This window comes from Thalassophryne amazonica, chromosome 7 (assembly GCF_902500255.1).
Source record: "Thalassophryne amazonica chromosome 7, fThaAma1.1, whole genome shotgun sequence".
NCBI classification, from domain to species: domain Eukaryota; kingdom Metazoa; phylum Chordata; class Actinopteri; order Batrachoidiformes; family Batrachoididae; genus Thalassophryne; species Thalassophryne amazonica.
In genome coordinates, this window is record NC_047109.1 from 93,273,392 (window position 1) to 93,345,480 (window position 72,089).

Below are 72,089 nucleotides of genomic sequence, written 5' to 3' on the forward strand. Positions count from 1 at the left end.
CAAAGCGCACCATGGCTGATATCGATACAGACACCGACACTGGCACTGCAGATACGCCTATGGACAGCAATGTCTGTAACGTCGTTACTCCTCCTCCTAAAAAAAAAAAACAAACAAACAAAAAAGAATGCAAAAATACAGGGGAGAATGAGAAAAGGAAAATGGCTGGGTGGAAAAGGTGCGCTATAACAGTATTGTTTACTTTTCAGACTTTATTTTTTGCACTTTTTATTACACTAAATGTGTAAATGTGCACTGTTACATTGTTTTGCACTGTTACATTGTTTTGGATGATGCAAATTTTCTATTGTTTTTTTTTTGTTTGTTTATACAATTTTAAGTTAAGCAATAGCACTACAGAGATTTATTTTTAAAGAAGACAGAATGCTCATATTGAAATTGTGAGTGAAAATTTATTTTGCTCCTTTCACAGCATGTCTTTTTCCTGGTTCTCTCCCTCAGCCCCAACCAGTCCCAGCAGAAGACTGCCCCTCCCTGAGCCTGGTTCTGCTGGAGGTTTCTTCCTGTTAAAAGGGAGTTTTTCCTTCCCACTGTAGCCAAGTGCTTGCTCACAGGGGGTCGTTTTGACCGTTGGGGTTTTACATAATTATTGTATGGCCTTGCCTTACAATATAAAGCGCCTTGGGGCAACTGTTTGTTGTGATTTGGCGCTATATAAAAAAATTGATTGATTGATTGATTGATTTTGCACTAAAAATAAATTGCTAAATAATAATTTGTTTTCCATGTGTTCATATCAGAACAAATGCATGTATGTATCTACCTAAATTCAGGGTCAAGTCAACAGTCAAATGGTTAAAAATGTTAAAAATCGTTTCACACAGACGCTAGGAAGGGTGAAGGCAATGGTCAGTCGGCCGGTCGGCCCTGGCGGTGAGGTGTCCCTTATTTATTTTTCAGAGAGTTGGCAACCCTACTCTGCAGGCACCCCCAGCGCAGCATTATTATTTTCCTTCTTGTAAATAAATATCTTTTTGTTCATAACCCACTCTGTTCCTTGCTCCCAGCATTTGGGTCCATAGCCTGAAACGGTCCGGCTCCATCCAGACCCCTAACCATAACAGTGTATATGATAACAAGAACCTAAACAATTTATTAGTATATTAAGACAGTAAACTGACATTAAAAAATTCATAATTAACAGGAAACAAAAGGGTTGAGTTCATCTAAAAACTGTTGAGGTCTAAGGTTCTAAAAACAATCTGGACTCACACACCATTCCAACTCATAGAAAGTTTCCACAATTTATTAACCACACTTGAAAAATGCCAGCTACCTATTTTATAAACACTACCCAATCTAGCACCATGCTGCTACTATATATATATATATATATATATATATATATATATACATATATATATATGGCTTCATAAACAGTTAAATGTGAGTAATAGAAACAACAATTAAGCTTGACACTTAAAACTAAAAACCATGTCAATATTTAGCTACAATTTAAAGGCACAGTTTGAAATTAATTATGAACAAAGTTATCTCATTTGCATCTCATCATATATTCACATGCAGGGCTGCTCATTACGCTGTGCACACATGTACTGTCACATTGAGGCGCTGTGTTCAGCTGCTGTTCTGTTTTTCTCAAAAACTATTTCACAATGTGGTTTTGCCCACATTAATATCAACTGCTGGACATTTAGCTCTATAAGTCATCGCCTCGTGTCTCTTTATCGTCACTTCCCTCCGCTGTGAAGCCTGTGGATTCTGAGGACGTCTTTCTGTCCTTTCTTTCCACAGGTGCAACTGAGTCTGACCGCTGGGTCCCCCGTGAGAAGTAGCGAGATGAGCCAAACGATACAAGGTCCTCTGCGAAGGCGTGTTCGAGCACAAGGTATAAGGACTGCTTGATCTTCTTCTGGAATTCGTCACACATAAAGACGTAGAGCAATGGGTTCAGGCTGCTGTTGAAGAAGGCCAGGCTTACCGCTAGTCGGCCTCCAATTTTAATGGTCATGTTCGAACCGCGTGTTATTTCCAGTAACTGAAAAACATGAAAGGGCAGCCAGCAAACGAAGAAGGCGAGAATGATAAAGATGATCCGGAAAGGTCTCCGCTTCTTCATTCGCTGGATGCGCTGTGCACGCACACCTATAGCTATATAGGCGGCAAATATGATCAGGAATGGAATGAGGAAGCCTAGAATGAAGCGAACAATGATCAGAATTTTTGGTTTGTCTCTTCCCCATTGTGGGGAATAAGCACATACCGTCTTCCCCTTATATGGCAACACCTCGCGGAAAATGGTGTTGGGTACGCTACAGCCCACTGAAATTAACCAGATGGCAGCACAAATTAGCTGAGTTTTACATATGGTGCGGTGGTTTTGTGCCCACACAACCACCCAGATGGAAAGGCAGCGATCAAAGCTTATGCCCACCAGCAGAAAGATGCTGGCAAACATGTTGATCGCCGTCACGAAGCTGGAAAGTTTGCACATCAATTGTCCGAAAGGCCAGAATCCCTGAAAGACTGAAATAATCTGGAAGATGAGGAAGGCAGTAAAGAGGAAGTCTGCCAGGGCCAAGTTGAGAAACCAAACTGAGTTAACAGTTTTCTTCATCCTGAAGCCTGTTACGTAGATGACGAGTCCGTTGCCAATTATTCCAAGCCCAAATATCAAGCAGTATATAACTGCAGTGGTTAAGTCTATGCTGGTGAGACCTTCACCTGCAAGACAGAAACTGATGTTAGTAGCAGTAATCTGAACACAGAAAAATGCATGTCATATAATTTTTGTTTAACTAATAAGAACAAAGCACACAGTCAACTTTCACACTGTGTCCATTAAATACATATTTCTCCAAATGTAAGATTTTGAAAACAAATGTAATTTCTGCAGCTATAAACCAGAATTTGCATTTACTTTGTTAATAAATACAACCAGTTACAAAATTTATTCTCGCATTAAAATTGAACAGGATAAAAATAACTTACAAAATTATTGTAAACCTGTTTATTTGGATATGGCAAATTTCACATACATGAATTTGAAATAAAGGTTATCTAAATCTCAATGGATTGTATCTGAATTAAAAACAAACAAACAAAAACTAAAGCTCTCAAGCTGCAGTGAACTTTAAGTTTTTATTATTCCTGTACAATTATACTGAGCACAAGTCTGACCTGTACGTGTGAATGTTTTCTTGTTAAATATTTGGGGGAAATTTTCAGAATATCTATAAATCAGATAATAATTAAATTGATTAATTAATTACGACTAATAATTAACTCAGAAAAAGTGAAAGCATTACTGTTCTGCAAAGAATTGTACATATATTACAAACAGTGTTCATGCTGTGATCTGAATCTTTGAGGGAAACATGTTTCACACATTTTGGGTCACCTTCTGCACCTTAATAATTACAGAAAACTATCAAGTAAATTCAATTCTTTGTTCATTTCTGCTCAACTGCACACACAGTAAGGGGAAAGATAATGATCAGCACTAACACGTTTCTATTCATTCAAAGAACTTGGAGCTTAAATAAAAATGTGTTTACAAGACATCATCACTTTTCTGTTACTGTAATCAGTCTTATCTTGCATTCTATCTATGCATTTATACCCTTGTAAGTTAATAAAAAAATCTTACCTGTCCGCATTATTCTGCTGTGAGGAGTTTATCGCTGAAGTGGTTTGCTTTCTGATGTTACACCAGATTCACTCTCTGATTACTCCTCCTTCTGCAAAAACTACCAATGACACATAAGACACATTATTTCTACTGCTGCATGATTTTGCACCATGAATCTGTCTGATGAATCTGGAGCTGATAGTATGTGAACAAACATGGAAAATTTACAGGGCAACCCAAACTTTGAAGGCGCTTCAACATGCTTTTTCTTCAGCAATGGAGTCTTGCGTGGTGCACGTGCATACAGGCCATGCAATTGTGTGCATTCCTTATTGCCTTCTTTGAAACAAAAACTGATGCATTGGATGAACTCAATTCAGTTATGAGCAGGATTTCCATCTAATAGATATATGGAGCCCCAACTCAAATAAAGTGCATCCATGCAAGAGCATTTAATTTAATTTAGTTGGGATTACATATATTTATCCATCCATCCATCCATTTTCTTCCGCTTTATCCGGAGTCGGGTTGTGGGGGCAGCAGCTCAAGCAAAGCCGCCCAGACCTCCCGATCCACACACACCTCCTCCAGCTCCTCCGGGGGAACCCCAAGGCATTCCCAAGCCAGCTGAGAGATATAGTCCCTCCAGCGTGTCCTGGGTCTTCCCCGGGGCCTCCTCCCAGTGAGACGTGCCCGGAACACCTCTCCAGCGAGGCGTCCAGGGGGCATCCGGAAAAGATGCCCGAGCCACCTCAACTGACTCCTTTCGATGTGGAGGAGCAGCGGCTCGACTCCAAGCTCCTCCCGAGTGACCGAGCTCCTCACCCTATTTCTAAGGGAGCGCCCAGCCACCCTGTGGAGGAAACTCATCTTGGCCGCTTGTACTCGCGATCTCGTTCTTTCGGTCATGAGCCAAATCTCATGACCATAGGTGAGGATCGGAACGTAGATCGATCGGTAAATCGAGAGCTTTGCCCCCCTACTCAGCTCTCTCTTCACCACGATGGTCCGTTACAGCGACCGCATCACTGCAGATGCTGCACCGATCTGTCTATCGATCTCACGCTCCATCCGTCCCTCACTCGTGAACAAGACCCCGAGATACTTAAACTCCTCCACTTGAGGCAAGGACACTCCACCGACCTGAAGAGGGCAAAGCACCTTTTTCCGGTCGAGAACCATGGCCTCGGATTTAGAGGTGCTGATTTTCATCCCGGATGCTTCACACTCAGCTGCAAACCGCCCCAGTGCACGCTGAAGGTCCTGATTTGACGAAGGCAACAGAACCACATCGTCCGCAAACAGCAGAGACGAGATTCTGTGGTTCCCAAACCAGACCCCCTCTACGCCCTGGCTGCGCCTAAAAATTCTGTCCATAAAAATAATGAACAGAACCGGTGACAAAGGGCAGCCCTGGCGGAGGCCAACGTGCACTGGAAACAGGTTTGACTTACTACCGGCAATGCGAACCAAGCTCCTGCTGTGGTCGTACAGGGACCGGATAGCCCTTAGCAAAGGACCCCGGACCCCGTACTCCCGGAGCACTCCCCACAGGGTGCGCAGAGGGACATGGTTGAATGCCTTCTCCAGATCCACAAAACACATGTGGACTGGTTGGGCAAACTCCCATGAACCCTCGAGCACCCGATGGAGCGTGTAGAGCTGGTCCAGTGTGCCGCGACCAGGACGAAAACCACACTGCTCCTCCTGAATCCGAGGTTCAGCCATCAGTCGAATTCTCCTCTCCAGTACTCTGGAATAGACCTTACCGGGGAGGCTGAGGAGTGTGATCCGCTATAGTTGGAACACACCCTCCGGTCCCCCTTCTTAAACAGAGGGACCACCACCCCGGTCTGCCAATCCAGAGGCACTGTCCTCGATCGCCACGTGATGTTGCAGAGGCGTGTCAGCCAAGACAGCCCCACAACATCCAGAGACTTAAGGTACTCAGGACGGATTTCATCCACCCCAGGAGCCTTGCCACCGAGGAGCTTTCTAACCACCTTCGTGACTTCGGCCTGGGTAATGGATGAGTCCGCCTCCGAGTCCCCAGTCTCTGCTTCCTCTTCAGAAGACGTGACGATGGGATTGAGGAGATCCTCGAAGTATTCCTTCCACCGCCCGACAACATCCCCAGTCAGGGTCAACAGCTCCCCACCCGCACCGTAAACAGTGCTGGTGGAGAGCTGCTTCCGCCTCCTGAGGAGTCGGACGGTTTGCCAGAATCTCTTCGAGGCCGACCAATAGTCCTCCTCCATAGCATCCCCGAACTCCTCCCAGACCCGAGTTTTTGCCTCTGCGACCGCACGGGCTGCGGCACGCTTGGCCTGCCGGTACCTGTCAGCTGCCTCTGGGGTCCCACCTACCAACAAAGATAAGTAGGACTCCTTCTTCAGCTTGATGGCATCCCTTACTTCCAGTGTCCACCACCGGGTTGGGGGATTGCCGCCGCGACAGGCACCAGAGACCTTGCGACCACAGCTACGAGCAGCCGCATCGACAATGGAGGTGGAGAACATGGTCCACTCAGACTCCATGTCTCCAACCTCCCCCGGGATCTGGGAGAAGCTCTCCCGGAGGTGGGAGTTGAAGACCTCGCTGACAGAGGGTTCCGCCAGTCATTCCCAGCAGACCCTCACGATACGTTTGGGCCTGCCAGGTCTTACTGGCTTCCTACCCTCCCAGCGGATCCAATTCACCACCAGGTGGTGATCAGTCGACAGCTCTGCCCCTCTCTTCACTCGAGTGTCCGAGACACGTGGCCGAAGGTCAGATGATACGACTACAAAGTCGATCATCGACCTCCGGCTCAGGGTGTCCTGGTGCCACGTGCACTTATGGACACCCTTGTGCTCGAACATGGTGTTCGTGATGGACAAACTGTGACTAGCACAGAAGTCCAATAACTGAACACCACTCGGGTTCAGATAGGGAGGCCATGCTTCCCGATCACCCCCCTCCAGGTCTCACTGTCGCCGCCCACGTGGGCGTTAAAATCCCCCAGGAGAACAATGGAGTCCCCAGTCGGAGCGCTATCTAGTACCCCTCCCAGGGACTCCAGGAAGGTCGGGTATTCTGCACTGCTGCTCGGCCCGTAGGCCGAGACAACGGTGAGAGACCTGTCCCCAACTGGAAGGCGTAGGGACGCGACCCTCTCGTTCACCGGAGTGAATTCCAACACTTGATGACTGAGCTGGGGAGCAATAAGCAATGCGACCCCAGCTCTCCGCCTCTCCCCGTGGGCGACGCCAGAAAAATGAAGCGTCCAGCCCCTCTCCAGGAGTTGGGTACCAGAGCCCAAGCTGTGCGTGGAGGTGAGCCCGACTATCTCTAGTCGGTATCTCTCAACCGCCCGCACAAGCTCAGGCTCCTTCCCCCCTAGCGAGGTGACATTCCACGTCCCAACAGCCAGGGGCTGTGAGCATGGACCGGGCCGCTGGGCCACCCGCCCTCAACCGCCACCCAATCCTCTCTGCACCCGACCCCCATGGCCCCCTCTGCAGGTGGTGAACCCACAGGAGGTACATATATTTATTAGATGGAAATCCTGCCCATAACTGATTTGAGTTCATCCAATGAGTCATTTGTTTGAGTGATACAAAACTGACTCATTGGATTGGATTCCACCTAATATAGTTGTATGTAAAAGTTGTGCACCCCTGATGATTTCCAAGATCTTCCTTTATAAATCAATAGTTGTTTGGATCAGCAATTTCAGTTAAATATATCATATAGCAGACAAACACAGTGATATTTGAGACGTGAAATGAAGTTTATAGGATTTACAGAAAGTGTGCAATAATTCGTTAAACAAAATTAGGCAGGTGCATAAATTTGGGCACCCCAACAGAAAAAAAAAAAATCAATATTTAATAGATCGTCCTTTTACAGAAATAACAGCCTCTAAACACTTCCTATAGCTTCCAAGAAGAGTCTGGATTCTGGCTGAAGGTATTTTGGACCAGGTATTTTGGACCAAACATCTCAGGTTTGTTGGTTTCCGAGCATGGACAGCCTGCTTAAAATCACACCACATATTTTCAATAATATTCAGGTCTGGGGACTGAGATGGCCATTGCAGAATGTTGTACTTGTTCCTCTGCATGAATGCCTTAGTAGATTTTGAGCAGTGATTAGGACCCTCAACTTTAACAAGATTCCCAGTACCTGCACTGGCCACACAGCCATATAGCATGATGGAACCACCTCCAAATTTTACTGTAGGTAACAAGCATTTTTCTTGGAATGCCGTGTTCTTTTTCAGCCATGCATACCGCCCTTATGTTTCATCAGTCCACAGCACCTTATTCAAAACTGAAGCTAGCTTGTCCAAATGTGCTTTAGCATACCTCAAGCAACTCTGTTTGTGGTGTCTATGCAGAAAAGGCTTCCTCTGCATTACAGCATCATACAGCATCTCTTTGTGCAAAGTGTGCTGTATAGTTGAACGATGCACAGAGACACAATCTGCAGCAAGATCATGTTGTAGGTCTTTGGAGCAGGTCTGTGGGTTGACTATGACTGTTCTGACCATCTTTTGCTTCAGCTTATTTGAGATTTTTCTTGGCCTGCCACTTCGGGCCTTAACTAGTACTGTGCCTGCGGTTTCCACTGTGTCCACAGTGGAAACTGACAGCTGAAATCTCTGAGATAGCTTTTTGTATCCCCTAAACCATGAATTTGAACAATCTTTATTTTCAGGTCATTTGAGAGGTGTTTAGAGGCTCCCATGTTGCCACTCATTAGAAGATATGCAACAAAGGGAAAAAATTGTAAATGACCACCTTAGATACCCTTTCTCATGATTGGATTCACCTGTGTAAGGAGGTCAAGGGTCAATAGCTTACCAAACCAATTTTTGTTCCAATAATTAGTGCTAAATGTATTCAAATCAATAAAATGACAAGGGTGCCCAAATTTATGCACCTGCTTAATTTTGTTTCAATAATTATTGCACACTTTCTGTAAATACTACAAACTTCATTTCACTTCTCAAATATCAGTGTGTTTGTCTGCTATATATGTTTAACTGAAATTTCTGATCTAGACAACCAATGATTTATAAAGGAAAATCAGGGGTGCCCAAATGTTTGAATGCAACTGTAAATATATGTAGTCCCAACTAAAACACATCCATGCAAGATAATGTAATTTAATTTAGTTGGGACTACATATACAACCCCTGGCAAAAATTATGGAATCACCGGCCTCTGAGGATGTTCATTCAGTTGTTTAATTTTGTAGAAAAAAAAGCAGATCATAGACATGACAAAACTAAAGTCATTTCAAATGGCAACTTTCTGGCTTTAAGAAACACTATAAGAAATCAGAAAAAAAAAATTGTGGCAGTCAGTAATGGTTACTTTTTTAGACCAAGCAGAGGGAAAAAATATGGAATCACTCAATTCTGAAGAAAAAATTATGGAATCATGAAAAACAAAAGAACGTTCCAACACATCACTAGTATTTTGTTGCACCACCTCTGGCTTTTATAACAGCTTGCAGTCTCTGAGGCATGGACTTAATGAGTGACAAACAGTACTCTTCATCAATCTGGCTCCAACTTTCTCTGATTGCTGTTGCCAGATCAGCTTTGCAGGTTGGAGCCTTATCATGGACCATTTTCTTCAACTTCCACCAAAGATTTTCAATTGGATTAAGATCCAGACTATTTGCAGGCCATGACATTGTCCCCATGTGTCTTTTTGCAAGGAATGTTTTCACAGTTTTTGCTCTATGGCAAGATGCATTATCATCTTGAAAAATGATTTCATCATCCCCAAACATCCCTTCAATTGATGGGATAAGAAAAGTGTCCAAAATATCAACGTAAACTTGTGCATTTATTGATGGTGTAATGACAGCCATCTCCCCAGTGCCTTTAGCTGACACGCAGCCCCATATCATCAATGACTGTGGAAATTTACATGTTCTCTTCAGGCAGTCATCTTTATAAATCTCATTGGAACGGCACCAAACAAAAGTTCCACCATCATCACCTTGCCCAATGCAGATTCGAGATTCATCACTGAATATGACTTTCATCCAGTCATCCACAGTCCACGATTGCTTTTCCTTAGCCCATTGTAACCTTGTTTTTTTCTTTTTTCTGTTTAGGTGTTAATGATGGCTTTCATTTAGCTTTTCTGTATGTAAATCCCATTTCCTTTAGGCGGTTTCTTACAGTTCGGTCACAGACGTTGACTCCAGTTTCCTCCCATTCGTTCCTCATTTGTTTTGTTGTGCATTTTCGATTTTTGAGACATATTGCTTTAAGTTTTCTGTCTTGACGCTTTGATGTCTTCCTTGGTCTACCAGTATGTTTGCCTTTAACAACCTTCCCATGTTGTTTGTATTTGGGCCAGAGTTTAGACACAGCTGACTGTGAACAACCAACATCTCAGTGCTCATTGGAAAATTCAGATGTTTAGAAATCCTTCTGTAACCAATGCCATCATTATGTTTTGCAACAATAAGGTTGCAATGACCTTGACAGAGCTCTTTGCTTTTACCCAACATGAAATGTTTCTTGTGTGACACCTTATAATAATACGGTAATGAGACACCTTTTCGTAGGCCATCAGTTGGGACTGAACCAGCTGATATTAATTTGCACTGTCAAGGGGCAGGATTACTTTCTAATTACTGATAGATTTCACCTGGTGTCTTGGTTTTCCATGCTTTTTTTGCACCACCCTTTCTTCAAAGTCAAACTCAAAGTCAAAGTGTCTTTATTTGTCTCCCTAAGGAGAAATTTGCCAGTACATAGCACCCATACATTAAAAACAACACAGTAAGTCAAAGGATAAAATATAAATACACAACATTATTAACATCTTTGTGCAAATTCCGCAATACATACCCTTAAGCTATCTTCCCTGAACTATCTGCTGATTTATGAGCTTCACTGATAATGGAATAAATGAATATTTATATTGATTATATTTACAAAGAGGAACCCTGTACCTCCTTCCTGAGTTAAGTATATTCAGAGTGCAGAACATGAGACTCATCTGTTAAAATATTGTCAGCACATCTGAGAACTGCCTGTTCAAACAACTCTTGGGGAGTTACAGGTACCACCATACCCATGATTTTGCCAGCTATCTTAATCAGATTTAATATTTGAGTTTTTGATTTAACCGTTAAATTACAAAACCAGCTAGTAATACCATACCGTAACACGGACTCAATCGTTGCTCTGTAGAAAATCAGCATAATATTCCTACATACACCAAACAGTCGGAGTCGACGAAGAAAGTGCAAACGCTGGTGGATTCGGGCACAAACACTTGACACTTGCATGTGCCAGCTTAAGTTATTATCGATATAAACCCCCAGATATTTATATGAATCCACCTGTTCAATGTTACGTCCATGTATGGTGACCACACTACGGTCTCCAACAGCCCGAGGGTCCACCAACATCTCCACTGTTTTATTAACATTAATCTGCAATTGATGGACATCACACCAGTTCACAAACCTGTACATTCCAGATTTGTGACAACTTGAATTAGTACTAGTGTTCAGCAGACTGAGTATTACAGTGTCATCTGAAAATTTAACAACATACTGGTTTGGCTGATAGCTGATAGCTGGTGTTCAGGTGTTCAATACTTTCCCTGTGTGGATTACTTGTGTTGTTACTGACATCTGGTAAAAATTTTGTGTGAATAGTAAAATGGAATGCTAAATGGACTGCATTTATATAGCGCTTTTCCATCTGCATCAGATGCTCAAAGCGCTTTACAATTGTGCCTCACATTCACCCTGATGTCAGGCTGCTGCCATACAAGGCGCTCACTACACACTGGGAGCAATAGGGGATTGAAGGCCTTGCCCAAGGGCCCTTAGTGATTTTCCAGTCAGTGATTCCAGTGACTTACCTTTAGAAATATATTTACTAAGACAAATTTGTATTTATGTGTGTATGTTTATACATTGAACAATACTCCCCATCACTTTGTCTAAGAAATCTAAACATACATCACCGCATATGTCTTCATGTCTTCACTGTCCAGTCTGACATGAATAAGAAAAAAGAAAACCAACACCAGTTGTCTTAAGGATTCAACTTTATGCAGGATTTTCGTCCAAATGCACCAAACACATCAGTGCAGAGAATTGTTGTGACCATTAATAATCAACAGAAATGGCAGCTGATGCTGAGTGGAACTTCATTAACCAGACACTCACTGATGTCAGTGAAACGCAGGATTGGACATTTTGCTCATTAGTTGGAAGAAACAATCTGGTCGATCCAACTCCGCAGGTAGGACACACGGGCATACACAGCCGGTGCACGCACATTACAGTTCGAAGTGCCCCAGGACACGATACCCACAAGGGACCATACTCCACTGCTCTCACAGACCAGAGGGCCACCTGAGTCACCCTGCAGATGAAACCAACATGTTATTTCCTGTCTTGTACAACATGAGTTCAAAGTCACACCCTTATCAAGACATTTGATCATCATGTCAGGATGTAAGTTTGGCTTGTATTTCTAAATAACTCATTTACAGGAAATGAGTCATCATCAAAAGTGCAGTGAGGTATGAAAACATTAGGGCCCCTTTACATATAGTGCAAAGTTTGGATGAAGTGCACACTTAGTGCGCATGATGCAGGAATTGTGTGAAAACCGTGTAATGTTGTCCCTGTTGCCAACACCTCGTACACCTGTTGCTACAACTATTTGCACACGCAAGTGCCTGAAAGACAAATTGTGTGCTGTGTGAACCCATCGCACCCTCTCGCGGCAGGTGCCGGCCAAATTCCAGGTGACACGCATTGACACCTAATACCGGTCGTATGGCACTTAGAAAATGTGTGGCCAGTCGCACTCTTGGCACGACAACAGACTGCAGACAATCACTGTTGTACTGCTGAGAAATTTGTCTGTTTCCCATGAGTGTGACTTTGCAAGCACACACACTGACATGTGGGTGTGTGCACTCCACTCACAGGAGGCGTGGCTTCCGACAGAAGCAGCTGTGGTGATCTGTCATTCTGGACATTCCAGCTACACAACACCTACTATGTTTGGACAGTCATGGACAAAAAACTGCCCACTGTGAGGCGCGTGTGTCTGATTGCTGTATTTACGTGGACATAAATAAAAACATATCACCTTGGTGGTGACAAGCTGCAGCAAGCGAGTGCACGCACGGAGCAGACACTGACAGCCCCCCAGGTTGAAACGGACCGTCAGATCAGAACACGCAGTTGGCGATCTGACCATCACGTCACCCACGTGAGCTCTGTTCCACATGACACAGTGTCTGTGCTGTGGCGCGCTGTCCACAAGACACGCGTGTCTGGCAGAATACGCGTGCAGCCGACTGGACGCACATGATGTGGGCATGATCAGAGTACACTGCTTCATGTCATTTCATGATTGTATGTCTGTGACCATGGGTCATCACCAGAGGAACAGACGGATCATTTGTATTGCTCGCTTGATAAATGAGGTGTTTTTATATGGCGTGGGATTTCTTTTTTTTTTTGTAATACTTCCATGTCCTTCCTGATATGAAGCAGCTTCCCGCAGCTTTCAAAGAACAGCTCCATAGCTTAGTGGTAAAGTCTCTAACTGGGAATCAGAGGTTTTGAAAGGTGTGACTTCGTGTCCTGGGTGGTGTTTTTTTTTTTTAATTATTCCACATAAGCGGCGCGATGTGGTCCCACAGGTACCGGCTGGTTTTTATCTTTTATTTCTTCCACATAAGTGGCGCCATGTGATGCACCCGGCACTTTTCCTGCTCGACGGACACCGGCGCGTGCACAAACTGCACGCCTGCCCGTCGGCATGATGTTTCGTGCACTAATTTCGAACTGTTCCGTGCTGTTTCACCGTTTTCGTCCAAACTTCGCACTATGTGTGAAGGGGCCATTAAGGATTTCATTTGCATAGCTGGTTGTGTCTTGCAAAATGTGTATATTGTGAAGAAAGCAGCATATGTTTGATTGTTAAAATATGTTAATATTATTTAACTGCTCAATCAACATGTTTCATACAATGCATTAGACGTCACTTGGAAATATTTTCTCAATAATGATACATTTCCAAATGTGTTACTCGTTATTTGTATTTATTTTTTATGTTGTCAACCACTTAAATGATTAACTATTAAAGTATTTGTACTAAACATAATTTCAGCAAGATAATACAGGTACCAGACGTCTTAAAAACAGACACAAAACATTTTCGCTGAAAAGTTTGTAGACACTGCGGTGAAGCATCTTGAATGCACCCAATTATCAGGTTTGTTTATGCGTCTGTTGATTTTTATGTAAATGAGCTTTGCCAACCACACCCCCTTTCCTCGATGAGGGGTCAGACAACAGTCTGTAATTCTCCTTTTGATGGTGTGGGTGTGTCACAGGGAGTGTGGGCCGCCTCAGTGGGCATGGCTCACAGGCAAGCAGGAGTCCAGATACTGCATAAGTTTCTGTGACATATGTCACAAAGGTCTAAAACGAGCTGTTTAGGACCTGAAGTTTGCTATGATGCAGGGTTGTTTGTCCATGCACAAACATGGAATTCTGGGTCTTTCAGGGTACTTAACACAAAGCCCTGGACATATTTAGGCATAAACAAGCAGATTTTAAAAAAACACATTTGGTACTATATGATAGCAATAAATAGCTGCTTAAAATACTTGTAACGCTTCATATTTGCCTTAAATTCTTAAAAAAAAACAAATGGTGTTACCTGACAGGAGGACACTCCAGAAGCACCAGCACAGATCATCGCATCAGTGATTCTGTTGTAACCCCAGTACTGCTTGCACTGGGTCGGGCTGAGCAGAGGCAGGGCAGTCTGCTGCAGGTATCGTGGGCTTGCTGCAAAAGGTAAATATACGAGGTCTATTAGAAAAGTATCCGACCTTATTTTTTTCAAAAACCATATGGATTTGAATCACGTGTGATTACATCAGACATGCTTGAACCCTCGTGGGCATGTGAGAGTTTTTTCACACCTGTCGGTTACGTCGTTCGCCTGTGGGCAGTCTTTGAGTGAGGAGTCGCCCACCCTCTCGTCGATTTTTTCATTGTTTAGGAATGGCTCAGAGACTGCTGCTTTGATCAAAATTTTTTCAAAACTGTAAGGCACAACTGAGTGGACACCATTCGATAAATTCAGCTGGTTTTCGGTAAAAATTTTAACGGCTGATGAGAGATTTTGGTCTGGTAGTGTCGCCGTAAGGACGGCCCATGGCGCCTGACGGCGATCTGCGCTTCGAGGCGACAGCGTCTCGCCGTTTCAAGTTGAAAACTTCCACATTTCAGGCTCTGTTGACCCAGTAAGTCGTCAGAGAACAGAGAACTTTCAGAAGAAGTCGGCATGAGGAGTTTATTCGGACATTCCATTGTTAACGGACATTTTGTAATGAAAGAACGTGCGGGCAGAGTTGCATGTTGGGCCGGACCCGTCCGCGGGGGGTCGCGACAGGAAAAACACCTCCGTTGGAAACCTTAACGGGCAAGTTGGAACATGCCCAAGCTGTTAAACAATTTCTCAGTTACTCACTTGTTGAAAGCCATCAAAAGCTGCCTGAATTTTACAAATGGTTTTCAACACGGAGGTGTTTTTCCTGTCGCAGCGCACACAGATTTGCTGAGTCGGCACAGAAACGACTCGGCGAATTTGCGCGTACGTCTTTCATTACAAAATGTCCTTAAACAGTGGAATGTCCGCATAAAGTCCTCATGCGCAGCAAAAAAACACCTCCATCTTGGAAGTCTCACAGGACATGTTGGGGCATGTCCAGCTGTTACACAATTTCTCGGATACTCACTCGACTGAAAGCCATCAAAAGCCGTCTGAATCTTCTGAATGGTTTCCAACACGGAGGTGTTTTGTTTTTGCTGCGCGTCCTGAGCTGCTTCGTGCCGACGCACAAAATCCTCCGCACGTCTTTCATTACAAAATGTCCTTAAACAGTGGAATGTCCGCATAAAGTCCTCATGTGCAGCAAAAAAACACCTCCGTCTTGGAAGTCTCACAGGACATGTTGGGGCATGTCCAGCTGTTACACAATTTCTCGGATACTCACTCGACTGAAAGCCATCGAAAGCCGTCTGAATCTTCTGAATGGTTTCCAACACGGAGGTGTTTTGTTTTTGCTGCGCGTCCTGAGCTGCTTCGTGCCGACGCACAAAATCCTCCGCACGTCTTTCATTACAAAATCTCCTGTAACAGTGGAATGTGCCGCAAAAGTGCTATGTCCAGCTCTGTTGCCATTTCTGTGGTAGTCACATGATGTCCCGGATCAACACAGCGTTCAGTTTAGAAATGATCTGGTCGATCCAGTCTGTCAATGGCCGCTCGGTGCACCATGCGCCCTCCGCCGCTGTGGGCCGTCTTTAAAAAGGTTTTAACAGTCCATAATCCGCGTGACGCCGACAGAATTTTCACCGATATCCAACTGAATCTATCGAATGGTTTCCAACTGCCTGTCTCTAACAGCTTCTGAAAAAAATTTCATGGAGCAAAGCGGCAGTCTCTCAGCAAGTTCTCAGACAAAAGAAATCCGGCGGGAGGGATGAACCAGTGCTCACTCAAAGCCTGCCCACAGGCGAATGACGCAACCGACAGGCGTGGAAAAACTCACACATGCGCACGAAGGTTCAAGTTTGGCTGATGTAATCACACGTGATTCAAATCCATAGAGTTTTTTTTAAAAAAGGTACGATACTTTTTGGACAGACCTCGTATATATATATATATATATATACGAGGTCTATTAGAAAAGTATCCGACCTTATTATTTTTTCAAAAACCATATGGATTTGAATCACGTGTGATTACATCAGACATGCTTGAACCCCCGTGGGCATGCGAGAGTTTTTTCACGCCTGTCGGTTACGTCATTCGCCTGTGGGCAGGCTTTGAGTGAGGAGTCGTCCACCCGCTCGTCGATTTTTTTCATTGTTTAGGAATGGCTCAGAGACTGTTGCTTTGTTTGATAAAAAATTTTTCAAAACTGTAAGGCACAACTGAGTGGACACCATTCAATAAATTCAGCTGGTTTTCGGTAAAAATTTTAACGGCTGATGAGAGATTTTGGTCTGGTAGTGTCGCTTTAAGGACGGTCCACGGTGCCTGACGGCGATCTGCGCTTCGAGGCGGCAGCGTCTCGCCGTTTCAAGTTGAAAACTTCCACATTTCAGGCTCTGTTGACGCAGTAAGTCGTCAGAGAACAGAGAACTTTCAGAAGAAGTCGGCATGAGGAGTTTATTCGGACATTCCATTGTTAACGGTCATTTTGTAATGAAAGAACATGCGGGCAGAGTCGCATGTCGGGCTGGACCCGACTGCGGGGGGTCGCAGCAGGAAAAACACCTCCGTTGGAAATCTTAACGGGCAAGTTGGAACATGCCCAAGCTGTTAAACAATTTCTCAGTTACTCACTTGTTGAAAGCCATTAAAAGCCGCCTGAATTCTACAAATGGTTTTCAACACGGAGGTGTTTTTCCTGTCGCGGCGCACACAGATTTGCCGAGTCGTCACGGAAACGACTCGGCGAATTTGCGCGTACGTCTTTCATTAAAAAAATGCCGGCCTCTTCTGAATCTTCTCTGTTCTCTCACGATGTCCTGGGGTGAATTAAGCCTTAAATTAGGATGTTTTAAGCTCGAAACAGGCCGACGACAGCGCCTGGAAGCGCTGCAGGACGTCCCGCTCCGTGGGAAGTCCTTACACCGACAGAAACACCCCATAATCTCTCATCAGCCGTTAAACTTTTCACAGAAAACCATCTTAATTTCTCGAATAGTGTCCACTCGGATATTCCTCACAGGTCCAGAAAAATTTTTGATAAAGCAACGCGCGCCGTCTCGAGCAGCGTGTGAAACAAAGGAATTCAGAGGGCGGGACCACATCTCACTCAAGGCCTGCCCACAGTGAAATGACGTCACCGACGCGTGAAAAAAACTCACGCATGCGCACGAGGGTTCAAGCATGATTGGTGTAATCGCATGTCATTCAAATCCATATAGTTAAAAAAAAAAATAAAAGGGTCGGTTTATTATCTAAGAGACCTCGTATATATATATATATATATATATATATATATATATATATATATATATATATATATATATATATATATATATATATATTTCTTGCTTTTATGACACGGTGTGGTGAGGTTTGTATTTTATTACTGTAATAGTTTGTGTGTGATCTTATTTTTGTGTGAATTTATCCTATGTGCAGATGTCAGTTGTTCACTCACAAGTTTGGCCGGTCCTGCCCCATCCCGTTGTCACACATTTGGTTCCTGATGGGACGTTGGTGCTGGATGTCGCCAAGCACACAGGTGATACACGGGACGTGATCTGTGCTGGAGAGGACAGCTTCAGGAGGGTGATGTCATTGTTGAAGTTTTGGGAGTTGTAATACGGGTGACTGATGGCCTGCAGAGTGGAAACATATGACACATTTGATTCATAAAACATCAAAATAAAGAAAGTGAGCAAAATATAGGATAAATCATAAGCAGAGATCACTTCTGTGGAGTGCAGACATGTCAAACGTGTATGATTTTGTCTGATTATGATTTGGAAAACTAAAGCCACCAAGCTGTGTTCAACATATTATAAACTAATCACTAATGATGTCTTCTTTACTCTGCTCATCTTATTTGTGCTGCATCCTTAGCTGGCTTGCTATTTAACCTTAATTAGCTATATTAATTAAATTACAATTGATTCCTCTTATTAAATGACATTCTATATAAAATGTATTATATATTTTAGTCGCATTGCATTAGCTCCAGATTCAGTTTAATTAGCTTAATTAATATTGATTGTCATTATTAATTAACACTATTAAATAATTGTAATATTGATGTGATCATTTTGAATTTTATTTGTAGAATTAAGTAAAATTTGATTAATAATATTAATTATTTCATTAATATTACTAATTAGGTTTTATTTGATCATTTAATTAATATTAAACATTTTACTAATATGAATGTGATTTTATAGAAAACGTATGGAATATTTTGTATCTATATTATAATAATCAAGTGGTCACTGCATGTGTGCATGTCTTCAATCACAGAGAAACTGGGGAGAGCTGACATTTGCTGTTTGGAATAATTATCTATTTTGGGTCAAGGATGAAAACGGAAAATTGATAGGACAGATATTTTTGGGAGAAATTAGTGATTTTAGCTACCCAGTAAGTTTTAACAACATTTAAAACCCCAAACTCCCATGGTGCAGTTTGGGGTTTTGGGGTTTTAAATGTTGTTACTGTGGTTCTTGTTAGTTTAACAGTGTTGTTAGTGTTATTGATTTATTGTGTTTTTGTACTTCAATTGGTTTAGTCAGTTTAGTTAAATGTCATGTTGGTGTTACCATGAGTGAGTAAGTGTTATGTTGCCAGTACAATGAGTAATTTAAGTGTCAGACTGACATTAACATGAGTGAGTTAATTAAGTGTCTTGTTGCCGGTACCATGAGTGAAAAGTGTGGTGCTTTTGATTTTTTCTGCCACCGTCTCTGTTTGTGCATGGCTAAAAATAGAAGCATCTGCTTGCGGCAGAATGCAGAAAAGACCAAAGTTCTCAGTGCATGCGCCCATGCGTGCATGTGCATGTGTCTGTATAACTTCAATCACAGACAAACTGTGGAGAGCTGATATTTGCCATTTGGTATGCTTTTGTATTTTGGGTGAAAGATGAATGCTGCGAAAACAGAATGTTGATAGGCCTAATATTTTTGGAGAAACTACAGATATTAGCTAACATTGCTAATTACATTCTGGACTAACACGCCATTCCAGCAGGGAGTGGTGAATGATCTTTATATTAAAAGCGTGAGTGCGTGCATGCGTGATTTTATTCAGTAAGGTCAATGTGAGTACATAATATAACAGTGAATATGTTTAAAATACATGGATGACAAAAGAACGTGAAAACATTTATTTACATTGTGGTCCATTTAAAAATTAAATGACAAAATAGTAGTAAACTTAAAATAATAATAATAATAATAATAATAATGATGATGATAATGATAATAACAATGATAATAATAATAGTGTTAGATGATAACAAGAACCTAAACAATTTATAAATACATTAAGACAGAAAATTAACATTGCAAACGTGTATTAACAGGAAAAAAGGGTTGAGTTTTCTTCTAGAAAATGTTGGTCTACAGTTCTAAAAACATTCTGGACTCAGACACCATTCCAACTCATTATAGAAACTTTGCTTAATTTATTATCAACCTTGAAAAATGTCAGCTACCTATTTTATAAACACTACCCAATCTAGAGTCCATGGATCCCCACGGGCAACACACTAGTTTTAATATATCTACATAGCAGTAGCTCCACATGAAGTTTAAATACTGTGTTAACATCTACTTATTCATGTATTGATGTTTCATGTTAACATTTATTTGCCACTGCGGGTTTTAAAGTCTCATTGTTACTTACCCTGGCAATACTCTTGACCTGAATTGGCTCACTGTTGTACTGACGATCATGTTCGCCAAGGATTACACGGTGATGGCTGGGACTGTGAGGTCAAATATTTAAAAAAGTTGATTAATGGAGGTATCACATTTACATGGTTGGACAGCAAAGAGAATAGTCACTCACGTCACTCTGCAGTGAGCGGCAGTCACAACCCAGTACTGGTTGATCAGAGATCCTCCACAAAAGTGGAATCCACTGCCATCCTAGGGGTGAAAAGACACTTGCATCACACATTAAAAAAATATAACGCAATGCTAAAATATCCTCGGCTGTATGAACATTGTTTTATTTATAATTTGCAGTTGTTTAATTGGTATCCCAGTGCAAAGTATATATATATATTCATAATTAAATAGCCTATACATTTATTGTTATTGATCCTATTGTCTTACATACAATTTGTACATGTTCAATCTATCAAGCAAGTCATAAACAATATTTTATTTCCGCTTTAACTGCGTCTGAAAGAGGCCATGTGTGCATATACATGAGCTTTTGACAAGAGTGGAAGTTAGCTTTGAGTTAGTGGAAGTCAGCATGCACGCTGATATCCACGAAATGTCTTGTAAATCACTCCAAAGGTGTTATCAGGTTACAAAAACAGCATTTTCAGTTTTAGAAGTGCTTATTTCTCTCTAGCTTTTACATATTTGACAAAGATATTATATTTACACACAAATGAAACAGAGTTTGCAGCTAGCTAGACCAGCCTGTGATGTCACCACACTAACGCCCACAAAATGTCTTGTAAATCACTTCAGAGGTGTTATCAGGTTCCAAAAACAGTGTTTTCAGCTTTAGAAGTGTTTGTTTCTTGCTAGCTTTTACAAAATATATGACAAAGAGGTTATATTTACACACAAACAAAACAGAGTTTGTAGCTAGCTAGACCAGCCACTGACATCACGGTGCCACTCCATTCTGATTGGCTGTCGCTGCAGCCCCTCAAAAAAAAAAGAAAAAAAAAAGTAACAAAGCAAAACAGAATGTGACTTGTTAACCTCTTAAAATACCTCTTGGAATACCTCGTGGAATGTTCCTTGTGAATTTGAAGACTCTAGCAGTAATAGGACTGGACTTATGCTGAACAGACAGACAGACAGACGGACAAACAGGCCGATGCAAAGTCTTTGCAATATCCAATGGCCATATTTGATGACCTCAGGTAACAAATACAATGCAGTGCTAAAATACCCTCTGCCATATGAGCATGTAATCAAGAGTGTGTAGAAAGAATGTAACCTTTTGACCCCTTGGAATAGGTCAGGGTTAGCCATCTTTGAACTTATCAAAGGACTTTGCTAAGTCCCACACTTTATGTCCCACAAATGTTCCCTCTGAATTTGAAGACCCTGGCAGTAATAGGACTGGACTTATGCTAAGCAAAGACAGACGGACAGACAGACAGATGGATGGACGCAAGGACTTTGCAATACTCGATGGCCATATTTTGACCTTGGATAAAAAATTTGAATGAAATTTTGCAGTGACACCAAAGCAGAGGAAGACAGCACATTGCTACCTGAAGGGAAACCTGCCACGGCCACGACCCAGATACAGCAGTTTCTCCGTTAACAATTTTGTTGTAGCCACTGATTTGAGGTTTGATAGCAGGCACTCCGCACCCTGAGGTCAAAGCACACAATAAAATCATCTGCTTTCCACTTAATATGTACTATGAATATGGGCCAATCACTACATTTGCAGATAATACCATGCTGTCACAGAATGATCTTCAGAAGTCCACTGCTCACTTACCTAATGCTGAGGCCACAAGAGCAAAACAGCTGATGATCATGAACATGGCCATTGTGTAGACTATGACTGATGACTTTGACTGTCAGCTTTTATACCTGCTCCACAGGCTGGACTCTGAGGTCCATGTGTAGTTCTCCACATTGTGGGCCTCCACTACCAGTGTGATAGGTGTGAGAAGAGAACATCTGGTGATAAGCCCTCAGATGGCTTATAGCGTTTCCACTGGGACAGTTACTCTCATGTCTGTTTGTCCTGTTCTGTGCTTAACACCAGTCATGGCCTCCAGCAAACACATTTGTTGCGTAAGTATTCCAATTGGTAGAAAAAGCACCACCTCTAGCTTTTTTTCCTAAGAAAATTTGAAAGTTTACCTGTATTATTTGTTTTTCCACAAATATACATATTTATATGATACTTGCAAATTCAAAAAAGTTTAAATTAGGTTAAATGTTTGCAAGTGTAGAATTTTACTCTCACATACATTTCATGCAAGTATGCTCTCACACATATACACTCACCGGCCACTTTATTAGGTACACCTGTTTAATTGCTTGTTCACACAAATAGCTAATCAGTCAATCACATGACAGCACCTCAATGCATTTAGGCATCTAGATGTGGAAAGATGACTTGTACAACCATCTCTAGGGTTTGTAGAGAATGATATGAAAAAGGGAGGATAGTGGCACTTGTGTGGACAAAAATACCTTGTTGATGTCAGAGGAGAATGGGCCGACTGGTTGAGTGGGCGACTGTCTAACACTATCATGTCAGTATGGATTAACATCTCTGAGAAATGTTTTCCAACACCTTGTTGAATCTATGCCATAAAGAATTAAGGCAGTTCTGAAGGTAAAAGGGGCCCAACCCAGTACTAGCACAAGTTGTCAGTGAGTGTATATTTTCCCTCTTGCATGCATATTATACTCTCCTGTAGATATTGTGTGTGTGTGTGTGTGTGTGTGTGTGTGTGTGTGTGTGTGTGTGTGTGTGTGTGTGTGTGTGTGTGTGTGTGTGTGTGTGTGTGTGTGTGTGGATACACTCAACAAAAATATAAATGCAACACTTTTGGTTTTACTCCCATTTTGTATGAGATGAACTCAAAGATCTAAAACTTTTTCCACATACACAATATCACCATTTCCCTCAAATATTGTTCACAAACCAGTCTAAATCTGTGATAGTGAGCACTTCTCCTTTGCTGAGATAATCCATCCCACCTCACAGGTGTGCCATATCAAGATGCTGATTCGACACCATGATTAGTGCACAGGTGTGCCTTAGACTGTCCACAATAAAAGGCCACTCTGAAAGGTGCAGTTTTATCACACAGCACAATGTCACAGATGTCGCAAGATTTGAGGGAGCGTGCAGTTGGCATGCTGACAGCAGGAATGTCAACCAGCGCTGTTGCTCGTGTATTGAATGTTCATTTCTCTACCATAAGCCGTCTCCAAAGGCGTTTCAGAGAATTTGGCAGTACATCCAACCAGCCTCACAACCGCAGACCACGTGTAACCACATCAGCCCAGGACCTCCACATCCAGCATGTTCACCTCCAAGATCGTCTGAGACCAGCCACTCGGACAGCTGCTGAAACAGTCTGTTTGCATAACCAAAGAATTTCTGCACAAACTGTCAGAAACCGTCTCAGGGAAGCTCATCTGCATGCTCGTCGTCCTCATCTGGGTCTCGACCTGACTCCAGTTCGTCGTCGTAACCGACTTGAGTGGGCAAATGCTCACATTCGCTGGCGTTTGGCACGTTGGAGAGGTGTTCTCTTCATGGATGAATCCCGGTTCACACTGTTCAGGGCAGATGGCAGACAGCGTGTGTGGCGTCGTGTGGGTGAGCGGTTTCTGATGTCAGTGTTGTGGATCGAGTGGCCCATGGTGGCGGTGGGGTTATGGTATGGGCAGGCGTCTGTTATGGACGAAGAACACAGGTGCATTTTATTGATGGCATTTTGAATGCACAGAGATACTGTGACGAGATCCTGAGGCCCATTGTTGTGCCATACATCCAAGAACATCACCTCATGTTGCAGCAGGATAATGCATGGCCCCATGTTACAAGGATCTGTACACAATTCTTGGAAGCTGAAAATGTCCCAGTTCTTGCATGGCCGGCATACTCACCGGACATGTCACCCATTGAGCATGTTTGGGATGCTCTGGACCGGCGTATACGACAGCGTGTACCAGTTCCTGCCAATATCCAGCAACTTCGCACAGCCATTGAAGAGGAGTGGACCAATATTCCACAGGCCACAATTGACAACCTGATCAACTCTATGCGAAGGAGATGTGTTGCACTGCATGAGGCAAATGGTGGTCACACCAGATACTGACTGGTATCCCCCCCCAATAAAACAAAACTGCACCTTTCAGAGTGGCCTGTTATTGTGATTGACTGCTTTCTTGTGGTCTACTGGCCTCTACTGGTGGTTGGCTCTCACTGCGGTATTGTATCACTTCCTGTTCCGGAGCACAGCGGTGTTTTTCTGTATCTGTTAGCTGTTTAATCTGCGCAGTTAGATTGATCTAGTTATCTAGATTACGATTTGTTTCCCAGTGTAAGCTTTACGTGCCTTAACTAAAGCGCTCCCTCTGCTGAATCACCTCTAAATTATTTACACATTATTCACTTTGCGTGTTTTTAGGAATCTGCTAGCTTAGCGCAGCTACTAGCTCTTAGCCGATTTAGCATGGCGGCTTCTCCTGTCTCTCCTCCACTTTTCTGCTCTGGGTGTGAAATGTTTAGTTATTCCTCGGCCTCCTTTAGCAGTAATGGTACTTGTAATAAGTGTAGCTTATTCGTAGCTTTGGAGGCCAGGCTGGGCGAATTGGAGACTCGGCTCCGCACCGTGGAAAATTCTACAGCTAGCCAGGCCCCTGTAGTCGGTGCGGACCAAGGTAGCTTAGCCGCCGTTAGTTACCCCCTGGCAAATCCCGAGCAGCCGGGAAAGCAGGCCGACTGGGTGACTGTGAGGAGGAAGCGTAGTTCTAAACAGAAGCCCCGTGTACACCGCCAACCCGTTCACATTTCTAACCGTTTTTCCCCACTCGGCGACACACCCGCCGAGGATCAAACTCTGGTTATTGGCGACTCTGTTTTGCGAAATGTGAAGTTAGCGACACCAGCAACCATAGTCAATTGTCTTCCGGGGGCCAGAGCAGGCGACATTGAAGGAAATTTGAAACTGCTGGCTAAGGCTAAGCGTAAATTTGGTAAGATTGTAATTCACGTTGGCAGTAATGACACCCGGTTACGCCAATCGGAGGTCACTAAAATTAACATTAAATCGGTGTGTAACTTTGCAAAAACAATGTCGGACCCTCCCCAACCGGACCGGGAGTGACATGTTTAGCCGCATGTTCTCCCTGAATTGCTGGCTGTCTAAGTGGTGTCCAAAAAATGAGGTGGGCTTCATAGATAATTGGCAAAGCTTCTGGGGAAAACCTGGTCTTGTTAGGAGAGACGGCACCCATCCCACTTTGGATGGAACAGCTCTCATTTCTAGAAATCTGGCCAATTTTCTTAAATCCTCCAAACCGTGACTATCCAGGGTTGGGACCAGGAAGCAGAGTTGTAGTCTTACACTCCTCTCTGCAGCTTCTCTCCCCCTGCCATCCCCTCATTACCCCATCCCCGTAGAGACGGTGCCTGCTCCCAGACCACCAATAACCAGCAAAAGTCTATTTAAGCATAAAAATTCAAAAAGAAAAAAATAATATAGCACCTTCAACTGCACCACAGACTAAAACAGTTAAATGTGGTCTATTAAACATTAGGTCTCTCTCTTCTAAGTCCCTGTTGGTAAATGATATAATAATTGATCAACATATTGATTTATTCTGCCTTACAGAAACCTGGTTACAGCAGGATGAATATGTTAGTTTAAATGAGTCAACACCCCCGAGTCACACTAACTGTCAGAACGCTCGTAGCACGGGCCGGGGCGGAGGATTAGCAGCAATCTTCCATTCCAGCTTATTAATTAATCAAAAACCCAGACAGAGCTTTAATTCATTTGAAAGCTTGACTCTTAGTCTTGTCCATCCAAATTGGAAGTCCCAAAAACCAGTTTTATTTGTTATTATCTATCGTCCACCTGGTCGTTACTGTGAGTTTCTCTGTGAATTTTCAGACCTTTTGTCTGACTTAGTGCTTAGCTCAGATAAGATAATTATAGTGGGCGATTTTAACATCCACACAGATGCTGAGAATGACAGCCTCAACACTGCATTTAATCTATTATTAGACTCTATTGGCTTTGCTCAAAAAGTAAATGAGTCCACCCACCACTTTAATCATATCTTAGATCTTGTTCTGACTTATGGTATGGAAATAGAAGACTTAACAGTATTCCCTGAAAACTCCCTGCTGTCTGATCATTTCTTAATAACATTTACATTTACTCTGATGGACTACCCAGCAGTGGGGAATAAGTTTCATTACACTAGAAGTCTTTCAGAAAGCGCTGTAACTAGGTTTAAGGATATGATTCCTTCTTTATGTTCTCTAATGCCATATACCAACACAGTGCAGAGTAGCTACCTAAACTCTGTAAGTGAGATAGAGTATCTCGTCAATAGTTTTACATCCTCATTGAAGACAACTTTGGATGCTGTAGCTCCTCTGAAAAAGAGAGCTTTAAATCAGAAGTGCCTGACTCCGTGGTATAACTCACAAACTCGTAGCTTAAAGCAGATAACCCGTAAGTTGGAGAGGAAATGGCGTCTCACTAATTTAGAAGATCTTCACTTAGCCTGGAAAAAGAGTCTGTTGCTCTATAAAAAAGCCCTCCGTAAAGCTAGGACATCTTTCTACTCATCACTAATTGAAGAAAATAAGAACAACCCCAGGTTACTTTTCAGCACTGTAGCCAGGCTGACAAGAGTCAGAGCTCTATTGAGCTGAGTATTCCATTAACTTTAACTAGTAATGACTTCATGACTTTCTTTGCTAACAAAATTTTAACTATTAGAGAAAAAATTACTCATAACCATCCCAAAGACGTATCGTTATCTTTGGCTGCTTTCAGTGATGCCGGTATTTGGTTAGACTCATTCTCTCCGATTGTTCTGTCTGAGTTATTTTCATTAGTTACTTCATCCAAACCATCAACATGTTTATTAGACCCCATTCCTACCAGGCTGCTCAAGGAAGCCCTACCATTATTTAATGCTTCGATCTTAAATATGATCAATCTATCTTTGTTAGTTGGCTATGTACCACAGGCTTTTAAGGTGGCAGTAATTAAACCATTACTTAAAAAGCCATCACTTGACCCAGCTATCTTAGCTAATTATAGGCCAATCTCCAACCTTCCTTTTCTCTCAAAAATTCTTGAAAGGGTAGTTGTAAAACAGCTAACTGATCATCTGCAGAGGAATGGTCTATTTGAAGAGTTTCAGTCAGGTTTTAGAATTCATCATAGTACAGAAACAGCATTAGTGAAGGTTACAAATGATCTTCTTATGGCCTCGGACAGTGGACTCATCTCTGTGCTTGTTCTGTTAGACCTCAGTGCTGCTTTTGATACTGTTGACCATAAAATTTTATTACAGAGATTAGAGCATGCCATAGGTATTAAAGGCACTGCGCTGCGGTGGTTTGAATCATATTTGTCTAATAGATTACAATTTGTTCATGTACATGGGGAATCTTCTTCACAGACTAGGGTTAATTATGGAGTTCCACAAGGTTCTGTGCTAGGACCAATTTTATTCACTTTATACATGCTTCCCTTAGGTAGTATTATTAGACGGTATTGCTTAAATTTTCATTGTTACGCAGATGATACCCAGCTTTATCTATCCATGAAGCCAGAGGACACACACCAATTAGCTAAACTGCGGGATTGTCTTACAGACATAAAGACATGGATGACCTCTAATTTCCTGCTTTTAAACTCATAAAACTGAAGTTATTGTACTTGGCCCCACAAATCTTAGAAACATGGTGTCTAACCAGATCCTTACTCTGGATGGCATTGCCCTGGCCTCTAGTAATACTGTGAGAAATCTTGGAGTCATTTTTGATCAGGATATGTCATTCAAAGCGCATATTAAACAAATATGTAGGACTGCTTTTTTGCATTTACGCAATATCTCTAAAATCAGAAAGGTCTTATCTCAGAGTGATGCTGAAAAACTAATTCATGCATTTATTTCCTCTAGGCTGGACTATTGTAATTCATTATTATCAGGTTGTCCTAAAACTTCCCTAAAAAGCCTTCAGTTAATTCAAAATGCTGCAGCTAGAGTACTGACGGGGACTAGAAAGAGAGAGCATATCTCACCCATATTGGCCTCTCTTCATTGGCTTCCTGTTAATTCTAGAATAGAATTTAAAATTCTTCTTCTTACTTATAAGGTTTTGAATAATCAGGTCCCATCTTATCTTAGGGACCTCGTAGTACCATATCACCCCAATAGAGCGCTTCGCTCTCAGACTGCAGGCTTACTTGTAGTTCCTAGGGTTTGTAAGAGTAGATTGGGAGGCAGAGCCTTCAGCTTTCAGGCTCCTCTCCTGTGGAACCAGCTCCCAATTCAGATCAGGGAGACAGACACCCTCTCTACTTTTAAGATTAGGCTTAAAACTAAAGCTTATAGTTAGGGCTGGATCGGGTGACCCTGAACCATCCCTTAGTTATGCTGCTATAGACGTAGACTGCTGGGGGGTTCCCATGATGCACTGTTTCTTTCTCTTTTTGCTCTGTATGCACCACTCTGCATTTAATCATTAGTGATCGATCTCTGCTCCCCTCCACAGCATGTCTTTTTCCTGGTTCTCTCCCTCAGCCCCAACCAGTCCCAGCAGAAGACTGCCCCTCCCTGAGCCTGGTTCTGCTGGAGGTTTCTTCCTGTTAAAAGGGAGTTTTTCCTTCCCACTGTAGCCAAGTGCTTGCTCACAGGGGGTCGTTTTGACCGTTGGGGTTTTACATAATTATTGTATGGCCTTGCCTTACAATATAAAGCGCCTTGGGGCAACTGTTTGTTGTGATTTGGCGCTATATAAAAAAAAATTGATTGATTGATTGATTGATTGATTGATTGTGGACAGTCTAAGGCACACCTCTGCACTAATCATGGTGTCTAATCAGCATCTTGGTATGGCACACCTGTGAGGTGGGATGGATTATCTCAGCAAAGAAGAAGTGCTCACTATCACAGATTTAGACTGGTTTGTGAACAATATTTGAGGGAAATGGTGATATTGTGTATGTGGAAAAAGTTTTAGATCTTTGAGTTCATCTCATCCAAAATGGGAGCAAAACCAAAAGTGTTGCATTTATATTTTTGTTGAGTCTATGAAAACAAATATAGTCTAGGAGGAGGCAGGGGTGGTGGCCAAGTGGTTAGTGCACTTGGTTTCAGTGTGAAAGGGACGCACTAATAGTGCAGCAGATAACCGAAACAATCATGCAAATGGTGATAAAAGTATCAAATTTGGCAGAAATACTCCTTAGACCCTCCTCTTTTGAAAAAACCGATTGGCCACTTGACTTTTCAGTCGGTGGTTAGGTAGGGGTCAATTGAAGAATTACACAGAGGTCAAAATTAAAAGATGCTCCAGTCATATTGAAAAATATTCCACATTATTTGCCTGATCATAAAGATTCCAAAAAGGTATAGTTTGGACTATCTGTGACTGAATTCTATGGAGTTACGAGATAAAAACAGCAAAAATGGTGACAAAGGTCAGTTTCATTTTGTACAGAGGTCAAAAGTTAAAGTTGCTCCAGTTTTGGTAAAAAGCGATGCAAACTATTGGTTGAGCTAATAGGATTAATAAATGGTATAGTTTTGACAGTGTTGAATGCTTGGTCTCCAAAGTAAAGGTCAAACAAGGTCTATGTCTGTTGGATTCTATGACATGTGATACACTCAACAAAAATATAAATGCAACACTTTTGGTTTTGCTCCCATTTTGTATGAGATGAACTCAAAGATCTAAATCTTTTTCCACATACACAATATCACCATTTCTCTCAAATATTGTTCACAAACCAGTCTAAATCTGTGATAGTGAGCACTTCTCCTTTGCTGAGATAATCCATCCCACCTCACAGGTGTGCCATACCAAGATGCTGATTAGACACCATGATTAGTGCACAGGTGTGCCTTAGACTGCCCACAATAAAAGGCCACTCTGAAAGGTGCAGTTTTTGTTATGTGTCGGACGCAGCTCGGAGAACCGACCAGCGTTTGAAGGACCCAGTATGAAATAAGCAGAGCACGGTACAAAGGCTAACTGAATTTAATACATAACAGTGAAAATATAATAACAGAAAGGTGCGGTCTAGCGTGGTGCACTTCCAGCAGCGCTAACGGTCCGGAGCCAGAAGCTGTTTCGGACCCAAGGACCCCGCCGACACCCCCCAGGTGGCCGCAACAACCGAGTCTGTGAAAGAAAGAACCATTATGTGAGTCCACACTCTACACACAGAACACTTAAAGGTGTACAAACAGCAAACACTTCCTGGCTTGATTGCTGATCAGCTTCCCAACCTGCAGGCATGGAACATCCAGTTCACAAAACTCCACCGCAGTGGAAGCTGATACATGACTAACAAACAGCTCAATACAATAAGGTGTGAGGGACACCACATTTACTGACTGTATAACTGTTAGTCACAAAATCTAACGTACCTCAGGAAGTGTGCTGACGAGCGTGAGACCTCACCCCCTCCTCTTTCACAGACTGTGCATCAAACCTGGACGTTCTCAGCATCCGCTGTTGATGAGATGGCTCCCAAGACGACGATCTCACCCGTCTGGTCACAAGGTCGAGTCTCTGGCAAATACACACTGTGCACTCCAGTCTTAAATGCCAACATGTTCCACTCCATCCAGATGCACCACAGCTGTGAGTCCTGACGAGTCGCAGGTGATCAGGGTGAGGTCCTGACAGCCTCAGCAACACAGCCACTCAGTCCCAAATGCACGCCACCTGGGAGGAAAACCAAAAAACAGAAACAAACCGGCAGCCAGGCCCCCCCAGCCATATAACAGTTTTATCACACAGCACAATGCCACAGATGTCGCAAGATTTGAGGGAGCGTGCAGTTGGCATGCTGACAGCAGGAATGTCAACCAGAGCTCTTGCTCGTGTATTGAATGTTCATGTCTCTACCATAAGCCGTCTCCAAAGTCGTTTCAGAGAATTTGGCAGTACATCCAACCAGCCTCACAACCGCAGACCAAGTGTAACCACACCAGCCCAGGACCTCCACATCCAGCATGTTCACCTCCAAGATCGTCTGAGACCAGCCACTCGGACAGCTGCTGAAACAATCGGTTTGCATAACCAAAGAATTTCTGCACAAACTGTCAGAAACCATCTCAGGGAAGCTCATCTGCATGCTCGTCGTCCTCATCGGGGTCTCGACCTGACTCCAGTTTGTCATCATAACCGACTTGAGTGGGCAAATGCTCACATTCGCTGGCGTTTGGCACGTTGGAGAGGTGTTCTCTTCACGGATGATGTGAAGGAGATGTGTTGCACTGCATGAGGCATATGGTGGTCACACCAGATACTGACTGGTATCCCCCCCAATAAAACAAAACTGCACCTTTCAGAGTGGCCTTTTATTGTGGACAGTCTAAGGCACACCTGTGCACTAATCATGGTGTCTAATCAGCATCTTGGTATGGCACACCTGTGAGGTGGGATGGATTATCTCAGCAAAGGAGAAGTGCTCACTATCACAGATTTAGACTGGTTTGTGAACAATATTTGACGGAAATGGTCATATTGTGTATGTGGAAAAAGTTTTAGATCTTTGAGTTCATCTCATACAAAATGGGAGCAAAACCAAAAGTGTTGCGTTTATATTTTTGTTGAGTATATGTTACCCTGTAACGTGATAAGTAAGGATGATACATGGTCCAAACTATTCCTTTTTAAAACCGTGTAAACTCAACTAGTAATTTGCATCACTTTTTACCAAAATTGGAGCAACTTGAACTTTTGACCCCTGTATGTAATTATGTAAGTGCAAGTAAGACTGTATAAATGCAACAGTGACAAAGGTGTGTGAGAGAGTAAAAATACATTATATGTCAGTGAGAATACATGTGTCTAATATATTTTAGATTGAGAATGCATGTACTGTATGCGACAATGAGAATGAATGTATTGTAGGCGAGAGTGAGGATGTATGCACTGCATGTAAATGGACTCCATTTACAGTAGTGTTCAGAATAAAAGTGCTATGTGACTAAAAATATTAATCCAGGTTTTGAGTATATTTCGTATTGTTACATGGGAAACAAGGTACCAGTAGATTCAGTAGATTCTCACAAATCCAACAAGACCAAGCATTCATTATATGCACACTCTTAAGGCTATGAAATTGGGCTATTAGTAAAAAGGGGGTGTTCACAATAATAGCAGTGTGGCATTCAGTCAGTGAGTTCTTCAATTTTGTGGAACAAACAGGTGTGAATCAGGTGTCCCCTATTTAAGGATGAAGCCAGCACCTGTTGAACATGCTTTTCTCTTTGAAAGCCTGAGGAAAATGGGACGTTCAAGACATTGTTCAGAAGATCAGCGTAGTTTGATTAAAAAGGTGATTGGAGAGGGGAAAACTTATACACAGGTGCAAAAAATTATAGGCTGTTCATCTATAATGATCTCCAATGCTTTAAAATGGACAAAAAACAAAAAAACAAAAAAACAGAGACACATGGAAGAAAACAGAAAACAACCATCAAAATGGATAGAAGAATAACCAGAATGGCAAAGGCTCACCCATTGATCAGCTCCAAGATGATCAAAGACAGTCTGGAGTTACCTGTAAGTGCTGTGACAGTTAGAAGTTGCCTGTGTGAAGCTAATTTATTTGCAAGAATACCCCGCAAAGTCCCTCTGTTAAATAAAAGACGTGCAGAAGAGGTTACAGTTTGCCAAAGAACACATCAACTGGCCTAAAGAGAAATGGAGGAATATTTTGTAGACTGATGAGAGTAAAATTGTTCTTTTTGGGTCCAAGGGCCACAGACAGTTTGTGAGACGACCCCCAAACTCTGAATTCAGGCCACAGTTCACAGTGAAGACAGTGAAGCATGGTGGTGCAAGCATCATGATATGGGCATGTTTCTCCTACTATGGTGTTGGACCTATATATCACATACCAGGTATCATGGATCAGTTTGGATATGTCAAAATACTTGAAGAGGTCATGTTGCCTTATGCTGAAGAGGACATGTCCTTGAAATGGGTGTTTCAACAAGACAATGACCCCAAGCACACTAGTAAACGAGCAAAATCTTTGTTCCAAACCAACAAAATTAATGCCTCGCAGATGTGAAGAAATCATGAAAAACTGTGGTTATACAACTAAATACTAGTTTAGTGATTCACAGGATTGCTAAAAAAGCAGTTTGAACATGTTTTGAGTTTGTAGCGTCAACAGCAGATGCTACTATTATTGTGAACACCCCCTTTTCTACTTTTTTTTTTACTAATAGCCCAATTTCATAGCCTTAAGAGTGTGCATATCATGAATGCTTGGTCTTGTTGGATTTGTGAGAATCTACTGAATCTACTGGTACCTTGTTTCCCATGTAACAATAAGAAATATACTCAAAACCTGGATTAATCTTTTTAGTCACATAACACTACTATTATTCTGAACACTACTGTATATAGCGCTTTTCCATCTGCATCAGACGCTCAATGCGCTTTACAATTATGCTTCAAATTCACATTCAGGGTGCTGCCATACAAGGCACTCACTACATACCAGGAGCAATAGGGGATTAAAGGCCTTGCCCAAGGGCCCTTAGTGATTTTCCAGTCAGGCGGGGATTTGAACCCATGATCTTCTGGACTCAAGCCCAACACCTTAACCACTAGACCATCACTGAATGCAACAGTGAAAATGTATGTATTGTATGTGAGAGTGAGGATGTATGCACTGTATGAAAGACAGCTATGTATGGTATGTGTACTATATGTGAAAATAGATGTACTGTAGAGGATAGTGTGAATGTTTTTGTATTTTTGGTTTGTATTTTGTCGGCAAAGTCAGCAAATATAAGCAGCAGTTACTACAGCAGTATTAACCGATGTTCGAAAAAAGCAACATTAGCACATTTTGTTAACATTTGCATTTTTTTAACCACCTGTTCAGCTGCTGTGAAAAATACAGGAACAATAGTCTGATGTAAACTTTTGTGGTCAATTGCAAAAACCTCTCTTCTGTTGAGCAAGCACACAAATGCACTAGCTCCCCCCCCCCCCCCCCCCCCACACACACACACACACACACTGTGACTGTGTTATTCTCTGTGAAATTCAGAAATGTAATGGAATAAAAAAAATAAACACCATAAACAATACAACACATCTGAAATGACAACTTCGTTTGTCGCCTTTATTGAGATAAAATTTAGAAATCACAGAAGAAAAGAGAAATAAGATGGAGTGATGAACACGTGACAAAGGATGTTCTGAGAAATAAGCTTGCGGTGTAATTTGTTGATTAGATGTGTGCACTAGATAAGAATGTTTAAATAACTCAGCCTTGTTTAAGTGAGATCATCTGAGATAAAGATACTGTCAACACAGCATTCAGTCGACTTCCTCGATGGTTGGGCCAGAAGAAGAACCTCCACCGGCTCCACCTGGGAAGCCACCTGGCATTCCGCCTGGCATTCCACCAGGCATTCCGCCAGGCATACCGCCTTGGTATAGCTTGCTGATGATGGGGTTGCAAACCTTCTCTAGTTCCTTCTGCTGGTGATCGTACTCGTCCTTCTCTGCCATCTGGATAACAAAGGGAATAACTAATTAACAACTAAAGCAGTCAGAGATCGCACCCGTAAGATGAGCATCCTTCAGATTGTTTTTTATTTTTGTAATGTAACTCCTGTTTTTCAAGGTCATGGGACTGATTCCCGCCTGTGGCCTTTGTGTGTGGAGTTTGCATATTGTCCCCGTGTTTGTGTGGGTTCCCTCCGGGTGCTCCGGTTTCCCCCCTACACCCAAAGATATGCAGGCTAAGTGGACTGTAAACTTTATATTGTCCGTAGGTGTGCATGCAGGTGTGTATGTCTCTGTTTGTCTATATGTGTCCCTGCGACAGACTGGCGTCCTGTCCAGGGTGTCCTCCACCTCACACCCTATGACTACTGGGGTAGGGTCCAGCCCCCTCCCCCACCCCACCCTCCATGTCTCTTAGTTGGAGTAAGCAGTTGAAGATGGGTGGGTGAGTGAGTGAACATCCAGTTTCCCGCAATCCACCCCATAGGATCATGATAGTTCCTTTAGTGGGGTTGGACCTATGAATCCTTGTGTGGAACTACACTTTGGTTCTGGACAGGCACTGCTTGCTATATGCCTGTTGGAGTGTCAGAGCTGTGGCTCTATTTTGGCACTTCCTCTGCCCTTCATCTGTTTTCATGAGCTGATGGGGCAATGCCAGCTCCCTTGAAGCTCATTTATAGGATATTGTTGCACTGCAGGTGCTGTTAACCTTGTTTGGGGGCACCATGGAAGAGTTGGTCGTACATTAAGTCCTCGAGCAGTCTTTCTTCAGTCAGTGACATGTTCAGCCTAGAGCAGTTGGGCTAACATCACTTGGATTGAGACTGCTGGCAATCTGGCTCACAAGGGGACTTCAGGATTGGGGACTTGTGCTGCCAAGTGATCGTCATCAGAGAATGTAGGCTGTATTTGGTCAAGCTGGGCACCACATCTCACATCTGTATGCAATGCTGATAAAACGTCTTGCATTTGGTGTCTAACTAACTGTACCTTTAACTTACAACCAAATGTACTGCTAACCAATCCCCCTCCACATCTGCACAAAGCATCCCTTGTGATCTGTCACAGAATATCATTTATAATTTTGCGAATTTAAAATTTAAAAATGACTTGTGCTTTTCAACACCAAAGGTGAGTGGCTTCTTTCTCTTGATAAGTTTGAGATTTTCACTGGCCAAAATATTTTTGAGTAATGTAGCTCCCAGACAGACATAATGCCCTTGTTTGGTTATTTTCTGGGTTGTGTTTACAAGAGCAAGCAGCTCCGTGAGATAAGCAACTGGGCCCACAATTATGTAGACCTGGGTTCAATGATTAACATCACTTTGAGCAGATGGGATGAGTTCACCAGTGAAATCACCTGGTGGAGTTGGTGGTTACAAAGAAACCCTGCACTCTCTTGGCTCTTTCTGGAATAAGTTTGACGCCTATGCGACTACAGAATCTGGAGATAAGCAATGGCACCAACAGACCTCATGGCCAACATCAGACATACTTCTTTTTATTTGAGGAAGTTATGAGATAATGCAGAATGTGGCATGTATTGACCTAGGAAATTTTGTGTTGTGCTGTTCACACAATATGACCACATTTTCTCTTCTCAGAAACTTCTTCCTCATCAGTATTACAGTGTTTTTACCTGGTTCCTGTCCAGCCAGGCAATGACTTCATTACACTTGTCCACAATGGTCTTTTTGTCTTCGGGACTAATCTTGTCTTGCAACTTCTCATCCTCCACCGTGCTCTTCATGTTGAAGGCCAGAGACTCCAGAGAGTTCTTGGCTGTCACTTTGTCCCTCTGGGCCTCATCCTCAGCTCTGAATTGTTCTGCTTCCTGCACCATGCGCTCAATGTCCTCCTTGCTCAGACGTCCTGTGGAATTGAAGAAACATCTTAATTTCTGTGGAATATTTTTTCATATATTTTCTGCTCAATGAAAACTATAATCTTTATGTACCACTCACCCTTTGAGCAATGAATAAAATGTTGACCTTTATAGGGGAAAATATATAAACATATCTATAAGACTTGTTTACAGGAGAGAGGTCCTCTGTCTTTCCTGAATTCTATAAGGAGTTATTTGGTTTTCATGATGTTCAAAACTAGATTGTTCTCTGTGCACCACTCTGCCACTTTAGAGACTTCTTTCCCCTTTGGGGATCATACCCAACACCGATGTGTCATCTGTAAATTTGACTACTGTGTTTGATGGGTGTTGACTTTGTCATTACTTGAGACCATTTGTGGTTATCTGTAGTACAGGTAGCTAAGTGGATATGGAGCTGGGTTACCAAGATGTTGACTTGGGTTTAATTCCTGCACCTAGACAAGACACCTCATCTACATTGTCCCAGTCTACTCAGCTGTAAATGGGTATTGACCCTGGCTGGGGAAGTAACTTGCGGCAGATCAGCATCTAATCCTTCAATCAATCAATCAATCAATCAATTTTTTTTATATAGCGCCAAATCACAACAAACAGTTGCCCCAAGGCGCTTTATATTGTAAGGCAAGGCCATACAATCCTTCTCATGGACTGTAGGTGCACCTGACTGTAGGTGTCTCTCCCAAAACAGTTTATACTTTGGTATTTTTCTCATGAAATACTACATGAACCTACACTAAAATCATGTAGATGTAGAATTTTAATATCTACATACTGTCTGTAGTTTTGTGCTGATCGTTATAGCAAAGTGAGCACAATCAAAATGAGACCAAAGTAGGTGAGCTAAAGGGCTTAAAGGGCCTGTTATACCTTGCTGAAGGCATGCCTTCCACTGAGTACGCATCTAGTCTGAGAAGCATCTGGCCTTGTACCTTTGTCATTGGTGATAGTGATCTTGTTCTCTTTTCCGGTGCTTTTGTCCACTGCAGACACGTTGAGAATACCATTAGCATCAATATCAAAAGTCACCTCAATCTGAGGGACTCCTCTGGGAGCAGGTGGAATCCCTGTCAACTCAAACTTGCCCAAGATATTATTATCCTTGGTCATGGCTCTTTCACCTTCATAAACCTGAAAATAGTAAGTGATTTAAATCAAATTCTGATGCTTCAGTGAATACATTCAGAAGCGAGGGTAATTTATTGAAGTCCAGGTTCTCTGTACCTGAATGAGCACACCAGGCTGGTTGTCTGAGTAGGTAGTAAAGGTCTGCGTTTGCTTGGTGGGGATGGTGGTGTTCCTTTTGATAAGCACAGTCATTACTCCTCCAGCGGTCTCGATTCCCAGGGACAGGGGTGTGACATCCAGCAGGAGCAGGTCCTGCACGTTCTCAGACTTATCACCAGCCAAGATGGCTGCTTGCACAGCTGTGAAGAGTTTACACATAGATAATATATAACCCTTATTTAAAACAGTTCAACTTTGTACGGCACATTTAAAATATTAAAGACTTGTAACTTTGGGTAATCCTTTATAAGAACTTTGAACCAAGTTACAGTGGAGCATTAAAGATAGTAGAGGTGTCCAACCTGCACCATAAGCCACGGCCTCATCTGGATTGATGCTCTTATTGAGGTCACGGCCATTGAAGAAGTCCTGCAGGAGCTTTTGAATCTTGGGGATACGTGTGGAGCCGCCCACCAATACAATGTCATGGATCTGTGACTTGTCCATCTTGGCGTCCCTCAGGGCCTTCTCCACAGGCTCAAGGGTTCCCCGGAACAGATCCGCGTTGAGCTCTTCAAAACGGGCTCTAGTGATAGACGTGTAGAAGTCTGTTCCTTCAAAGAGTGAATCGATCTCGATGCTGGCCTGTGTGCTGCTGGAAAGGGTGCGCTTGGCGCGCTCACAGGCTGTGCGCAGGCGACGAACAGCTCGCTTATTGTTGTTGATGTCCTTCTTGAACTTGCGCTTGAACTCTGCAGTGAAGTGGTTGACCATGCGGTTATCAAAATCCTCACCGCCCAAGTGGGTGTCACCAGCTGTGGACTTGACCTCAAAGATGCCATCCTCAATGGTCAAGATTGACACATCAAATGTACCGCCTCCAAGATCAAAGATCAGGACATGGCGTTCACAACCAACCTAAACCCAACGGAAAAAATGACTGAAAACTGCATAAAACAGACAAACACTTAATATCTGGGTTTTTTGTTTTTGTTTCTTTTTACCTTTTTGTCCAATCCATAAGCGATAGCTGCAGCAGTTGGCTCATTGATAATGCGCAGTACATTAAGCCCAGCAATAGTTCCAGCATCTTTGGTGGCTTGACGCTGGGAGTCATTGAAGTAAGCTGGAACTGTAATAACTGCATTGGTCACAGACTGTAAACAGACAATGAGGGAACAACTAGCATTAGTGCTAGTATTAGCAACACAGTGCAGAGTAGCTACCGAAACTCTGTGAGTGAGATAGAGTAACTCGTCAGTAGTTTTACATCCTCATTGAAGACAACTTTGGATGCTGTAGCTCCTCTGAAAAAGAGAGCCTTAAATCAGAAGTGCCTGACTCCATGGTATAACTCACAAACTCGCAGCTTAAAGCAGATAACCCGTACGTTGGAGAGGAAATGGCATCTCACTAATTTAGAAGATCTTCACTTAGCCTGGAAAAAGAGGCTGTTGCTCTATAAAAAAGCCCTCCGTAAAGCTAGGACATCTTACTACTCATCACTAATTGAAGAAAATAAGAACAACCCCAGGTTTCTTTTCAGCACTGTAGCCAGCCTGACAAAGAGTCAGAGCTCGATTGAGCCGAGTTTTCCTTTAAGTTTAACTAGTAATGACTTCATGACTTTCTTTGCTAATAAAATTTGAACTATTAGAGAAAAAATTACTCATAACCATCCCAAAGACATATCGTTCTCTTTGGCTGCTTTCAGTGATGCCGGTATTTGGTTAGATTCTTTCTCTCCGATTGTTCTGTCTGAGTTATTTTCATTAGTTACTTCCTCCAAACCATCAACATGTCTATTAGACCCCATTCCTACCAGGCTGCTCAAGGAAGCCCTACCATTAATTAATGCTTCGATCTTAAATATGATCAATCTATCTTAATTAGTTGGCTATGTACCACAGGCTTTTAAGGTGGCAGTAATTAAACCATTACTTAAAAAGCCATCACTTGACCCAGCTATCTTAGCTAATTATAGGCCAATCTCCAACTTTCCTTTTCTCTCAAAAATTCTTGAAAGGGTAGTTGTAAAACAGCTAACTGATCATCTGCAGAGGAATGGTCTATTTGAAGAGTTTCAGTCAGGTTTTAGAATCCATCATAGTACAGAAACAGCATTAATGAAGGTTACAAATGATCTTCTTATGGCCTCAGGCAGTGGACTCATCTCTGTGCTTGTTCTGTTAGACCTCAGTGCTGCTTTTGATACTGTTGACCATAAAATTTTATTACAGAGATTAGAGCATGCCATAGGTATTAAAGGCACTGTGCTGTGGTGGATTGAATCATATTTATCTAATAGATTACAATTTGTTCATGTAAATGGGGAATCTTCTTCACAGACTAAGGTTAATTATGGAGTTCCACAAGGTTCTGTGCTAGGACCAATTTTATTCACTTTATACATGTTTCCCTTAGGTAGTATTATTAGACAGCATTGCTTAAATTTTCATTGTTACGCAGATGATATCCAGCTTTATCTATCCATGAAGCCAGAGGACACACACCAATTAGCTAAACTGCAGGATTGTCTTACAGACATAAAGACATGGATGACCTCTAATTTCCTGCTTTTAAACTCAGATAAAACTGAAGTTATTGTACTTGGCCCCACAAATCTTAGAAACATGGTGTCTAACCAGATCCTTACTCTGGATGGCATTACCCTGACCTCTAGTAATACTGTGAGAAATCTTGGAGTCACTTTTGATCAGGATATGTCATTCAATGCGCATATTAAACAAATATGTAGGACTGCTTTTTTGCATTTGCGTAATATCTCTAAAATTAGAAAGGTCTTGTCTCAGAGTGGTGCTGAAAAACTAATTCATGCATTTATTTCCTCTAGGCTGGACTATTGTAATTCATTATTATCAGGTTGTCCTAAAAGTTCCCTGAAAAGCCTTCAGTTAATTCAAAATGCTGCAGCTAGAGTACTGACAGGGACTAGAAGGAGAGAGCATATCTCACCCATATTGGCCTCTCTTCATTGGCTTCCTGTTAATTCTAGAATAGAATTTAAAATTCTTCTTCTTACTTATAAGGTTTTGAATAATCAGGTCCCATCTTATCTTAGGGACCTCATAGTACCATATCACCCCAATAGAGCACTTCGCTCTCAGACTGCAGGCTTACTTGTAGTTCCTAGGGTTTGTAAGAGTAGAATGGGAGGCAGAGCCTTCAGCTTTCAGGCTCCTCTCCTGTGGAACCAGCTCCCAATTCAGATCAGGGAGACAGACACCCTCTCTACTTTTAAGATTAGGCTTAAAACTTTCCTTTTTGCTAAAGCTTATAGTTAGGGCTGGATCAGGTGACCCTGAACCATCCCTTAGTTATGCTGCTATAGACTTAGACTGCTGGGGGGTTCCCATGATGCACTGAGTGTTTCTTTCTCTTTTTGCTCTGTATGCACCACTCTGCATTTAATCATTAGTGATTGATCTCTGCTCCCCTCCACAGCATGTCTTTTTCCTGGTTCTCTCCCTCAGCCCCAACCAGTCCCAGCAGAAGACTGCCCCTCCCTGAGCCTGGTTCTGCTGGAAATTTCTTCCTGTTAAAAGGGAGTTTTTTCTTCCCACTGTCGCCAAGTGCTTGCTCACAGGGGGTCGTTTTGACCGTTGGGGTTTTTCCGTAATTATTGTATGGCCTTGCCTTACAATATAAAGCGCCTTGGGGCAACTGTTTGTTGTGATTTGGCGCTATATAAATAAAATTGATTTGATTTAATTTAGTGAACCCAAGCGTGTTCACACAGTTATACTCATTAAAGGTCCAATTAGAGCATTTTCCTTGATTTAAATATTTTGTCTAGTTTGTTTTTCTAAATCACATTAATATTATTATGTGCTTCGTTTAGATCCCGTTTTGTGCATGGACAACAGGTACAAATGAGGCCACTGCAACTTCAGACACACAATAGGTACCTTGCCAAGATAAGCTTCAGAAATCTCCTTCATCTTGATGAGGACCATCGAGGAGATCTCCTCTGCGTAGAAAGCCTTCATCTCACCCTTGTATTCAACCTCCACCTTTGGTTTGGATGACTCATTCACAACCTTGAAGGGCCAGTGCTTCATGTCTGACTGCACCACAGGATCATCATACTTCCGACCAATCAGACGCTTAGCATCTGTAATAAAGTAATAAAAAGAACACAACTTTCATATATAATCTCAATAACACATATGTAGCGATGTTGTGTTTAATTGCCAATGAAGTAGCCTGCTCAATTTGTGATTTTGTATAGGAAATTGTATGTCAGAGCTGTATTTTTGAGCCTTCTGTTTAGGAATGTTGAAGTCATTACCAAAGACGGTGTTGGACGGATTCATGGCCACCTGGTTCTTGGCAGCATCGCCAATCAGCCTCTCAGTATCTGTGAACGCCACATAGCTGGGCGTGGTCCTGTTCCCTTGGTCATTGGCAATGATCTCCACTTTCCCATGCTGGAATATGCCCACACAGGAATATGTGGTGCCCAGGTCAATGCCCACAGCTGGTCCTTTTGACATCTTCTAGAAAAAAATGATTCAATCACTTATCAGTGATGTCATTATCACAGAAAAAAATAGTAATTACAGTCATTTATAATTGGGCAGTGTAGTCTCGTTTGAGGGTCAGCGATAAAAGGGTGAAGTGAAAGAGAATACGGCATCAAAAATGTACTTCTGGGGACAGCCCCATTATCATTATTCATATTAATTCCTGCTAAAACTTCCAAACACAACCATGCTACACTTTTTCGACTGCTTCGGTGGTTGCAGCCAAAAACCAAACAGTACACCATCTTTACGTGTGAAATGATGCTGTGTTTGTGTTGCGCAGTGACAGGCCATCCCCTGAAGTGGTCAAATCCCGTGATATCACACAGGGGTTCAAATGAGCCTGCGCTGCCCCATTACTACTTTGAAATATATTTTGATCATTAAATATTTTAAAATAAAAGGTCTCAGACTAATCTTGTAATTCTCTTTTAAAATGGAATGTAATCAGACTAATAGAAATATTGTGTTAACCATTTAGGAATTACAGCATTTGTATACATTAACATCTCTATTTTCCAAGGCCATAAATAATTGGGCAAACTAAATGTGAGATGATTGTTTATACAAATCATTACATTTACAGCCAGTTTCCTATAAACAAGTCGGGATGGACACATGATAAATAGACTGCATTTATATAGCACTTTTCCATCTGCATCAGATGCTCAAAGCGCTTTACAATTATGCCTCACATTCACCCATTCACACAAACACACTCACACTGATGTCAGCAAGGATGCTTATTCGCCGTCTTTGGACATTTTTTTTTTTTTGTCTTTTTGTAAATTCTTGCCGTCTAAAAGTACGCTCTTGTGAAGGTAGTAAATGCGCAACGTCTCGATGTTCCAGACAATTTCCTGCCTGCTTCCCGCGCCAAATCTCAGCATCGTTCAACAAATTTTCTACCTATTCAGTTTCTTATTGTTTATTTCCAATATTACACAAGATAAATACAGGTATGGCAATAATTTAATGCTGATATCATTTAAACAAGTAAATTCTGTGATATTTTGGGGCAACTGTTTGTTGTGATTTGGCGCTATATAAAAAAATTGATTGATTGATTGATATTTTGGTATTGTTGTGTGATAAATGTAACGCTTAGTAAGGTTGGGTATCGAAACCCGATTACCATCGGGTATCGTTAAGAAATGATTCCATCCATCAACATCAATAGCCTTTTTGCTTAACGGTTCCCTTATCCATCCTTCAGAGTGGCCGTTGTTTTTGGGGGTGTTTGTCGTGAAAATGATCATGTCGCTAGTTGATCTGACCCGCTGCTTCTTTGGTTTTATTTCGCTTGATCTTAATTTTTCCACGCTAAAACCCCAAAGAGCATATGTCTGTGAGTAATATTTATCTTTTTTATGTTAAACCGACCTGTTATGGTCTTCTGAAACAGTTGATGTATTTTATCACTTAAAAACGGGACCGATACTAACATGTTAGCATGTCTATGGCGTTTTCAAGTTAGCATTAAGCTGTTCGGATCTCAGCACTTTTGTGTGCATTTGTTTTCTGTATAATAATTAATGGCACAGCGTTTGTTGTCGTAGCAGAGTCAATTGTATTACAAATTGTAATATTTTTAAATTTATTTTTGTTTAGATATTAATCCCCCGGGCGCCTAATGGCGACTTCTGCTCCTAATTGGCAATTAGAATGGGTTAAATGCAGTAGACACATTTCATTGTGCAGGGAACATGTTCTTTTGTGCATATGACAATAAAATTCTTTTGAATCCTTGAATTCTTAATAATAATAATCATAATAATAATAATGCTCACTACACACCTGGAGCAAGGACCTTGCCCAAGGACCCTTAGTGATTTTCCGGTCAGGCTGGGTTTTTGAATCGAGGATCCTCTGGTCTGAACCCCAATGGTTAACCACTAGACCATCACCTCCCCCGTATGCCACTATGCTGCCTGATTTCATAAAACAACCTCTACTAATCTAATCTTAAAAACAAATCGGCTACTCTAGTCAGACAAACAAGCCAGCACAGTGGCTTAGTGGTTGGCACTGTTGCCTCACAGCAACATGGTCATGGGACTGATTCCCACTTATGGCCTTTCTGTGTGGTTTGAGTGGGTTCCCTCCAGGTGCTCCGGCTTCCTCCCACATCCAAAGACATGTGGGTTGGAATCTTTATAATTGTCTAGGTTTCCCTTGTAAAAGAGATCTTGATCTCAATGGGACTAACCTGGTTAAATAAAGGTTAAATAAAAAAAAAAACATAGCAAGGCCGTTTTATATATTATTCTTAAGTCAAACAGGGGTATCACTGCAGTTAGAAGGTAAAAAGAGAAAAATGACCCTGTGTATCATAACATAAAGAGTCATATAAATAAAAGTGAGTCCAAGTTCATATACAGATTCAGCTCATCTTGAACATGGAATAAGTCATTCTGCCTTGTGTACGATTATCAAGTCAGTTAGTGCAATAATTTGTGAGTTATACAAGCAGACACAGAATACTGCTCACGTTCCACCGTCTGGCACTGTCAGCTTAACAATATTTATCTAGTCATGTGTGTTCACCTGTACACCTGCTGGCTGTATGTGGATTAAAGGTCTTCTTTGCATGTGGTGCCCCTCCCAAAAAAAAGAACAGTGAGTGAGTGCTCCACCACAAGGAGGAGCAAACCCCTTATTTGGGACCACCACTTTGGTGGGTTTAATCACCTCCTGACACTTGAAACCAAAAGTGTCACCCTCCTCACTCACGCCACTGAAATGTGCCGTCCTGAAACCAGAACAGTGTAAGCGGCTGGCTCTAAACATGTACTATAATAAGTATATACGTCTCCACATGCGAATGAAGGGAGAGTGGCCTAAAAGGCTGGACACATTTTGTTATTATCAAGGTCTTAATCTTGTAACAGTTCACAGAAAACAGCTTTGAGGGGAAGTCACATAGATCCTCAGTAGCCTCTCCCTACCACTGAATCGAATGTTACTTTAACTTCTGTTTTATTCCTGCAGTTGCGTAATAAAACAGAAATTGCTGGTTTGGTGCTCTTGCTTCATCTCCCACACTGAACCTTATCCTCTGCTTAGATAACCAGAAGGACACTCAAACATCTCTAATAATAATACCAACCAACATGAGTGGAGTTAGATTTCTGACCCCCCCCCCACATCACATTTCTTAGTGATGTCATAAGGCCAAAATGTTAACGCAGCAAGAACAAGAAAAAGATATTTTGCGATGTATTTAAAGGAACTCTTCCTTGACTATCTTTCCACAGACATTTGTCCGATCCAGTCCATCACATTTTGAGGTAATCATATAACCTCCGACCCTCCTCTGTCAGCAGTACTGCAGGATTCTGATTTGCTGACTGATCTGACAGATGCAGACGGAGCGGAACTGTTAAAATCATCCAAAGAAAGGTATAGTTTGCAGGATGGATGTTGTTCATAAGTATTCTTCTACAGTCGGTTATGCTTTGGTTTGTCAGGATCCATGCAAGCGTTTAAAAGCAGCAGGCAACAGACTGTGAAGCCAGACTGGATGTAATGCTTCTTACAGAGGCGTTACCTTGTGCTGTCAGATGTGCAAAATTCGACTTTACGGCGTTGTAGTTTAGTTTCTGCTCAGCACACGGCACTGACGTCTGAGCTCCACTCTGGTGCTCCTTCCCCTCTCCAGGCAGGCAAAATAAGAGGATGAGTATTTCTGCTTCCCAGTGGAAATAGAGCAGGGAGCGTCCAGCAGGGTATCACGTGACTCCCCAAAGAAAGTTCTAGGCCCAGTGTGCTACTCAGTAAATCACAGATGTGAAGAGAAACATTGCTTGATGTACCAGTTATATTCAAAATATGGAAAAATTAAAAATATTAAAACACAAAATTATTAAACCCCGTAACACCAAATCACAACATAAAAGTCTCCTCAAGGTATTATACACAAGGTCAGACCCATGAGCTAACACACTTGTGACAGTGGGAAGGAAAAGCTCAAACACAACATTGGTAGAACATGTACTGTCCTACCACCATTTGTGGACATATTACTACACTGTTTTTATGGAAATACTGCGCAATATGTTGATTATCAACTGGTGATCATCCTAGATGTTACTGACAATGACAGGCTTCAGAATAATCAGCAACACATTAAAACACAAATGTAACTTCTGCAACATCTGTCTTCTTCCATGAGGTCTCTTTGGCTGGCCACATATTTTTGCAGCACACTATACGGTGGAGTGTCCTTGCCTCAAGTGGAGGAGTTTAAGTATCTCTGGGTCTTGTTCATGAGAGAGGGACGGATGGAGCGTGAGATTGACAGACAGATCGGTGCAGCATCTGCAGTGATGCAGTCGCTGTATCGGACCGTCGTGGTGAAGAGAGATCTGAGCGGGGGGGGGGGGGGGGGGCAAAGCTCTCGATTTACTGATCGATCTATGTTCCGACCCTCACCTATGGTCATGAGATTTGGCTCATGACCGAAAGAACAAGATCACCGAGATGAGTTTCCTCCGCAGGGTGGCTGGGCGCTCCCTTAAAGATAGGGTGAGTAGCTCGGTCACTTGGGAGGAGCTCGGACTCGAGCCGCTGCTCCACCACATCGAAAGGAGCCAGCTGAGGTGGCTCGGGCATCTTTTTCGGATGCCCCCTGGACACCTCACTGGAGAGGTGTTCTGGGCACATCCCATTGGGAGGAGGCCCCGTGGAAGACCCAGGACACACTGGAGGGACTATGCCTTGCAGCTGGCTTGGGAACGCCTCGGGGTTCCCCCGGAGGAGCTGGGGGAGGTGTGCATGGATCGGAGGTCTGGGCGGCTTTACTTGAGCTGCCGCCCCCGTGACCTGACCTCGGATGAAGCGGAAGAAAATGGATGGCTGGATGGACTGTACTCCAGAATCACGGATGTGCAGTTTTTTTCCCCAACTTGTGGTGTTGTGGAAAGTTGAACAGATTTTCTTTGGGTGTGTCATCATTCCCAGTCACACCGTAAGGCCGTTTTATGCTTCTACTACTCCACAACTAAGTGACCATCCAATTGCTTCAATGCAGTCATGAACCTTTCGAAATTCTCCGTTAGCATTGATGAGTGTCGCAGTGCATTTCACCGCCACAACAGTAGGGGGTGTGATATTTTTCGTGAAGACTGGCCTACTATCCCATAATGTCTATGGTCTTGACAGTTGATTGTACCAGAAAGGTGAGATTCAGGAATGATATAGTTAGCGGACCAATCATAGCCCGTGTGGCGTTTGTCATCTCGACGTGTAGTTAAATTTTTGGGAGGTGCACGTCAGGCTCAGGAGAGGGGCTCGGAGAGGGTTTGCAACAACGTGGGGCTTTGGGCTGCCATGACTAGTCGACTAGTCATGACTATGTGGACTATTGAAATCGTCAACAACTAATTTAGTAGTCGACGATTCATTTGCTTTGAACCTTGAACCAATGAAGCAGTGCTTCGATCTGCTGCTTCGTTGGATCTTTGCTTTGCTCCTCTTCAGAAGCGGCAACTCCGCTTCCTATCCCCTCTCAAAGCCATTAAAATGTCAATCGTGAGTCACTTTTGTGCAGATTAAAGTGACTAACTGAGACTCCTGTCTTGTTGTGAAAAAGAAACAAGAATCATCCTCCATTCCGTTGCTCCAAACGCTGCGCCGCCGAGTCAAGTTAGGAAGATAGAGTCAGCTCGGAATTAATAGCCTCAAAGCGAATTGCCGTTTAAATCAAATGACACCTCTTTCCAAATGTTGTAATACAAACAATAAACTGCAATCAATCAAAATGTTTTTTTTTTCCTCCCAAAATCAGACGTCCTGGTTGATGTGCACCAGCCCAAGTCTGTATGGCTGCAGACCTGCAGACTCCAGCAGCCAGCTGAGCTCAGCTCAGACATATGGAGAGATATCCATGCCATTAATGTCAGAAAGGAAATGCTTTTGACAAAAACTAGATTTTTTTTTTTCTATCTATGTCCAGAGATCAAGGATCCAGTGACAAATTTCATATTTATTTACTTTAAGACAATAAAATGTTGTTTGACATAGAAAACCTGTAAAGCCTACTTGGAATCCTAATGATAAGCGGAATCGATAATGGCATCAATATCGATAAAATGCAATAAGCTGCAATTGACGTATGATCCGACTAGTCGACTAATTGCAAAAATAATCGTTGACTAGTCGATTATCAAAATAGTCGTTTGTGGCAGCTCTAGTGTGGCGACAGACTTGCTGATACGGAGTAGTATTAATTGGGCTTTACAGCTTCTAAATGGAACGTGATGTGTCAACTGCCCACTCAAGTGTCAAAACTGAGAACTGCCCACACTGCTGTAAGGATGCCTGTTTAATTTTGGATAACAGAGTCATTTTCAAACACCAACATGGGTAAACCTGCAACATGGCTAAACCTTCAATTTAAGATTAAAAATAAAAAAGGCAAGTCTACCGATCTGTCAGTGTTTAGCTGCTTCTTTCATTCCTGACTGTCTCATCACTGCATAACCAAGCAACATATCTTCATGGCTCCAGTAGGATTCAAACACCAGAATTCTTGCTCTCAAGAGCCAAAGGGGAATATCGACTTTTCCCTCCTACCATGCATAAAAATTAGTCTCATCCAAATGTCCTTTACAGTTGTACCAACAAGAAATAATACAAACACTAAATGAACATTTTGAAAAATATCACCAACCATGTTAGGAATTCAACATTTTATTGAGTAATTTTCTAGCTTTTACAATTATAAAATATATACAAAAAACAATTACCACTCTTTGCCTTGTACAACTTTAAAATAAAAAGCAATTCTCAGTCAAGTCCAACTGTCACTTGAATCATAGAAGCTGAAATATCAATTACATGCTTTAAAGAAATAATATGCTTTAAAGCCGATGTCTCACATTTATTAACACACACACACACACACACACAATTTTTTTTCAAAAAACTTCAAGTCTCACCCTCTAAATTTGTTGTACCTAACATGAAAACACATCATGTACAATTTCATAAAACTCTAATAATTTTTACTGGTAGCACACAGCCCTTAAAGATTTTGCTTGCAATAACTTTGTCATATAGTATGGTCATTTCCAGATATTTCCAAATTATTTCTGTCAGTTTAATATTGATATGTCAGGACAGAAATTATGGCAATACATTGGAAAATCAAATCTTTTCATATCCCATAAAATAGTTAACACTAAAACATGAATTGTGAGATGCAGTTCTTCTCGTACATGTATCATGCTCCTACAATACCTACATACTGGGGTAGCGAAGATTTTGTAACAATCAAACATTGCATTTTCATTTTATTGATGAAATACTGTTTCATTATTGATAAATTTAAATAAGTCTATGCTTTATATATTTCCACATATATTTTGATCTAGCTCCAAACAATAATATTCTTTATGCCTTGCAGTACTTAATATTCAAAATGTATGAATCAGCATAAGAACCAATTATACAGCTGTGTAACATCCTTTACATGATAATGATATTTAAGTTGCTTGCATCATGACCAAGACTTGCTGCCGTTTCATTCAGAATATAGGTGGCACTTCTGTGTGTTGTTTTGGTCCTATCCAATGCTGCTGTAAGTCCTGGTGTTACAACAGCTTTAATTTTACTGGGTTTTTGTGGCACTGGCATAACAAATTCTTCATCTGGACTTTCTGTGTTCTCTTCACTCTGGCTGGAGACAGTGTCAGGTAGTGAGACATTAGATGGTCCAGGCTCCTCCAGTTTCTCTTTGTATTTTGCTTCTGCAGCTTTCCTTTTTTCTGCTCTTTGTTCTTTGGCAGTTTATATTTTATTTATGCCTGTCATGCATCCTCTACCTTTCTCTCGCTGAGCAAGTAGGAACTGTCATCTTCAAACTTTATCATTGTTAGGACATCCTGATGTGCCATGTCAAACAAGTCCTCCAAAGATTCACAAAACACTGTTTCATCTTTCTTCTGCTTGTCTGTATTGCGATTCTTTGTCTTTTTCAATGTTTTCCATTTTCCGAACACCTTTTCTAACTTTGTGATCAGATGCTGCTTTGCCCTCAGTGGGATTCTAGCTCTCTCTCAAAAAGGAATTGCCATGTCTATAGAGGTCACAGCAGCATCATGGACAGTTTTCTTCAAATCAGTGTGTTTGAAGAAAAATACCTTGAGTATTTGCCCATTTGAGGGCAATTTGTTTCCCTTTATTTCAGTCGGTGGAACCAATAAGGTATACAAATGTTCTACTTCTAGTAGCTGACATGTTTTACTGAAGTTTCCAGTTAATGGTTAAGCATGTTAAGTCAGCAAGTGTCTCTTTTTACATTTATCTCATGTTAGATTCACCATCACCAAAGATCTGAAAGAAAAGAAGCTGTGAATTGAAGCAAAATTTTCAGCTTGTAGCCTAAAATAACATTTTTGAAAGTATGTTGTTTGTGAGAAATATTTAAACCCAGGTATAGTTTTAAATTGAATATAAAATTATACTTTAGTTACACTCAGGTGGTTAACTTCTATCCTCTTTATAAGTGATGTGATTAGATACTGGATAATGGATAACCTATTGCACTGGCACCCGGGCAGCGATAATTGATATATTTACAACCTTCAGCTATGATGTGCTACCTCTAAATATTAATGTATGACAAAAATATTTGGCAGGCTTTCTTTTTTCCCAAAGCATCACAAAATGAAGGGGTGAGAGTAATGAATTTCCAACTTTTATTTTTTTGAACCACCCTAACACACACACACCAGAATCCACAGCTTCTACGCCAGGCACGTGCCTTATTAGCAGCAATTGGGGTTCAGTGTCTTTGAGCAAGACACTGATAGCCAGGGATTGAACCACCAACCCTACACATATAAGATGTAAATCCATTTCATCTATAGAGCCCAAATTAAGTGTTGCTTTACACTGGACACAACATAGACAAATCACCCTCTGTCTCTGGTCACAAAAGGCTTTATAAGATCTGCCAGACGAGGACATTTAACCACTCAATATTTTATCTTAAAGTCTGATCTCATGTCACGTGTACAGGAAATCAGTCACATGAGGCAGGTTTTAGTGTAATACAACTACATATCTTAATCTTTGTTACAGAATAATCAGCAACCCCAGCAGCATTTAAACCATTTAAACATTTGATCACTTGAAAACTAAAACATTACAATAATTTATCCTGAATGGAGAAAAAAAAAACACCCAAAACAAAACAAAATTATGAATCAATGGGTTTGCATCAGCCATGGGTGAGTCAAAACTATGTGCACAAAGTAAAATAATGAATTAATAATTTTTTTTCTATAGAAGAACAATCTACTCCAATATTTGAGTCATAGTTACCATAAATACATATCCTTATTTTTAAAGTAAACTTTACAATTCCAGTGAAGTTAATGCAAAAAAAAAAAAAAGAAAAAAAAGCAGCACTGAAGAGATAAAAGTACATGTTGATCACATTTCATACAATCCCAAATCAGAAAAAGTTTGGATAATATAGAAAATGCAAATAAAAAACCTGCAGTAATTCTCACATTTATTTTGACTTCTATTACATTCCAAACCATTTGAACCCAACATATTTCATTTAGTGTGGTCAACTTCATTACTTTTGTTAATATACATCCATTCCTGAGTTTCAGGTATGCAACACTCCAAAAAGTTGTGACGGGGCAATTTAAGGCTAGTAATGGAGTTAAAAAATAATGATGTTATTTCAAACAGGTAAAGCTAACAGCTAATTGTAATCATGATTTGGTACAAAAGCAATATCCACGAAAGGCTGAGTCTTTGAGGTGCAATGATCAACAAATGCATGATAAAGTTATTAAAACGTTTAAAAAATGTTCTTCAAAGAAAGATCTGAAGGGATTTGCATATTTCTCCAAGTACAGTGTATTATGAAACAATTCAATGAATCTGGAGGAATTTCAGTGTGTAAAGTGCAAGGGTGCAAGCCTAAACTTACCACCCATGACCTCAGATCCCTCGGACAGCACTGCATCAATGGCTGTCATTCATCAATAGCTGATATATCCACGAGTAAGTGTTTACCTTGGGAAACCTTTGCCAAGCATCTTAGCTCTTCAAAGACTCAGCCTTTCATGGACGCTGCTCTTGTACCAAATTATTACTACAATCAGCTGCTGACATTACCGGTTTGAAATCATCATAAAACATCATAATTATTAACATAATTACAAACCTTAAATTGCCCCATACCTGAAATTCACAAATGGATGCATATATTTAAAAAATGAAATAAAGTTGACCACACAAAACATGAAATATTTGGGTTCATGCTGTCTGCAATGAAAGAGAAGTCAAAGAATCACTGTATCTTTTTTTAATCGCATTTTCCATATTGCCCCAAGGTTTTCTGCTTATTACTATTTTGGACAAATAGATATTTATACATGTCCATTCCTTAGGGATATATATATATTTTAACATTAACACACACACAGTGTTTGGGTACACACTTTCCCATTCAATTGAATGGGGATGTGCAAACCTTTCTCGTCTTTATTGCACAGTCCTGTCAGATTGCAAACACTCCATATCTATTCCTCTTACAGTGGCCTCTCTGTCATCTGATGTTAAATATAACTTCAGTTCACTGCAAACACACCACCTGTTGCGACACACCAGGACTCAGTAGTCAAACAAGTAGCTGTTTCCTGCCAGCAGAACATTTCATAAGAGTGGGTGGGGTGGGGGGCATTTCACTGTTATTTTTTTTAAAAACTGATATTTGCTAAAACAATAGAGGCCTATAAGGTATTTGCGGCAGTTAATAGTTTCATCCCTTCATCGTAATAAATTTAGGATAGGTATTCAGCTGTGAGAATGTTATATAAATAAAGAATGTGTATGAGTTCAATGGCACGAATAGTTCATGAGGTGAAAGATGGAATGTATCATTCAACGGAGCGAACCTCATGAAATATTAGTTCCATTGAATGAATGAAAAAACATTCAGAATTTGTTTTATGTAACAGCTAAAACAGATTGTTGTCATTTGATATTTTATTAATTTATAAACAACAGAAAAGGGACTTACATTTTGGTGTTTATCACTGGTCCCTTGACTTCAGATTCCAAACAGTCCAACACAAACTTTAAATAAGAGTCCAAAATTGTTGTCAGTCAACTTGCAAAACGTCAGCTAGTTCAAAAACAATTCTTACTATGTAGTCCATGATGCCATGCAAACTTCGTGGACAGACTGCTGTCTGCTTTCCTCAGTCTGGCAAAAAATCGTGATATAAATTTGTAGAGCTCTTAAGCCCCTTTCACACCGTCCCTTCATAGTGTCATGCGATGTATCAACTATGCCGATCTTACGCTGTCAGACATGGTAATGTGCTGAGGGATGCAAAGGGGTCCATGAAAGACGCAAAAAAGTAAATGTTTAATTTTTTTTGCAGACTTTCGGCATAGAGCACTGGATGCAGAAAGTATTCAGTTTTTACGCAAGTCTACACAACACTAATGTAGCAGGTTTACGCAACACTACACAGCTGTACACCATGCCTAGGCCATTGTACGCAACCCTACGCCAATTTGGCGTAGCGTTACTTTTAGTTTTTTTTATCAGTACATACCTGCATTGCTAGATTTTATTCATCCCGCTGAACTTTGCTGGCAGTGAAGCTTCAAAACCACAGAAGAAGGAGAGGCAGGCCAAGCTTCTGCCTGCGCGCAATTGTTTCATGAGACACAGCCATTCCAGCGTACTCGATACACAGCACAATGCAACTCTACGGCTGGTGTGAAAGGGGCTTTAATCTGACAGCACTTGTACTTTAGGGAGAAACATCCCAGCAAATACTGCAAATGCCTCCAGACAGCTTACGGTGTACTCGATTTTTTGTGCGTTACAAGAATGAGAACCATTAATATAACAAACCCCACCATGTTTGTTTTTAAGCCAAGCACCATCGCTGCTAGTGTGAGCGTGCGCAGTGGTGGTGGCGTGCAGTGGTACAAAACGTATGGATTCAAACTTGCACGGTAAATGGAACCAAGTTTGCACAGGCAATGGAACACAATGGCAAATGGGATGAATGATCCATATCACATGACGTACAAGCCACAAATCAAATGGCAAGGACCTATTCGACGTTCGATTAAGTTCAGGCCTCTTCTTTGGCACAAAAAATTGGTGTCTCAGTAATTCAATAATCATAGCTTCACTGCTTCTGGGCAGCCTTGTGGGGGATAATTTTGTTGTTTTTAATTTTTCCCATGGTAAGACTTCAGTTTCTAGATAATTGTTGCATTAGAGCCAATAGAAACTTACAGTGCACCTGGAAAGTATTCACAGCGCGTCACATTTTCCATATATTGTTATTATGTTATTTGTTATTCCAAAATGGATGAAATTCATTTTTTCCCATCAAACATCTACACACAATACCCATAATGAAAATGTGAAAACGATTTTTGTTCACAGCCTTTGCCATGAAGCTCAAAATTGTGCTGAGGTGCATCCTGTTTCCACTGATCATCCTTGAGATGTTTCTACAGCTTAACTGGACTCCACCTGGGGTAAATTCAGTTGAGTGGACATGATATGGAAAGACACACACCTGTCTACATGTAAGGTCCACCGTTGACAGTGCATGTCAGAGCACAAACCAAGCATGAAGTCAAAGGGATTGTCTGTAGACCTCCAAGACAGGATTGTCTTCAGGCACAAATCTGGGGAAGGGTACTGAACCTTTTCTGCTGCTTTGAAGGTCCCAATGAGCACAATGGCCTGTGCTCATTGGATCCACAGGGACTCTTCCAAGAGCTGGCCACCCGTCTAAACTGAGCGATCAGGGGAGAAGGGCCTTACTCAGGGAGGTAACCAAGAATGCAATGGTCACTCTGTCAGAGCTCCAGCATTGCTTTGTGGAGAGAGGAGAACCTTCCACAAGGACAACCACCTCTGCAGCAATCCACCAATCAGGCCTGTATGGTAAGAGTGGCCAGACAGAAGCCACTCCTTAGTAAAAAGCACATGGCAGCCCACCTGGAGTTTGGCAAAAGGCACCTGAAGGACTCTCAGACCATGAGAATCAAAATTCTCTTGTCTAATGAGACAAAGACTGAACTCTTTGGGGTGAATGCCAGGCGCCATGTTTGGAGGAAACCAGGCACCATCCCTACAGTGAAGCATGGTGGTGGTGGCATCATGTTGTGGGGATGTTTTTCAGCAGCAGGAACTGGGAGACTAGTCAGGACTGAGGGAAAGATGAATGACTACAGCAATGTACAGAGTCATCTTGGATGAAAACCTGCTCCAGAATGATCTTGACCTCATGGAACGACAGTTCATCTTTCAGCAAAACAATCACCCTAAACACACAGCCAAGATATCAAAGGAGTGGCTTCAGGACAACTCTGTGAATGTCCTTGAGTGGCCTAGCCAGAGTCCAGACCTGAATCCAACTGAACATCTCTGTAGAGATCTGAAAATGTCTGTGCACCGACGCTCCCCATCCAGCCTGATGGGGCTTGAGAGATGCTGCAAAGAGAAATGGGCAAAACTGCTCAAAGACAGGTGCACCAAGCTTGTGGCATCATATTCAAGAAGACTTGAGGCTGTAATTGCTGCCAAAGGTGCATCAACAAAGTATTCAGCAAAGGGTGTGAATACTTACATACATGTGTTTTCTTAGTTATATATTTTTAATACATTTGCAAAAATTTTAAAACAACTTTTTCATGTTGTCATTATGGCGTGTTGTGAGTAGTATTTTGAGGGGGAAAAATTAATTTATTCCATTTTGGAATAAGGCTGTAACACAGGGGTGGCCAAGTTCGGTCCTCGAGAGCCACCTTCCTGAAACTCTTAGTTGTCTCCCTGCTCCAACACACCTGAATCCAATGAAAGGCTCATTAAAAGTCTGCTAACGAGTCTTTCATTGGATTCAGGTGTGTTGGAGCAGGGAGACAACTAAGAGTGTCAGGAAGGTGGCTCTCGAGGACGGAACTTGGCCACCCCTGCTCTAACATAACAAAATGCGGAAAAAGTGAAGCGCTGTCAATACTTTCCGGATGCACTGTATACCTTTGAAATAATCTAACATCAAAATTAAGACCATATGACCAGCAGGTCCTAAAATATGACATAACACTCAAGCATCCACAGCTAAAACATAGTCCAGTACACCCAATTATTTTGGTCAGTACACAGATCGTGCACTTTTTCTGAAATTTTGTGATAACATTTGCCTTATAAACTAATAGATCAACATTAGTTGCAGACCCAGATAAAGGGGTAGAACCCAAACATACATTTTTAATACACTAAAACATTCTGGTTTATTCATAAACAGATTTTTACAAATCTTGACAAATACTTGATCTAAACTTGATCAGAAAACAGTAAATCTTCACAGATCTGAAAAAAACAAGTGAGCAAATAAACAAAAAAATGAAAATCTCATTTTTGCAGAGGTAGTTAATTTCTGTAAGGACTGCTATTAACATTGCAAGATGGGGAGTTTGGGCCTCGGCATAAGTTCACTACTAAGCGTAAACTAATACATATTTAAATTAGTTTAAGTAAGATATGTTTTTCTATATTAAGAATAATAAAAACACATTTTAAATGCTTTAAGGCCTCTATGCAGTCTTTCATAGTAAATCTTTTAATGCAATAAAAGTTTGTGTGTGTGTGTATATATATATATATATATATATATATATATATATATATATATATATATATATATATATATATATATATATATATACATACATACACACACACACACACACACACACACCTAAATAGTTTGGTATACATTTCATACATATATTTAGTATGTATATGTTTAACTAAATGTATATGTCACTTTAAATTGTGACAACTTGCATAACACTTTGCAAAAACTTTGTGATACCAGGTATCTAATAATACAGGAATTCTTACTTTAATAAAAATAAACTCCGGAGCTGATAAAAAAAGTTGACTTCTTTCCTCTTGTGTGCACTAAAACCCTTCATGTAGTCCCAAGCACACTGCTTGCAGTAGTTGTAGAAAAGTTGCTCTGCTTTTTGCAGTACACTGTTTAGATCCAGTGTTCCCTGAAGGCTACACAAAACAGTAACGTCAACAAAAACATACAGATTCACAAATGTCCTTTTTTTTAATCAATGTTGGACTGTCGTGTTTAACGTGGACAAACCTGCTGGTGAACTGTATGAGCTGCACGTCGTTTTGGCACTGCAGAAGAGCCTCTCGGTTCTCTAACAGGACGGCTGCACAGATGAAGAACTCAAAGGTGAAATCAGTATTGATGCCCTGCAGCTCCGAATCTGATTTGTCCTCTGCAAAAAATCGCAAAGTGATGCAAGACATACAGACACGTGAGACATTTAACGGTCCCTCAATGTGCAGTTTTACTCATTATGACCGCTTCAGCTGTGCTTCACCTGTGCTGTATTTTCCAGAAAGTCGTTCCTGATAACGGGCACGGTCTACTTGCTGGGAAATGAGCTCCAGGTGGTCACAGCTGAGGATTTCAAACAATCGCAACGCGTCGTCATGATCAAACTCCCTCTGAAAACCCAGCAGCAGCCATCTGAAAACACACACACACACACGGAAGTAAAATCTACAATGCATTCATGTTTCCACAGAGAACAGAAACACTGAATTGTGCTCTCTCCAAACCTGTGACAGAAGGTGAAGTTCGCCAAGCTGTCTGTCATCAAATGGGCACAGAGTTGTGGGTCCAATTCCTTCAGCAGGGCCACTTCTAACTCTGAGAGACAACAAACGCAACTCACCACACAATGTCCTGTTTCTTCATCTTAACTTCTGTTTTAACTGTTTTATGTCGCACAACTTTCCTTGATTCAGTTTGTTAAAGCATATACAGTTGTATGCTAAAGGTTGGGCACCGCTGATAGTTTCCATGATTTTCCTTTATACAGTAGTGTTCACAATAATAGTAGTGCTATGTGACTAAAAAGATTAATTCAGGTTTTGAGTATATTTCTTATTGTTACATGGGAAACAAGGTACCAGTAGATTCAGTAGATTCTCACAAATCCAACAAGACCAAGCATTCATGATATGCACACTCTTAAGGCTATGAAATTGGGCTATTAGTAAAAAAAGCAGAAAAGAGGGTGTTCACAATAATATTTAATGTGGCATTCAGTCAGTGAGTTTGTCAATTTTGTGGAACAAACCAGTGTGACTCAGGTGTCCCCTGTGTAAGGATGAAGCCAGCACCTGTTCAACATGCTTTTCTCTTTGAAAGCCTGAGGAAAATGGGACGGTCAAGACATTGTTCAGAAGAACAGCGTAGTTTGATTAAAAAGTTGATTGGAGAGGGGAAAACTTATACGCAGGTGCAAAAAATTATAGGCTGTTCATCTACAGTGATCTCCAATGCTTTAAAATGGACAAAAAACCAGAGACGCGTGGACGAAAATGGAAAACAACAATCAAAATGGATAGAAGAGTAACCAGAATGGCAAAAGGCTCACCCATTGATCAGCTCCAGGATGATCAAAGACAGTCTGGAGTTACCTGTAAGTGCTGTGACAGTTAGAAGACGCCTGTGTGAAGCTAATTTATTTGCAAGAATCCCCCGCAAAGTACCTCTGTTAAATAAAAGACATGTGCAGAAGAGATTACAATTTGCCAATAACACATCAACTGGCCTAAAGAGAAATGGAGGATTTTGTGGACTGATGAGAGTAAAATTGTTCTTTTTGGGTCCAAGGGCTGCAGACAGTTTGTGAGATGACCCCCAAACTCTGAATTCAAGCCACAGTTCATAGTGAAGACAGTGAAGCATGGTGGTGCAAGCATCATGATATGGGCATGTTTCTCCTACTATGCTGCTGGGTCTATACGTATATCGCATACCAGGTATCATGGATCAGTTTGGATATGTCAAAATACTTGAAATATACTCAAAACCTGGATTAATCTTTTTAGTCACATAGCACGACGATTATTCTGAACACTACTGTAAATCATTGGTTGTCTGGAGGCAGCACGGTTGCTTAGTGGTTAGCACTGTTGCCTCACAGCAAGAAGATCGTGAGTACAATTCCCACCCGACCACATTATTAGGTACACCTTGCTAGTATCAGGTTAGACTCCCCTTTGCCTTCAAAAGTGCCTTAACAGGGAACCGATGTCTCGTTTGGACCCCTGCGTGATATCGTGGGATTTGACCACCTCTGGGGACAGCCTGCACACAAACAGAGCATCACTTCTAAGGGGAAAATGACGTACTGTTTTGTTTTCGGCTGCAATCACCGAAGCAGTCACAAAAAGTGCAGTTTTTTTCAGTTCCCAGTGGAGAAGGGAATACGAGGCAAATGGGAGAGGTCGTGTCGGTAAGTGTTAGCCGACACAGCTAACCAGAGTAGCTGTGTTCTCTCACCTGCACAACCACCTCAACATGTTTGAGCTCTGGGTCACAAACTGCAGCACATGCCCACTTTCCACCACATTGTCACTTTTTCTTTGCATTTTCACTTTGTTTGCCATTTAATTTGCCCAAAAACTCAGAGAAAGTGCCATGTTTCTGATGGGGACAGATGAGGGCTGTCCCCGGATGCAGGATTATTGTGTCATATTTCACGCCTTTAGCGCTCACCCTCAAATGAGACTACGGTCCCCAATTCTTCAAGGCATAGGTTCAACAAAGTGTTGTAGACATTCCTCAGAGATGTTGGTCCATACTGACATGATGTAATCACGCAGTTGCCCATTCACCTCTGCCATTAATAAGGCATTTTTGTTCATACAACTGCGGCTCACTGGGTATCTTCTCTGTTTCGGATCATTCTCTGTAAACCCTGGAGATGGTTGTGTGTGAAAATCCCAGTAGATCAGCAGCTTCTGAAATACTCAGACCAGCCCGTCTGGCACCAACAAACATGCCACGTTCAAAGTCACTTAAATCCCCTTTCTTCCCCATTCTGATGCTCGGTTTGAACTTCAGCAAGTCGTCTTCACCGCATCTAGATGCACTGAGTTGCTGCCATGTGATTGGCTGAGTAGCTATTGTGTTTTTAATGACTTCATTTATTTTTCTCATCGAAACATGACTGCTTCCTGAATTGATCATATGTCTGAATAAACTAAGCAACATAATTCACAGTTTGTGCAAAAGCTACAGAAGTTTTTTTTTTAAATAACCAAACATGTCTGTTGATTGCGCTGTGTGGAGTTGTTGCAGTTGCTCTGAAAATAAATGACTGATATCCCTACTGTACCACTGGAAGTCATGAATAATTTTTGCAATTCCAGCGCTGGATAAATCTTATTTTCCATCACTGTATGTAGATTATTTATACATCACATCACATTACAGCATTGCTGGTGCTCATCCTACCTATTTTTCTGTGAAGGCCATCAGCCCTGAAGTCCTTGGAGAATTTGTTCATGTAAGAAGTAAAACTCCAGAAGGCGTCCACCTCCGAGTCAAGGACCTCCAGAAAGCGACTACACAGGTCATTCATTCCCTGAGTATAACTGACCTCTGGATCAACAATAAAGACACGTGATGTACAAAAGCATTTATATTGACCTAATCTCTGATATAATGCCACCTGACACAGTTAGTGCAATGAGCAGTTTAAATGAAATGCTACATATGAAACATTAAACACCACTGAAGAAATATTAAATTCTCAACCATGACTGTGGAGGGCACAAAATAAAGCACAATGCCAATAAACCCAGATATCAGACACTCATGATCATTTACCTGGATGAAAAGCAGCATAAGTGATAAGGATATCCCTCAGTACTAACAGATTGCCCGACCCTTCACCTCTGTAGAAACATAAAGCAAAAGCATCTTAATCAGCGCGGTTATTCAAATACGTTTCCTCAACACAAAAGTATTTGATCTGCCTTATCTGAGGTTGAGCTGTTACCACAAGCCACATGAAAAGTTGCAGAGTAAGGGCCCTGTCTTGATGGTCAATGGTGTATGAATGCATATCTGTTTGGGGTGTGTTTGTGTCCATGTTGCTATCTTCTGGGCATGTAAACTCAGTGCAAAAGTGTGTGTATCAGGTTCATTATTCATGAAGTGTTTTAATCTGACCATATCAACTAATTAGAATGTTGACTGAGTTTATTCAGATAAAAATTATATATGCAGAGAGGGTACAAAAACAGTGCATCCAGAAAATATTCACAGCACTTCATGTTTTGTTATGTTACAGGCTTATTCCAAAAAAGTATCAAATTCTTTTTTTCCCCTCTCAAATTTCTACAAACAATACTCCATAATGAATTGCAAATTTATTAAAAAAAAAACAAAGAAATTAAGAAATCTCATGTACATACAGTGAGGAAAATAAGTATTTGAACACCCTGCGGTTTTGCAAGTTCTCCCACTTAGAAATCATGGAGGGGTCTGAAATTTTCATCTTAGGTGCTTGTCCACTGTGAGACATAATCTTAAAAAAAAAAAAAAAAAAAAAAAAATCTGGAAATCACAATGTATGATTTTTTAAATAATTTATTTGTATGTTACTGCTGCAAATAAGTATTTGAACACCTACCAACCAGCAAGAATTCTGCATCACACTGACCTATTAATTTTTCTTTAAGAAGCCCTCTTATTCTGCACTCTTTACCTGTATTAACTGCACCTGTTTGAACTTGTTACCTGTATAAAAGACACCTGTTCACACACTCAATCAATCACACTGTCCACCATAGCCAAGACCAAAGAGCTGTCTAAGGACACCAGGGACAAAACTAGATCTGCACAAGGCTGGGATGGACTACAGGACAACAGGCAAGCAGCTTGGTAGAAGACAACAATAGAAAGTGGAAGAAACACAAGATGACTGTCAATCTCCCTCGGTCTGGGATTCCATGCAAGATCTCACTTTGTAGGGTAAGGATGATTCTGAGAAAGCTCAGAACTACACAGGAGGACCTGGTCAATGACCTGAAGAGAGCTGGGACCACAGTCACAAAGGTTACATTAGTAACACATGATGCTGTCATGGTTTAAAATCCTGCAGGGGAGCAAGGTCCCCCTGCTCAAGCCAGCACATGTCCAGGCCTGTTTGAAGTTCACCAGTGACCATCTGGATAATCCAGAGGAGGCATGGGAGAAAGTCATGTGGTCAGATGAGACCAGAATAGAGCTTTTTGGAATCAACTCCCCTTCCATGTTTAGAGGATGAGAACAACCCCAAGAAAACCATCCCAACCGTGAAGCATGAGGGTGGAAACATCATACTCTGGTGGTGCTCTTCTGCAAAGGGGCAGGACGACTGCACCGTATTGAAGGGAGGATGGATGGGGTCATATATTGTGAGATTTTGGCAAACAACCTCCTTCCCTCAGTAAGAGCATTGAAGATGGGTCATGGCTGGGTCTTCCAGCATGACAATGACCCCAAACACACAGCCAGGGCAACTAAGGAGGGGCGCCGTAAGAAGCATTTCAAGGTCCTGGAGTGGGCTGGCCAGTCTCCAGACCTGAATAGAAAATCTTTGGAGGGAGCTGAAACTTCAAACCTGAAGATCTAGAGAAGATCTGTATGGAGGAGTGGACCAAAATCCCTGCTGCAGTGTGTGCAAACCTGGTGAAAAACTACAGGAAACATTTGACCTCTGTAATTGCAAACAAAGGCTACTGTACCAAATATTAACATTGATTTTCACAGGTGTTCAAATACTTATTTGCAGCAGTAACATACAAATAAATTATTAAAAAAAATCATACATTGTGATTTCCGGATGTTTTGTTAGATTATGTCTCTCACAGTGGACATGCACCTAAGATGAAAATTTCAGACCCCTCCATGATTTCTAAGTGGGAGAACTTGCAAAACCGCAGGGTGTTCAAATACTTATTTTCCTCAATGTAAGTATTTACAGCCTTTGCCATGAACCTCAAAATTGAGCTCAGGTGCATCATGTTTCCACACATTATCCTTGAGATGTTTCTACAGCTTAACTGAAGTCCACCTGGGGTAAATTCAGTTGATTAGACATGATTTGGAAAGGCACACACCTGTCTACATATAAGGTCCCACAGTTGACAGTGCATATTAGAGTATAAACCAAGCATGAAGTCAAAGGAATTTTCTGTAGACAGGACTGTCTGGAGGCACAAATCTGGGGAAGGGTACAGAAACATTTCTGCTGCTTTGAAGGCCTCAATGAGCACAGTGTCCTCCATCATCCATAAATGGAAGAAGTTCGGATCCACCAGGACTCTTCCTCAAGCTGGCCGCCCGTCTAAACTGAGCGATCGAGGTAGAAGGGCCATAGTCAGAGATGTGACCAACAACCTGATGGTCACTCTGTCAGAGCTCCAGCATTCCTCCGTGGAGAGAGGAGAACCTCAAATGGGGTGTGACATCTTCACTAACCATTGTGCGTGAGCCATACATGGAAGGTGTGGCTGTGTCAACTGGCGTTTGAGATGCACCTCACACAAAAAGCCCTGAGTGAATGAAATGGAGACCCATCGCCTGCATGACTTCAAGGTAAGTGAAAAGCTGTTCGATCCGCTTTCACTGCAGTTTTACTCTCATGGACGACAGTGTGCACGTAGGCAGACTTAGTGTGCTTTCTTTTTCTGTTCTAAAGTTAGTTTATAACTGGTGTTTGCAATGGGTTTTTGTATCAAAGCACAGCTTGTTCTGCAGCTTAATGACGATCCTGACAATGACGTATTATCAGAATATATGGTTTTGTTTCACGCATTTTATGTTCAGACAATCTGTGTTAACTGAATTCTCTCATGTTCACTCACACAGCCATGGATAAGGAGAAAATCATTGCTACAACATCGTACAAACTACTGTTATTAAAGTTGTATTTTCCCAATAGTCATTACTTTATTTCATTTCCCTTCCATTTGGTTTCATGGTCATATTATATCTGATTGAGCTTCATTGTGTGCAGAGTATGTGTGCAGTGAACCCACTAATGTAAGACGTGTCTGAGTGTTGCCATCTTTAAATATGGCACAGCGTCATGTTGGACTTTAGACCAGGTTTTTGGTGGTCTAAAACACGAATACGCTACAGACAGATAACATCAATGCACCATTGCAAAGCACCTCATTTTTAGAGGAACAAGCCTATGGGCACAAAGATGAGTGCAAGTGTATTTGCTATTGAAAGAAAACAGCTGCTGGGCATGAAAATTTTAAGTGCATTAGGTGGAAATGAACAGTGACACTTGTTTTGTGAGCTGCTCTGTGCTAGGTGGAAGACTGCGGCCAAAGTCTCAGTTAATAAAAACGTCACTGCTTGTAATAGAATGAATATGAGTTCTGTCACATTTGTAAACACAATAAATACTGTATGAGATGACAATTGTTATGTGTGTTAAGTTTTTTCATAAGCTTCAAACTGAATTTGACACATGCAGAGCAGTAGATGCACTGACACCAAAAACAGCCTTTGGTTTTCCTTCCAAAAAATATGATAAAAAAAAAAAATTTGTAATGCAATTACAAATAATGCAAATGTTGATGTTTCAACATATTGTTTGTTCTTGGTAATTTATACTACTATGCAAAACATTTACAACTTGTAAAAATAAAAGAAACTGTCAAATACCCAGTATTAATAAATAAATGTAATTATTGAACTGTGTGACCACTTTTCACATCTAAAAACAATTTATTTTATTTGATCTCCTTCTTTTTAAGAAACGATGTGTTTAATTGGGCATTTAGAATAATTTATCATTAGTAATTATCTACAAATCTGCAACTGTCTTTATGTTGTCATGTGGTGAGGAGTCCCCCTACAAACTTTGTTTTTTGTGACTTCATAAGTGGTTCATTTAATAAACTATTTTAAAAAAGCACAGCAGCTTTATTTCATTGTTTTTATTTTTGCAATAGAAATGTTTAGACATTTCATATTTTAATTTCAAATGAAAATACATACTAAAACATATTAAATTTTTATGAAAATTCTGGGCTGCCTGTATTTGTCCTGCATATGAGTATATTTGACAATTGTGCTGACAACCTTTTATTTATATAGCAGAAGTAGGAGCAAAAGCAGCCAAACTAGTTTTGGGGCCCTGAAAAGATAAAATAGTTCCAAACAGTTAATCAGATTTCTTTTTTTAGGGGTCCAAGCCCAGCGGGGCTGGGGACAGGGGTTCTTTATGTAAACACAATTACCTGATCACATGTATTCTTCTGGTGTTTATTTTCTTAGGTAATGGGTCATCTTAGGTGAGCAGGACTGAATGAGCACTTTTAGTCGTTAAAAATTAAACATCTGGATGTTTGTTCTGTCATTATCTTTTGACACACAAATAGGTTCACTTTGTGATGGGAAACACAACGTACTAACGTCCACTCACAGGTAATAGGCCAGGTCTCTGCTAGTCCGCGGCACGTCCTTATCAATGATTCGTATGGCTTCCTGCAGCTCCTCCAAGTCAAAGGTGAACCGCTCAAACAAAATCTGAACACAGCAGAAACAACAGGTTTAAAGATTAGATTGATATAAATGTGAACGTAACCTTATACTTGCTTGTACATCTAGAAAATTGATCTCGTAAAAAATTCTAATGTATAAAAGCTCAAGGATGCACAAGTGTTTTCACAACACTGTGTCTGAAATATGAAGTAAGACAAGCATTGTTAAATTCATAAAAAGCAATGCAAAGTGTCTTAGCAGTGAATGTGAATATATATACATATATACATACGAGGTCTGTGAGAAAAGTATCCTATCTTTTTATTTTATGCAAAAATATATGGATTTGATTCATATGTTTTTACGTCAGCCAAGCTTAAACCTTCGTGTGCATGTGTGAGTTTTTTCACGCCTGTCGGTTGCGTCATTCGCCTGTGGGCAGGCTTTGAGTGAGCACTGGTCCACCCCTCTTGTTGTTTTTTCATTGCGAGGAAATGGCGGAATGATTTGGGCTTTGTTCCATCAGAATTTTTTCAGAAACTGTTAGAGACAGGCAGCTGGAAACCATTCGGAAAATTCACATGGCTTTTGGTGAAAATTTTATGGGCTTCACAGAGATTAAGGAGTGTTACTACCGCTTTAAGGATGGCCCACAATGGTGCACGGCGCGCCGCGCTCTGAGCCGCGATCGACAGGCAGAAACCACCAGATCATTTCTAAATGGATGGCTGTGTCGATCTGGGACCATCGTGTGCAATTTCTCTGGTTATCACAAGAGCTGGACATAAGCCATTTTCCGGCAGATTTCACTTTTAACAAGAGATTTTGTCATGGAAAGCCGCGCAGAGGCTTTGCGTGTCATGACGGAGCCGCTGATGGAGCGAGACAAAGAACACCTCCATTTTGGAGTGTCAGAGGACAAGTTGGGGCATGCCCAGCTCTCCACAATTTCTCTTATACTCACTCGACTGGTAAGCCACTGAAAGCCGAGATAGGCATGTCCCAACTTGTCCTCTAACACTCAGAAACGGAGGTGTTCCTTTGTCTCGCTTCATCAGCGAATCGGTCGTGACGCGCGAAGCCTCCGCACGGCTTTCCATGACAAAATCTCTTGTTAAAAGTGAAATCTGCATGGAAAATGGCTGATGTCCAGCTCTTGTGATAACCAGAGAAAGAGCACACGACGGTCTTGTATCCACAGAGCCATCCATTTAGAAATGATCCAGTGGTTTGTGCCTCGTCGTCGCAGCTCGGAGCGCGGCGCACCGACTGTCCTTAAAGGGGTCCTTAAAGCTGTAGTTAAAGTCCTTATTCTCTGTGAAGCCCGTAAAATTTTCACCGAAAGCCAGATAAATTTTTCAAATGGTTTCCAGGTGCCAGTCTCTAACAGCTTCTGAAAAAATTCTGATGGAAAAAAGTCCTTTTCATTCCGCCATTTCCAGACAATGAAAATCCGACGAGGGGGCGGGACCACTCCTTCCACAAGGCGTGCTCACAGGCGAATGACATCACCGACAGGCGTGGAAAAAGTCACGCATGCACATGAGGGTTCAAGCATGTCTGACGTAAAAACATATGAATGAAAGCCATATAGTTTTTGAAAAAAATAAAAAGGACTGTTACTTTATGGACTGACCTCATATATATATATATATATATATACATATATATATATATATATATATATATATATATATATATATATATATATATATATATATATATATATATAAAAAGCACCTCCCTCCCATCCTGGAGACACAGTTGGAGCCCAGAGTAGGATGAAGTGACACACAGACTTTAGAAAACATAAAAGTTTTGGTCTGCTTTTAGAAGTGACAAACATCTGGAAAGTCACAAGCCACAAGAGCACTTGTTGTAGAGAACAGGACCAGTATAGGTGTTGGCTCTCTCAGCACATGTGGAATCTGCTTCTCACACAATGCAGGATTATGCATTAATACCATCCTCATATTAAAGCTGACAGTCTGCACTGCGAGCCCCCGCGTTCAATATTTACTTACAAACTAATATGCTCTTATAAACAGCTAAAATGACCAAAAAGTAATAAAAATAAAAATTTGCCAGTGTCCCAATGTACATGGAGCTAACTCTAGATGTAAATTAAAAATGGATACATAGCAAACCTGTGCCTGGAGCTCCAAGAAGGTCATCCGGTCTCTGACCTCCTCACCCAAGTCCTGATCCTGTTGTTGGGTCTGTGCCTGTCTGTCGTCAAAATACCTGACTGCTGCCACCAACTCAGCTGCAACAGAAAACATTTGGGGTGATATTATATTTAGTTTAACCATATGAGAATCAATTTTTCAACTCCGGCACCTGCAGAATTTTAATTAAATTGGAACTGTAGTACTGCTTTGATTCAGCAGAGGGTGCAATGTATTGCTGACCTAATCTGTGTATTATATATAGATGTGTATATGTATTACATCACCTCTGTTTCAAACAGACACAAGACAACTAATGTGGATCACAAGAAATTTCCCCAGAGATCAAACTGAGCACTAATGATTTTTACTGACAGGTGCGGCAGTCAGAGACTTCTAGCGTTGCAAAAAGCAAACAAAAATCACAACATGCTGTATTATCATATACCTATAAATGATACGCCAACGTGATTGGATTAAACACTAAAGAATAAATAGCAATACACCCTTTTCGCGGACGGGTAATATTTTTCATACCACCCGAGTAATCAGCCAATCAAGAATTGTACGTGACGTACAATTCTTTCCGCCTCGCTTAGAAAACAGCGCTTGGAACTTGAGGTGGATGGATGATGAAAGAAGCAAAACACCTTCGCAATTTATGTCGATATTTTGATGAATTTCTTAATTTACAGCAGCTTCATTAAACAAATGTACTTGAATGATTATCAGCACCACGACGAGCTTACAGGCTAACCTCCGCTAACACTAGAGGACAGTTGCCAATTATGGCTTCTGAAACAAGGAGAAAAAAAAAGAAACAGCACCGTTCAGCTGAAGCATTTGTGGACGTATGTGACATCGGTGGGAAATACACACGTGGAACAAGAGGTGAAGCTCTTAACAGACAGAATATTTTACGTCCGAAGAAAACCATATACCCTGAGGCCGAAGGGTGTATGGTTTTCTTTAAGGTGTATAAAGCCATATTCATTGGTGAACAACTTGATAACTGATAATATCAAATTGCAATACTTGTAGAATCGCATATGTAAAAGTATTGTGATGTGTATCAAATCGACACCCAAGTATGTTGTGATTTGGCGCTATATAAATAAATTGATTTTGAAGTATTGTGATGCATATTGTATCAGGAGCCAGCCCTAGACAACCTTGATGTTTTAAAGTAAGATATTGAAAAATAAGGTAATGCTACAACAGAGTCTGCGTGCCTTCATTTTTACCGTCAGTGCCGTTGAGGTGAATCCGAACAGCCGACAGAAGGCACTGCTGCCACTTTCTCTTCATGACATGGTACCGCACTGCCAACTGCTCCTGCAGGAGGGGGCGCTCTAAAGCGGTTGAGCTGCATGGGTACATCCCAAACAGGAAACGCCATGCGAGACCTCGCTCGTTGGGCGACAGACCACCTTGTTGGGAATGAAAATCCTTTGCATCACGCACTTCAGTCAAAACAATGTTAAAACATTCTGACCAAAAACACTCAGGACACAACAAACTCTGAAATCACATGCTGAAGGTAGGGCTTTGAAGCTGAAGACATTCTGGCTATTCGGTTCATTAATCTTTGCACTGCTGGCTTGTGGGGATAGAATGTGAGCAAAGGTGGGGGGGTGGAGGTGGGGAATGAGTTTCCACATTCCTGCTGAGAACTCTACTGTGCCTGATGCAGTGATGCTGGAAGCGCGTTACTCTAATCTGACCACTTTTTTCAGTAACGAGTAGTCTAACGCGTTAATCTTTCCAAATCAGTAATCAGATTAAAGTTATTTCTCCAAGTCACTGTGCGTTACTATTATTTTTGGATTGTGGGTCGATAGCAGCATTAATCTTGGTCCGTGGGCAGGGGGTTGGGGTTCGACTGCACTGCCCACTTTAAGCGAGCTGCAAGTTTTTCATCCGCAGTTTTCTGCAGCAGCTACGACTCGTCCTCACCTCTTAAAGCGCGGTGACAACAGCACACCTGCACTGAGCTTTACAAAGACATTTTTATGCTTTTTTCTCCTTTATTTAGAATTCTGAGCTGAGCCTCTCCGTATCTGCTCGCGAAAAACAACTGATCCACCGCGACACGTCAACAACTAACATTTCCCACTCAAATGCACCTAAACTCTCTTTCTGAGGACCACATGAAGTGAAAACGCAATAAAACTTTCTTACCTGTAAATCTGGTCATGTTTTCTGCATAAATAAATGTTATCCATTTTTTGTGCTCAAACACCAAAGCAGGGGCGAATCCAGAGGGAAAGCGGGCATGGGGCGGGGCAGGGATGTGGTCCCCCACACACACACACAACACCCCTAGATTAAAGGTCCAGTTTTGAAGCCTTTTTTGCTACAACTACTAATACTACTTATAATAATAATAATTTCGACAAGTAAAATGTTTAGAGAATTTAAATGTTAGAAAAAATTTAAGTTACATTTATAAGCAATGTAGGTTAGAAATTGCAAGTTTTACTGTTACAGTGCTGTCAACAGTTAAATATGAGGTCAAGAAAGAGGTCTTTATTTGACTTTTTATAAAACAAGTATTTGTTTTCATTGACGTCAAGAAAGGGTGACTATAAAGTGAGTTTTGGCAAAATAGGTATCATTGTCATGTTGAGGTGGCAGAGGGTTGTTGTCGGCAGCTGGGGAAAGAAACTAAAAAGATAACTAGTAATCTAACTTAGTTACTTTTACAATTGACTAATCTGTAAAGTAACTAAGTTACTTTTTCAAGGAGTAATCAGCAATCAGTAATTGGATTACTTTTTCAAAGTAACTGTGGCAACACTGGCCTGATGTAAGCTCAAAAATAGACAACAACAAAGCCACTATGTTTCCAAGACCAAAGGAGGGCTGGTCTCAGGCATAGATCAGCAAATAGCAGATCACAGCTCAGTTTTAACAGAATAGAATAGAAACTTCATTGTCACTGCACATATGTATATATGTACTTTAAACCGTAAAACTTGTCCTCTGCATTTAACCCATCCTAATTACAGTGAGACACAATCCAACCACTAGGAGCAGTGAGCAGCCACAGTCCAGCACCCGGGGACCAACTCCAGATGTAAATGCTGCCTTGGTCAGAGGCAGAGAAAGCAGCAAACCCTAAATAACCATGTTTTTGCAGGTTTTCACTCATAACATGCTTGGAAGTCTCACAGGACAAGTTGTGACATGCCCAGCTGTTACACAGTTTCTCAGATACTCACTCGACTGAAAAGCCACCGAAAGCCGTCTGAATCTTCCGAATGGTTTCCAACACGGATGTGCTTTTTGTTGTGTGCCATTGCGGCTCCGTCCCGATGCGCGAATTCCTCCGCACGTCTTTCATTACAAAATCTCCTGTAACAGTGGAATGTGCCGCAAAAGTGCTGATGTCCACCTCTTCCACAATTTCTCTGGTAGTCAGACGACGTCCCGGATCAACACAGCATTCACTTTGGAAATGATCTGGTCGTTTCAGCCTGTCGATGGCCGCTCGGAGCACGGTGCGCCCTGCGCTGCTGTCTTTAATCCGGTTGTAATGCTCCTTAATTTGTGTGACGTCCAGAGTATCCTCACCGAAAGCCGTCTGAATCTTCCAAATGGTTTCTACCTGGCTGTCTCTCACAGTTTCTGGAAAAATTTGATTCAGCGCTGCTCCAATCGCTCAGCCATTTCCCTGACAATGAAAATCCGACGAGGGGAGTGGACCAGTGCTCACTCAAAGCCTGCCCACAGGCGAATGACGCACCCGTCAGGCGTGAAAAAACTCACACATGCGCACGAAGGTTCAAGCTTGGCTGCTGCAAGCGCACATGATTCAAATCCATATAAGTTTTAAAAAAAAATAAAAAGGTCGATAGTTTTCTAACAGACCTTGTATATTTACATTTTTGTCCTAATATTTTGTAAAATTTACTGAGAAATAAACACTTCTAACTGTAGACATGCTGTTTTTGTCATCAGATAACACCTCTGAAATGATTTGCAAAACATATTAGGGCAACGTTAGCATGATAAGTTCGCGGACGATACAACCCTCATTGGACTCATCTCTGATTGGTATGAGTCTGCCTACAGACGGGAGATCGATCACCTGGGGTCCCAGTGCAAACAGAACAATCTGGAGTTCAATGCCCTCAAGGCAGTGAAGATGGTTGTTGACTTCACGAAGAAAACAGTCCTGGCCAACCCCAGGACTGGACCCTGTG

General features: G+C 41.5%; 4 protein-coding genes across 6 annotated transcripts in view; all 4 read right to left on the reverse strand.

Annotated features, from left to right (window-relative positions):
- Window positions 1-1,387: 1,387 nt before the first annotated feature.
- LOC117514562 (chemokine-like receptor 1) lies at window positions 1,388-3,729 on the reverse strand. The gene is made up of 2 exons (XM_034175086.1): window positions 3,632-3,729; window positions 1,388-2,706 (listed from the first exon to the last, which is right to left on the reverse strand). The coding sequence occupies exons 1-2, from the start codon at window positions 3,639-3,641 to the stop codon at window positions 1,682-1,684; spliced, it is 1,035 nt and encodes a 344-aa protein (XP_034030977.1). The 5' UTR covers window positions 3,642-3,729; the 3' UTR covers window positions 1,388-1,681.
- A 7,946-nt stretch (window positions 3,730-11,675) lies between these two features.
- On the reverse strand, window positions 11,676-21,950 carry LOC117513346 (chymotrypsin-like protease CTRL-1). Its single transcript, XM_034173567.1, has 7 exons — window positions 21,882-21,950; window positions 21,646-21,749; window positions 20,247-20,326; window positions 20,082-20,163; window positions 17,863-18,043; window positions 14,334-14,464; window positions 11,676-12,011 (listed from the first exon to the last, which is right to left on the reverse strand). Exons 1-7 carry the CDS (start codon window positions 21,931-21,933, stop codon window positions 11,850-11,852), a joined length of 792 nt encoding a protein of 263 aa, XP_034029458.1. The 5' UTR covers window positions 21,934-21,950; the 3' UTR covers window positions 11,676-11,849.
- Window positions 21,951-34,430: 12,480 nt separating this feature from the next.
- hsc70 (heat shock cognate 70) lies at window positions 34,431-46,000 on the reverse strand. The gene is made up of 9 exons (XM_034175087.1): window positions 45,874-46,000; window positions 42,089-42,296; window positions 41,706-41,911; window positions 38,781-38,933; window positions 38,139-38,694; window positions 37,774-37,976; window positions 37,482-37,680; window positions 36,304-36,536; window positions 34,431-34,664 (listed from the first exon to the last, which is right to left on the reverse strand). Exons 2-9 carry the CDS (start codon window positions 42,291-42,293, stop codon window positions 34,470-34,472), a joined length of 1,950 nt encoding a protein of 649 aa, XP_034030978.1. The 5' UTR covers window positions 42,294-42,296; window positions 45,874-46,000; the 3' UTR covers window positions 34,431-34,469.
- An 11,061-nt stretch (window positions 46,001-57,061) lies between these two features.
- The window catches only part of si:dkey-238d18.4 (TBC1 domain family member 15), a 20,207-nt gene continuing 5,179 nt past the window's right edge, over window positions 57,062-72,089 (reverse strand). The window contains exons 2-11 of one of the 3 annotated variants that reach the window (XR_004561574.1): window positions 69,126-69,311; window positions 67,861-67,979; window positions 65,655-65,758; window positions 61,052-61,119; window positions 60,677-60,823; window positions 57,985-58,075; window positions 57,744-57,892; window positions 57,497-57,638; window positions 57,164-57,402; window positions 57,062-57,094 (exon numbers count right to left, since the gene is read on the reverse strand). Coding sequence is in view for 1 of the 3 variants with exons in the window: in XM_034173569.1 (XP_034029460.1) it covers window positions 57,237-57,402; window positions 57,497-57,638; window positions 57,744-57,892; window positions 57,985-58,075; window positions 60,677-60,823; window positions 61,052-61,119; window positions 65,655-65,758; window positions 67,861-67,979; window positions 69,126-69,311 (1,172 nt within the window). In the remaining 2 variants the exon portion in view is untranslated. Of the gene's footprint in view, window positions 57,403-57,496; window positions 57,639-57,743; window positions 57,893-57,984; window positions 58,076-60,676; window positions 60,824-61,051; window positions 61,120-65,654; window positions 65,759-67,860; window positions 67,980-69,125; window positions 69,560-72,089 lie in introns of those variants that run through there. The other 2 variants (XR_004561575.1, XM_034173569.1) reach the window with 2 other exon arrangements.

Excerpts from the sequence above, each read along its gene's own strand:
- LOC117513346 (XM_034173567.1), bottom strand. The coding sequence starts at position 21,933 with ATGGCCATGTTCATGATCATCAGCTGTTTTGCTCTTGTGGCCTCAGCA. Across the intron at positions 21,750-21,881 it reads TCTTGTGGCCTCAGCATTAG|GGTGCGGAGTGCCTGCTATC; the intron begins GTAAGTGAGCAG and ends CTTTGACCTCAG. Across the intron at positions 14,465-17,862 it reads GGGCAGGACCGGCCAAACTT|CAAGCCCACGATACCTGCAG; the intron begins GTGAGTGAACAA and ends TACCTTTTGCAG.
- hsc70 (XM_034175087.1), bottom strand. The coding sequence starts at position 42,293 with ATGTCAAAAGGACCAGCTGTGGGCATTGACCTGGGCACCACATATTCC. Across the intron at positions 41,912-42,088 it reads TCCGTCCAACACCGTCTTTG|ATGCTAAGCGTCTGATTGGT; the intron begins GTAATGACTTCA and ends ACTTTATTACAG. Across the intron at positions 38,695-38,780 it reads CTTATGGATTGGACAAAAAG|GTTGGTTGTGAACGCCATGT; the intron begins GTAAAAAGAAAC and ends CGTTGGGTTTAG.